The sequence below is a fragment of the Amblyomma mixtum genome, chromosome 9, assembly GCF_055824585.1.
Source record: "Amblyomma mixtum isolate Tamu chromosome 9, ASM5582458v1, whole genome shotgun sequence".
Classification (NCBI taxonomy): Eukaryota; Metazoa; Arthropoda; class Arachnida; order Ixodida; family Ixodidae; genus Amblyomma; species Amblyomma mixtum.
Window position 1 is genome coordinate 7,165,397 of NC_143020.1, and position 60,948 is coordinate 7,226,344.

Sequence of the window (60,948 nt, forward strand, 5' to 3'; positions counted from 1 at the left end):
TCATGCCTTTGTCCTCAGCCGTGTGCTGTACACTACCCCATACTTACAACTATCCAAACATGACATAAACGCTTTGGATGCTTTGATTCTCAAGGCATTCAAAGTAGCACTTCATCTTCCTCTCAACCCACCCACAGACATATTACTAGGCTTGGGCTTCCACAACACGATCGGGGAACTGGTGGAGGCCCACCGACAGGCCCAATACATCAGGCTTACAAAAACCTCCACAGGTCGATATATCCTGGACTCTCTCGGAATCAGAATACCTGCCAACGACTCAACCCTCCTCGCCATCCCACGACCGCTTCACCAGGAGCTCCTCATCAGACCGCTCCCGAGGAATATGCACCCGTCCCACCATGAGCAGCGCCGCAGAGCCCGTGCAAAAGCACTCCATCGAGCGTACGGCCCCGAGCCGGACGCCGTATGGGTGGACGCTGCCTGCACGGGTGATGAAGCGACAGCAGCTGTGGTGGACTCCTCTTTATCCGCCCTTCTCACACTACCTCTCCCTCCCGACACCTCCCCAGAGGCTGCAGAGGAAGCCGCCATTGCACTCGCAATCACCCGCACGGAAGCCCTGTACATTTTCAGTGATTCAAAAACTGCGATTCTAAATTTTGCTCGAGGTCGCATCCATGTCCCTGCTGTTGGCATACTGGACTCGCCTGATGCACCCCCGCCCCGCCAAGTGGAGCTGATATGGGTGCCTGGGCACTCCGGGAATCCCGGAAACGAGGCCGCCAACGTTTTAGCCCGAGGTTCTTTAAACCGGGCTCAGGTGGCCTCGGATGCGGGATTCACTAAGGAACGCATGCACTCATTCAGGGAGCTGACCCAGGTATACAGAGCCTCACGCCAGCTCTACCCTCCGCCCCACCCCTCCCTAGATAACAGACACGCAACACTCCGGCGCAGATTACAGACACACACTCTCCCCTCGCCCCTTACCCTAGCCCACTATCATCCCTCCTTCCCTACTCCGGCATGCGCCCTATGCCCAGAACGCTTCGCTTCTTCCCTCCACATCCTTTCGCTCTGCCCGGCGGACCCTCCCCCGCGGGATCTAGAGAACCTCAAGACCTGGGAGGACTGGGAGACCCTGCTGCGCTCCGAGGACCCGACCGTGCAGACCATCGCCACCGGCCGGGCTGCAATTATGGACCTCAGGAACATAAACACTTGAGTGGAGTGGGGTCGTGCGGGGACCCTGGGGCGTGACCCGAATTCCTGTTGTACTAAAGTTTTCTCTCTCTCTCTGTCAACGCTGACAACCTCCGGGCCATATCTCTCAGTTCTTGCGTGGGGAAGTTGATTGAGACCATGATCCGTGACAGACTATCCATCTACCTAGAAACGCACGCCTTTTCAGACACAATGTACGGGTTCCGCCCACACCGGTCCGCACAAGATGTGCTGCTGCAACTTCATAGAGAGATTCTTGATCCCGTCGAGCACCCTAGCGATGACAAGGTGGTCCTCGCATTGGTCTTGCGGGGGGCTTTCGACAATGTTAGGCATGATGATATTGTCACGTTGTAGTGACGGCAGTCCAGGGGTCAGGAAGACACCAGAAATACTTGCAAACGAAGCTCTTTATTTGGGCTGACTTGCGCCCGGAAAAGAACTGAGTCACTCGATAGCGGCGTAAGCAACAAGCGTGTTCGTCAATGGTCGATCTACGAATGTCGGCTGCTCGCAGCATGCTCAATTTAAAGCCGGCAAGGAAACTTCCAGATAGCAGGACAACATCATCTAGAGTAATCTGGAAAAACCTAGATGCAGCCTTTCATGGCTGCGATCAATCGAGATTAGACTGGTCGCTTCTCGCGTCACAAACAAAAATGATAACAGCCCTTTCCTGCAGCCTTGAGCGTGAACGAAGAAACACTACAATGATACGTGGCATTACCCCCCTTCCAAAGAAGCATCGCCTCGATGCTTTAAAATGAAATTAAACACGGAGAATGCTTCGAGAACTTAAGAGTCCTTTAGCGTTCCTAATAAGGTGTAAGGGCCGCGGAAAAAGCTTCAAGGCTGGCCGTGTCGTCGGTGTTGTCGTATTTGTCGTCGTCGTAGTAGTCGTCGTCATCGTAGGGATCGTCGTCGTCGTAATGATGGTCGTCGTCGTAGGGATCGTCGTCGTCGTAGGGATCGTTGTCGTCGTAGGGATCGTCGTCTTCGTAGGGATCGTCGTCTTCGTAGGGATCGTCGTCTTCGTAGGGGTCGTCGTCTTCGTAGGGGTCGTCGTCTTCGTAGGGGTCGTCGTCGTCGTAGGGGTCGTCGTCGTCGTACGGGTCGTCGTCGTCGTAGGGGTCGTCGTCGTCGTAGGGGTCGTCGTTGTCGTAGGGTTCGTCGTTGTCGTAGGGTTCGTCGTTGTCGTAGGGTTCGTCGTCGTCGTAGGGGGCATGGTCTTCTGTTTTCGTCGATGGAGGATCTTAGTTCTTGCGCTCAGAAGCAACCTCACCTCCAGAGGCTGCTTTATTCAGTTTAACCTTCGGGGCTGGGGAAGCGTCCACGCACTGCGTACCCTCGGCTAGGAGATACTTAGCGCGGTGACGATGTCGACGCAGAACGCGATAGGCAGCTCGGCGATGAGTATCCTTCCCGACGCAAAAAAATCCTCGATTTCGGCTGGTCGCTGGCCGGGTCGGGGTCGTGGGGCGTCGTAAGGGAACCCTCGGATGCCCATTCTCCTGTATGGGCAGTACCGGAGAATGTGACCGGCTTCTCCGCAGTGGAAGCATCGTGGGCAGCGCTGGTCGGGTGTTCTCCACTCGACGCATTTCCTCGGCCGTGTACGACGCTCGTAGGACGGGCGAGTTGAGGCGAGAGGGCGGCGCTCCAGCGCAGCTGGCTAAGGGCGATAGGGGCTTGGGTCCCGTCGTCGAGGTACAGGATGGCGCACTCCTGCGGCGTAACTCATGGCTGGAGGCTCCAGAGGCTGCGTTGTAGACTGGAGTCAGGTCTTCCGGCGAGTAACTTAAAGGGCTCTCGCCACGACTTGCAGGGGTTGTCCGGTACCTGGAAGGCTACCCAGCACCTCCACCAGATGTCACGTTGTAGTGACGGCAGTCCAGGGGTCAGGAAGACACCAGAAATACTTGCAAACGAAGCTCTTTATTTGGGCTGACTTGCGCCCGGAAAAGAACTGAATCACTCGATAGCGGCGTAAGCAACAAGCGTGTTCGTCAGTCGTCGATCTACGAATGTCGGCTGCTCGCAGCATCGCTCAGTTTAAAGCCGGCAAGGAAACTTCCAGATAGCAGGACAACATCATCTAGAGTAATCTGGAAAAACCTAGATGAAGCCTTTCATGGCTGCGATCAATCGAGATTAGACTGGTCGCTTCTCGCGTCACAAACAAAAATGATAACAGCCCTTTCCTGCAGCCTTGAGCGTGAACGAACAAACACTACAATGATACGTGGCAATATTCTCTCCCACCTGTCCCAAGTGAACTGTGGGTACAACACATTCCAATACATTAAGCAATTCCTCACAGATCGGCAATCATATATCCGACTCCAAGACAGTGGACATGGCCCGTACCAACTTGGTACGCGAGGGACTCCAAAGGGAGCAGTCCTCTCGCCCCTTCCTTTCAATCTGGCCATGATGAAGCTTCCTACCCTGCTGGGTGAGGCCCCTGTACGGCATGCCCTGTACGCGGACGACATCACCCTCTGGGCAACACACAGTTCGGTTGGAGAAAGCGAGGCCAATATGCAGCAAGCGGCGGCTATTGTGGACGATTATGCACACCGCTGCGGCCTTGAGTGCTTCACGAGCAAATCGGAATTCGTGCATATACGTCCCAATCCAAGGTACACAACCAAAATTGCGCTCTCCCTGCTTAGTGGCCCGATACCTGAAGACGATGAAATCAGAGTATTGGGACAAAAGAACCGCAAGATTGACACCATGCTGAAGAAACCCCGCAAGGTGGGGGATCAGGTAGGCCGCATGGTCCGCCGGGTATCAAACAAACGAGGGGTTTGCGATGCAAAGAGGCCCTGCGGCTGGCCAGTGCATTCGTAACCAGTCGAATCCTGTATTCGGCACCGTACCTCCACCTGCGCAAATGCGATGAGAACGCTTTCGAAGTGATTCTCCGAAAAATCTATAAGAGAGCTCTCGACCTCCCAATTGCGACATCCAGCCAACGTCTCCTCGGCCTGGGGATGACGAACACCTTTGGGGAGCTGCGCGACGCTCATCTCAGCAATCAATTTTTGCGGTTAAGCAAAACACGTGCGGGTAGCCGCTTACTGAACCGCCTCCACATCAATTACACACCCCAAGAGGAGAAGCGGGTATCCATGCGCGAGGCCTGGCGCTTCGCACTAAAGGTTCGCCCCCTTCCCAATAACATGACAAAAAATGCCCATGATGGCCGCCGCCTCGCGCGAGCGGAGGCCATTTCAAAGCAGTATGGTGCTCGACCAGGGGTATTTTACACGGACGCGGCCGGTCCACACCATGGAGGGTTGGTACACGGCTGCCGTTGTCCACCAATACAACCCAGTTCAAGGCCTCACCTTCCGTGCCCCCAACATTACATTCGCGGAGGAAGTTGTTATCGCACTTGCAGCTGCGGATCCAGCGTCCCGAGTCATTATCACCGACTCAAGGGAAGCGTGCCGCAATTTTGAACAGGGCCAAATTCCAGATCGTGCATTCCAAATTTTACACAGATGTGAGTACCGGGATTTCCCAACCCGGCGCGCCATCATCTGGGCCCCAGCATATGCGGGGATAGAGGGAAATAAGGTAGCGGACACTACCGCCCGGGCGCTTAACCACCGGGCATCGCCTCTCTCGCCGCCTGATCCGGCTACTGATTTTAATCCGGCTATTACTTTTGGGGAGATCTCTCTCCTCTATCAAAACGCTCACGGCCGATACCCACCCCCCGTAAAGGCCTCAAGAAGGCAGAGGAGCGTTGGCTACTTCGCCTCTACACCAACACAGTACTGTGCCCGGCAGTGCTCAAACATTTCAATTCGGCCTTTTCGGGCGAGTGTCCACACTGTGGGGAAGTGTTTGCGGACACGTATCACATGGTGTGGGCATGCCCTGCCAATCCTGCTTTCCCGCCCCACCCCCACCCCACCCGGGAGGACTCGGAGGGTTCCCCTGCTTGGCTGCTCAACTCTCCAAGACCAACGAGCCCTGGTGACAAGAGCCCGGGCCGCCGCGGAGGCCACAGGGGTCCCAGACTAGGGATCCCTCCTAGTGATTGTGAGGGCCGGGCCCTTCAGGCACGGTCCAAGCAATACCTCTGTATATAGTATAAATAAATGTTTTACACCACCACCACCTGCCGCACGCCGTGCTGTGCCGCCAGCAACGTGTTCGGTCAGGAGACGGCCGGATGCAAGGCGGCGCGCCGACGCTGCTTCGGTGATCACGCGACGGCCGACTGCCTGCCCCCGCGCCCCTACGCGGCGGCGGCCGCCTCGGGGGCAGCCAAGAAGAAGCCGGAGTCGCCTGCATTGCTGCAGCCGCAGAACCCAGTTCCCGCCCCAGTGACGGTGCCGCCTGCTGTGACCGCACCGTGCCAGGACGACGACGCTCCAGCTGCCCATGCAGAGCACGTGGAAACCCAAGCGGGCCCGGAAACCAACAACCCCATCGCCGGAACAGCCAGAGAACACGACGGACTCGGCGTCTACCGACACCCTGAGCGAATCGGTCTCGGGCGAGCACTCGTCGGAGGCCTCCTTGGCCGGCAACAGCGACCCGTACGGGACGCCTGTCGAGGGCGGCGACGGATCTTCTCGGGGATCGACGCTCCGCCTCTCCGGGGACCTCTCCTGTGAACAACCTTAGGCGGACGACCTGCTGAGCGCCGCAGGATGGTCTCGACGTCCACGGCGATGGGCGCCACCGGATGCCGACGACGCGAGCGGCTAGGACTTAATGGACCTGAGCCTGACCACGACACCAACCGCCGACCACGCCTTCCGAGGATCGAAAAGAGACGCCGTGGACTTGCTTCCCACCGTAGAACCCATGAACACGGGCAGGGTCCTGGAGAAGCACACGCTGTCTCTTTCCGCGGACTCGGACGGTTCACCCGATCCGTCCCACCCTTAGAAGATTGCCTGCCAGAGTGACTTCGCTAACGGTGGGGCCTTTTAAACTCCTCGGCAGAATGTGGGCGCCCTGTGTTGTCATCGTGGCGGTGGTGCATCTCCTCTCCCTGGCCATTCCGGGATTTCGGTCGCTGGACAAGCAGAGAGAGGTGATGCACTTCGTCCGCGCACATGACGTCGACATTCTCTCAATTTTCGTCCCAAGCCATTTCCTCAAGCAGGAAGAACGACAAGAAAGGGTGCTGCCTACAGAAAGCGCTCGCCCTGTTACTGCTTGCGTGACCGTCAGAAGCATAATTTAAGCGCGAGTAGTCCATCGCGGCGATCCCCCAGAATTTTAACGTCGCAAATCTGAATCTCCGTGGGCTTGGTACTCGGCAAAAACAGGTAGAACTGCGGTGTTTTTTTTTTCGGGCAGTCGCCTCGACTTATTCGCTGTAGGGAAGGCCAAGACAGAGACCCGCTGACGCGAAATAAAGAGCCCTCCGGATTTTCCTAGCAGATCCCAATGTTTGCGTGTCGCATTCTGCGGGACTTTTGGTGGGTTGTCGCCTATCGCTGAAAAAGGGCATGCGCTATTTTGACCTTGTGTACCGAAAGGATACGAAGGGGTGGTTGATATTTTGCGGCATTTGGAAGTATGAAGAGTTCCTACGGTTGTTTAACATTTACGCCTTCTGTGATCAGGCAAATAGAGTAGATTTTTTTGTAAACCTCAAATGCCTTGTTAAAATTCAATGTGAAAGAAGCCAACAGCCACAGAAACCAAGGGGCACAGGGGATTTTTAATTAATTTGTTTATTTTGTGGTGTTCATCAATTTAGAATATTACTGAATATGTTATCGCTTCAAGCCAATGGATTAGAAAAGCAGAAGAAAAAACAACCACATGCCGCCGGTGGGATCCGAACCCACGACCTCCGAATTACGCGTCCGGTGCTCTACCTCTGAGCTACGGCGACGGCTGTCAAATCTTCTGCTTTCGGGGGTATTTATGTTTACAAGTAACCTAACCTTGAGAGTGTTCATCAGCGCCACCCACGTTCATAAGCGACAGACGTAGAACGTCCTGAGTTACCGCAGGTGTGACGTGGAACGTCATCGAACGGAGAGGGTGGAAGCTGCGTGAGAACCCTCTTATGCTTCCTATGGCGTCAAGGCTGCCAGAACCGAGGCCCTCGCTAAGCAATTAAGCAAACAAGGGAAGGGGAATGAGGGGCTCGTTATAAATATGAAAGAAACCAACAGCCACAGAAACCAAGGGGCACAGGGGATTTTTAATTAATTTGTTTATTTTGTGGTGTTGATCAATTTAGAATATTACTGAATATGTTATCGCTTCAAGCTAATGGATTAGAAAAGCGGAAGAAAAAACAACCACATGCCGCCGGTGGGATCCGAACCCACGACCTCCGAACTACGCGTCCGGTGCTCTACCTCTGAGCTACGGCGACGGCTGTCAAATCTTCTGCATTCGGGGGTATTTATGTTTACAAGTAACCTAACCTTGAGAGTGTTCATTTTACATTGTTTTCATGGGGACTCTAACCGCGTGCGTAACCCGAATGATCTCTCTGGATGAAGCACAAGTAGCAAAAGAAATTCTTGCAGAGCTGTCTGTCATCACTGAAAACGTGGGTCTGCCTGGTAGACAATGGGCAGTCGGCTGAGGTCCTGCTCTTATAGACGTACACAAGGAGAACCGCATGCCCGTCTGGACTGGATCTATGCATCTTCAACTGATCTTACGTGACGAATCTCGTGTTGCGTAAAACCAGTGTCTTTATCTGGTCGTAATATAGTTATATTATCTATTGATGAATGCAGCTGTCGTAAGTTCCAACCTGATTAGGCTCTTTAGAAGCTCAATGCTAGGTTAATTAGCACTTAGTTTTAGAGCGCGCGTATATTTAGGTTTCCAGTCTTGTTTCCCAAGGGGAGTTCATTTACAAGCAGCTTGGCAAGTGTAAAAAACAGCAATTAAAACGGGCTTGGTGGAGTCCTACTTCATAAAGCGGATTAGAAGCATTACTGAAAACACTTTTCAACCTTTCCAATCTTGATTGCGAAGCTCCTGGTTTATACTTGGGGGAAAAATGGTATTGCTGCAACTGATAGCCCCTGTATTGCAGTCTCGTCGTCTTCTCTTACATTTACGCGCAATAGATTCAGAACACACTGTTTTCACAGCGCCCGCTTTAAGTGCTCAAACCGGTCATAAAATTTTGTATAGCGCAACCACTAAAGTCCCCGGGGACCGATGTCGGCGATCTTTGTCTGAACACTGATCTTGAAACCCCGGCGTCGAACCGACAGCGAACTGAAACGCGAGGTACTAGCACACATTTCGCATTTGGCCATTTAGTTCAATCGGCTCTAACTTTTTTGCATTTGGTATTTGCCAAGATGAGAATGTCGAGGGCGGTATTTCAACCACGATCATCCGGCCTACGCGAAAACCGCTTAACCTCTACGGCGTTAGAATATATACTAAAACATCACAGGAGCTAGCTATCATAGATGAAACGCGCATGCTCACGAAAAAACAGCCAAAAAAGCAGCAAAATACGTTTGAAGGCAAAAATATTTGCAGTTAAGTACAGCTTTACGAATGGTGAGAGATTTCTGAGAAACAATGACTGTGAATGATGCGTATTCACTGTGAGGAGCAATTATTGAAAAAGGAGCAACTTCGACGGTATGCGAAAAGCGCACGGGCTTCTTATGCATTCATAGCTGCTAGGCCCATGATGACCTTCACGGCGACTTGAAGAAACCACCGCCAGACTGTGGACAAACAATTTTTAAAAGGCGGTTGCTTTTTGTATAAAGGTAGAAATAGCGACGACGCCCTGTTCTGTTCCGCTTTTCACAATGGGGGGATGTAACGAAGCTCTTGGGTACATGGTACAGACGCCCACTCACACTTGTCGAGACGGTTCGTTCGTAGCGTTCTGCTCTACGTTTAACGTGCATCAATGCCTGCCGAGGTCGATGAAGCTTGTAAGAGATGACAAATGAGCCGTAATCAACGCGAATGGTTCTGCGAAATAATGTAATGTTTCCAAGCCAAGGATACTCGAATATAGTGCAAATGGGACGATCATGTGATCTAAGGAGCTGTGTGAATGTCTGCAGCGTTAGGCTTCATGTTTTTTTTTGCTCTGAATGCAGAGTTTAGCAAGCGCAAGCGACAATCCGAAGGCGGCGGAAGCGCACCGACGCTTGTGTAACCTCGTGTTTATGCTTTGATTATTGAAAGCTTCGCCTGCAGTTAAAAAGTTTCCAGCCGATGCTCGCAGTGCGAACGTCGAACGTAGAAGGATCAACACATGCTAATAGATCGAAGAAACCAATAATACTCAATTTATCCTGTGCGTTAGACTGGTGCCAGTCCGGCATCTCGGGGGACTTCAAGGAATATATATTTTGAAGAGGGGTTTATTGGCAAGTTCGAAGGACTGGCAGCGAAACGATGGCACAGGCTGTTCGAGTAGCGGCGGCACCAGAACAGAACCAAGAGCGAGCTCGAGCTCTCCACGAGCGCGGCCGCCGGAATCGGAGGACGCACAAATCGCTTCGTCGTCGTTGGTGCTGGCGCTCTGCCTTCTTCATTGCAACTGCCCCGGCGAAAACAGGGAGCCATCCTGGAGACTCAGGGCGAGCAGATGACGACAGGGTCGTAGTACGGTTTTAGCCGGCTCACGTGAACAATTTCGCGGCCGCGACGGCGGTGGTCCGAGGAAGGCGTGACCGGTTCGACTATGTAGTTCACAGGTGAAGTGCGCTGCACGACACGGTAGGGACCGAGGTACTTAGCCGCAAACTTGGATGCAGCCGGCACAGACAGCCAGACGAGCGAGTCAGTTGGAAAGTCATGGGTGGGCTTGCCTTGGTCAGTCTCATATTTGCGGAGGCTTTGAGTCGCGGATGTCAACGAGCGAGCCAGCTGGCGGCACTGCTCGGCATGACGGGCAGCGTCGGAGAAAAAGGTGCATTCAGAACTGTCGGGGTTGTAAGGCAGGATAGTATCCAGAAGACAGGAAGGTTCACGGCCGTATAAAAGAAAGTAAGGGGAAGATCCGGTTGTGGCCTGGGAAGCAGTATTGTATGCATAAGTTACGAATGGTAGGACTTGATCCCAATTATTGGCGTCAGAGGAAATATACATGGCGAGCATGTCACCAAGAGTCCGGTTGAATATCTCAGTGAGGCCGTTCGTTTGGGGATGATAGGCGGTAGTCGTGCGATGAACGGTGTGGCACGCATCCAGGACCTCGTGAACGACTTCGGATAAGAAAACGCGGCCGCGATCGCTGAGTAGTTCCCGAGGGGCCCCGTGGCGTAGGACGAAGTGATGAAGGAAAAAGGATGCGACGTCGCGAGCAGTAGCCGAGGGCAGGGCGGCCGTCTCCGCGTATCTTGTGAGGTGGTCCACGGCTACGATAATCCAGCGATTCCCGGCAGGCGTGCACGGGAGCGGACCATACAGGTCGATGCCCACGCGATCGAAGGGACGAGCTGGGCAAGGCAATGGCTGTAACGGGCCGGCGGAAAGACGAGGTGGTGACTTCCGCTGCTGACAGGCAGTGCACGAGCGTATATAGCGGCGGACAAAAGTGTACATTCCGCGCCAGTAGTATCGCTGACGCAGACGCTCGTAGGTTTTCAGCAATCCAGCATGTGCACATTGTGGGTCGGCATGGTGATGCGTACAAACATCAGAGCGAAGGTGGCGAGGGATGACCAAGAGCCATTTGCGGCCATCCGGGCGATAGTTGCGGCGATACACTAGAGAGTCTCGAATTGTGAAATGGCAAGCTTGACGACGAAGTGACCGAGGGAACGATGCCGTAGACGGTGCGCTGAGGAGGTCGAGGAGCGAAGAAATCCATGGGTCTCGTCGTTGTTCGAAAGGGAGATCCGTGGCGGTGAGAGCGGCCAGCGTCGAGTCGGATATGGACGAAACGGGCGCAGGAGATGGTAAAGGTGAGCGCGACAAGGCGTCAGCGTCGGAATGTTTGCGGCCCGACCGATACACAACGTTAATGTCATATTCCTGCAGACGAAGGGCCCGGCGGCCGAGGCGTCCAGAAGGGTCTTTCAGTGCAGCCAACCAGCAGAGGGCATGGTGATCAGTAACAACGTCCAGGGGGCGGCCGTATAAGTAGGGACGAATTTTTGTTAACGCCCACACTATGGCGAGGCACTCCTTTTCTGTAACAGTGTAATTGGCTTCCGCTTTGGTGAGTGCACGGCTGGCGTAAGCAACAACGTATTCGGAAAAGCCCGGTTGACGCTGCGCAAGGACTGCCCCGAGGCCGATGCCACTGGCGTCGGTGTGGAGCTCAGTAGGCGCGCTGGGGTCGTAATGGCGAAGGATCGGTGGTGAAGTCAGAAGACGACGGAGCGTATTGAAAGCATCGTCGCAGGTTGAGTTCCAAGCAGATAGCTTGGTGGGACCATTCAAAAGCTTTGTAAGCGGCGGAATGATAGAGGCGAAGTTGCGCACAAAACGGCGGAAATACGAGCACAGGCCCACGAAGCTTCGCAGCTCTTTAACAGAAGTCGGCTTGGGAAAGTGCGTGACAGCACGTAGCTTCTCTGGATCGGGCAGGACGCGATCCTTGGAGACAACGTGGCCTAGTATGGTCAGCTGGCGGGCGCCAAATCGGCATTTCTTTAGGTTCAGTTGGAGACCGGCGCCGGTGAGACAGGTCAGTACCTTGTGCAACCGCGTGAGATGAGTCGGAAAATCGGGCAAAAAAACGACAACATCGTCTAGGTAGCATAGGCAAATATTCCACTTTAGTCCACGCAAGATATTGTCCATCATTCTCTCAAACGTAGCGGGAGCGTTGCAGAGTCCGAATGGCATGACGGTAAACTCATAAAGGCCGTCAGGTGTGACGAAACCGGTTTTAGGGCGGTCAGACTCAGCCATGGGCACTTGCCAATAGCCGGATCGGAGATCCAAGGAAGAGAAGAACTCGGCTCCTTGCAAACAGTCGAGGGCGTCGTCAATACGTGGTAGCGGGTAGACGTCCTTGCGCGTAATTTTGTTCAGGCGGCGGTAGTCAACGCAAAATCGAATCGAACCATCCTTCTTTTTGACCAGCACGACGGGAGAGGACCACGGACTAGAAGAGGGCTGAATAACGCCGCGCTGCAGCATGTCGTCAACCTGCTCAGCGATGACGCGGCGCTCCGGAGGCGACACACGATAGGGCCGCTGGCGTAGAGGGGCATGAGTTCCGGTGTCGATGTGGTGGACGATAGTGGTCGCGCGGCCCAGGGAAGTTGTCTGGTGGTCGAATGATGAGCGGAACTTGTTAAGCAGGGCGAGGAGCTGCTCGCGGTGAGGTGGGTCGAGGCCGCTGGCAACTGAGCGGTGTAAAATCGCCGAGGACAGCGGGTCGCAGGTAGCGTTAGGCAGCGTGAGGGCGGCGATTGGTGTACTTTCGGAAAGAGCATCATCGTCGAAGGGTGCGATCAGGTCAACGGGTTCAACATGTCCAAGGCACTCTCCACGGAGCAACCTGAACCCAGAGGGAGAGGGATTCGAGACGACGATCTCGGCGGCACCTTGGCGCATGTCGACGACGGCAAACGGAAGAGGAAGGTGTCGGCGAGAAGCAAAGATAGGCGAAGGGGCGAAGAGTACAGTCTCGCAGGAACCAGAAATTGAGGAAAGGGGAACGAGCACGGCACTGCCGGGGGGAACATCGGTGTCGGCGGCGACAACGCATTTGGCACCAGAGCAAGGCGGCTGTTCGTCGACGGGCGCAGCGCAGAGCATGGAAAAGGAGACGTGAGCACGGGCACAGTCTATGACGGCATGGTGATGGGATAGAAAATCCCAGCCAAGGATGAGGTCATGGGAGCAAGAGCTGAGCACTAAAAATTCGACGACATATAAAACGTCCGCGATGACGACACGTGCCGTGCAAGCGGCAGAAGGATGAATGGGCTCGGCACTAGCGGTGCAAAGAGAGAGGCCAGAAGTAGAAGTGGTGACTTTACGAAGTGAACGGCAGAAGTTTTCGGCTATCACGGAAACGGCAGCACCAGTGTCCACAAGCGCAAGTGCTCGAATGCTCGAACGGCGACGTTGACCGCGTTTACTTGAGGAGTCGCACGAGTGCCTTTCATTGTTTTCTTGACTTCAAGCATTTGAAATGTGCGTTGCCTCGGCTCATTTTCTGTTTGGAGTGGGCGTTTAGATAACGTGAGTTTGGGGTTGCGGTCCCAGTGCAGCTACTAATGTCGCTTCTTTGCCCACAGTGGACGAATAGAAAGAAGAATTTTCTTTTTATCGCTCGGCAGATGTCAGATCCCTTTCATCCTACCAGTTGCAAAACTTCCATTACGAAGGAAAGAAAAAAAAGCATTTATTAAGAGGGAACAAGAAGGTGGTTGAAGGCAAGCACGCGGAGTCCTGCCAATCCCCCGCCGTGGGTGTGTGCCATTAAGACTGAGGACATCATCATCATCAGTCCACGACCCCAGTGGCTCTGGCCGACGTCGTGGAGATAGCGATATGAGCGCCTCCTGGTATGCCAGGGTGGCGCTGGTCAGCCGCACCTCCCACTGCTTCAAGAGAGAGAAACAGAGATTAAAATTTTATCATAAAAAAGGTGGCCGGAGAGGATTGTGAGTGAAGTTCTCAGTTCAGGACTCCTGTAGCTTGCGCCGACGCTTTGGCGACGGCGACTAGCGTCCCCTGGTCTCCCAGGGTGGCGCTGGCCAGCGTCACCTCCAACTGCTCCAGAGCCGCGTTGGGCCGCTTAAGTGGTTGGGTTTAGCTGTGCATGTAATATGTGTGAACGTATGAACACCGCCACACCAGGGACATGTATATGCGTATAATGTTGGGTGAATGCGGTGTAGGTGGTGGAGGTTGGGGAAAGTCAGTGTTTGGATGCGTATTAGGTGTTACGAGTCCGCCGGGAAAAGTTGCTCATGTGGCGGGGTGTAGAGTCGCCGATTTAGGCGAATGGTCTCTAGGCGGGTGGAAAAATGGGTTGAAATTTGGTAGAGGGTGTCATTGCTGTGCGCCGTTGGGTAGTTATATTGTTGAGCTAGGGCATCGGCCCTAATACTGCCTCAGACAATTGCATGTCCTGGGGCCCAGGTGATGACGTGATCATGTTGGAGAACGCTGAGAGTGGCGCGTGGGACACGACTACTAGAGTAGGCTCTGCAGGCGGCATGGGACTCTCAAAATGTTGCAGCTGGGGTGTTGGGTGTCGCTCATTTTGATCCTGATGGCTATAGCGATGGCTTCTACGGCCGCTGGGTCCGAGGCTGTGAAGGACGCTTCAGGATAAGGGGTTTGGTTGGGCGTACGAATCTGTAGCTCACCAGAAACGGTAGCTGACCCGCTGACACATCAACTCTAAAAAAATGTAGCGTAGAAAAGCAACGCCCTAATTGTGTTTGATGCGCTGGATAAACTCTGCAAACTGTGCACAGTTGCTAATGGCGACACAAATACGAAAATTTCTAAGGGTTTAATTCTTCTAACGCAGGTATGACGGAAATTTACAGCCACTGAAACTAAGGAGAAAAGGGATGTCTTTTTTAACTTGTAGTTTTTTTAACTTGTAGTTTTTAATGGAATGGGATATTAACAAAAGCAGAAGAAAAAACAACCACATGCCGCCGGTGGGATCCGAACCCACAACCTCCGAATTTAGCGCCCGGTGCTGCACCAACTGCTACAGCGATGGCTGTGCAATCTGCTGCTTTGGGTGGTATTTATTTGTAGTGTAAGCGAACCTCTAGAGTGTTCAGCAGCGCCGCCCACATCCACAGCGGCGGACGTGGTACGCCCTTTAATACCACGAGTGCCACGTAGAAACGCCGTCGAACGCAAAATTCGGAGGTCATGGGTTCGGATCCCACCGTTACCATGTAGTTGCTTTTTCTTGTTTTTACTCATCTCCCTTATGAAGAAAACCCACAAATTAAGAAAAAGCCATCCCCTGTTGGCTTCCGTCATATGTACCCTAACGAGCACCTCTACTCTCTTGTATGCTTCTAAACAGTTAGACAGAGCGAAAGTTCCTTTACACTTGGCTACGCTTGGTTAGACGCTTGAAACGCCTCGCAGGCGTTTCAGGCACACTGTCAACCACGCTCTCATCCATGTCAAAACTGCATGCGCGAGCGACGTCGCCTTCTTAAAGGGCAGCTGCAGCACTTTTTTGAGAATTTTGCGGTATTCAAGTACTCAAATCTATGTAGGCTGTAGGTAAAGCACGCCGGGTTTTTTTTGCAGTAGCCTTTAAAATAGTGACGTAATCGACAATTGAAATTTGCGCTTATCCTCAATGCACCAGAGGAGTGCAGAAAAACTCAACGTGACGTCACGGAAGGTATGATTTCAAATTACCGATGTCGTCAGCCACACCCTGCCCTGACGCGTTAGACGCGGCCAAACTTTCGGCAGGGTTCGCCTTTGGTGGCGTTGTTTTTGTTCCTTCAAAGCAGACATTTGTGCGTTGGAAATGTACCGATACCTTTGATGACGTCATCATGAGCCCCCCCCCCCCCCCCCCCCCCAGCCCACACACTTGGCGTTGTGCGCTGCGGAGAAGCTTGAAGGGCGTCCGGATTTTAATCGGCCATTACTTCATTATTTCAAGTGCTAGCCCAAAAAGACTTCACAAGCTTTACCTCCAAGTTTTCACACATTCTACCCTCTTAAGCTCGTTGATTTCTAAAACCTATGCAGTTTCCCTTAAAGTGAACGTCGAGTCAGGTGCATAATCACATGACCACATGTGGCGAAGCGGCGGTCGGCGCGCAGCGGTCAGAGCAGCGGCAAGTCACGTGGTCTGACGTCACAGTGACACCTCCGGCGCTCTTCCTCCTGAAGGTCAAACTGCAACACCCGATGACCTTGGCGAAAGATGGCGTAGCCCAATAAGACTTGAAACCCCTCGTACACCCGGTAAATTTGTTAACAGTATCGCACGAAGAACGACCCACTGGCTTGTCAGCGCCTTATCACGGCACAGAGCGGTGAGACAAGCAGGAACAAATGTATGAGTTTCAGATACGCCGATTCACGCTGACAAGGCGCTGACAAGCCAGAAGGCCGTTGGTCGCGCGATGCTGTTAACAAATTTGTCGGGTGTACCTTGCAGGACCAATATGTGGTCTGCAGAATCCCATTTCCGTGCGAAAAATGCTACATCGGCCAAACCGGCCGTTGTGTCAATGTTTAGATAATGGCGCACAAATTGGCTATTGAAGACCTGTCTGGATCAGGGCACTTGGCGACACATTGAAAATGACTCGTGCTCTTCCGAGAATACAGTCAGTTGATGTCTAGGATTAAAATGAAAAAAAAAATGCAGTTAGCGGTACTTTTTCTCTCCCAGTTCTTGCTGTTAAGCGCTGGTTACTACTTTCTATTTCTCATTAATTCTTTTTAATTTTATTTCACATATTTTGACGAACGGGTTCACAAAACGTACTATAAACCAGAATATGACCGAGAGGAAAGTCTGCACGATTATTCGTTTTCACCACGGCGCTAGGCTGCTGGCCCACAAGACGCGGACTCGATCTCAGCAGCGACGGTCGCGTTTCGATAGAGACGAAATGTTAAGACGCCTGCGTACTACATGACATGACATCCTAGTTGAAATCAAGAGGAATAAATCGGCTTGGGCGGGGCATGTAATGCGAAGGCAAGATAACCGCTGGTCCTTAAGGGTAAATGAGTGGATTCCGAGAGAAGGCAAGAGAAGGCAAGGACAGGGTTAATTGCAGAGACATAGGAGAGGTCTTTGCACTGCAGTGGGCGTAGTCAGGCTGATGATGATGATGGCGATGATGATGATGTACTGTATGATGTCAGTGCACTTACTGACACCACATGTGGGCGAAATCAACGGAGCACGGAGCCCTCCATTACCGCGTCCCCCATAGCCTGATTCAGCTTGAGGCGTCAATCCTCAGAAAACCATAAAATCAGTCTTTATCACCTTTTGCAGAATGCTAACCACAGCAGCAGCATGAGTAATAGACAAAATCACAGCGTATACTGCGGTGAAACTGCGTTGATCTCACAGACACTGCTGCACAATCCCCATAAAAAGAAGTGCCGCGCAGCTCAAATTGCTTCGCTTATAGAATTTCTTTTCATCGTACTTTCACTTGAATAGTAAAAATAGTTTCACCAGGGTCGTCCATGATTGTATCATAGACCTCGCTATCGTCTTTTTGTTACCAGTCAGGTGCGAGCGCAGTGCAAAGAAGCAAGAAAAAAAGGGGGGGGGGGGCATCTAGTTGACCTAAGCCGCCGCGGTGGCTCTGGTTATGGTGCTCGGCTGCTGACCCGAAAGACGCGGGTTCGATCCCGGCCGCGGCGGTTGAATTTCTTCGGAGGAGCAATTCTAGAGGCCCGTGTACTGTGCGATGTCAGTGCACGTTAAAGAACCCCAGGTGGCCGAAATTTCCGGAGCCCTTCACTACGGCGTCTCTCATAGCCTGAGTCGCTTTGGGACGTTAAACTCACAAACCAAACCAAACCTACCACTTTGTTGACCTAAAGTGCTGTGAGACGAAACCCTTTAGCGCGGTGTTGCGGCTTGTGTCACTGATGTGTGGTCAAGATGTTAATTAAGTGCACAATTGTTTTCGAATCGTAAATTCTGGAGACACAGGAGGGCGTTTGGGGATGCATCCGTCTGATTAGGCGCCTTTCTGCAAACCCTCCCCAGCGTCTTAGACAAGGAGAACTACATATTCCAGCCCGCCGCGGTGGCTCAGTGGCTACGGCGCTCGGCTACTGGCCCAAAAGACCCGGGTTCCATCCCGGCCGCGGCGGCTGATTTTCGATGGAGGCGAAATTCTGGAGGCCCGTGTGCTGTGCAATGTCAGCGCACGTTAAAGAACCCCAGGTGGTCGAAATTTCCGGAGCCCTTCACTACGGCGTCCATCAGCCTGAGTCGCTTTCGGACGCTAAACCCCAATGAACCGAACCGAACCAAACCTTCAAGTTTCTTTTGATCGTCCCTGTGCGCATGGCGTCCCTTCGCTTGGCTTTCCAACCGCAGGCTATTAGATAGCGACGACATTCGTAAATGCTGGCTACTGGGCTATTATATTTTGATGTCATGCTCAAAGTCAGCGTACTGTAAAATACTTAAAAAAGGGAATGAGAGATAAAGCTGTAAGTGCTGCGTCTTGTATTGAAGTTAGGCTCAAACCTCATGGTATCTGCTCGGTAGCATAGAAGAAGGCTATCTGTTTGATAAGCCAGATCCGCACACTTCGTACATCGCGTGCTTCCTACACCTAGATTAATGCTTCATGGCGAAGAATACTGTTGATATATGATTTTGCGTTCATATCTTTGTTTAGTGTTTCAAACGCAGAAGATTTCTAGAGATATATGCGGAGCTTCTTCGTGCTCTTTGTGGCTTCATGGTGAGCATGATATTTGGTATTCAATGCCCGCCATTGGCTCCGCTTTTGTGACGTGGCCGATGCCCTAAAAACGTGATGAAGCGTCAGAAACAAGCTCAAGCGCTGAAAAAACTTAGACGCCTTTCGCTGGTGCTTCCTGACGTTTACAGTGAGCTTGCGCGCTTTGCTTTCTACTACCAGTGTAGTCGGCTTTTAGGCCTACGTTTTGGCGGCTTCGAAAGCATCAGAGCTGAGCGAACAGAGCTGCAGAGCCTCTACCGTCGAACGTTATTAACCGTTCTATCGTCATGACATCCAAGGACCTCGAGACACTACGCGACCATCTCTGCCGTTTGGGCCCAAGCGTGCAGCAACTTTACCAAGCGCTCTATTTGCCACGACAGGCGAGTTCAGGCGGCACAGTGCCGTCAGGTGTGGCTTGGAGCGAGGTATACGATTCCCTCCTGGGAGGCGTTGCGATGGAAGAGCGTTTACTTCGTATGGCCAGACTTTACGTTTGGCTGATGCCACATAACCAACTAGGCCCGTGGCAGGTGTATCGCCTGAAGCGCGACGCGTCCCTGTTCTTCGACTGCCCAACACTGTTCCATCACGTCACAGCCGCGCTGCGCCTTCCTCACTATGACGTGGCAATGGCGGGCAACTCTCTGCACGGTGTGTTCTATGCGTGCCTGCTCACCGCCGACGAAGAGACTGGGCAATCCGAACACAAGGTTGTGTGCATCGCCCTTTGGTCTGGACTTCCGTTGCTAGCGGTCCGATTTGAAGGAGCCAGCATTGGACATCGCTTTACGGTCGCTCTGACAGCGGCGCTATACGGAGAAACCTTCTCTCTCATATGCAAGGACCAGGAAAACCTGAACAGCGCGTTCTCCGCGGGACGCAATATTTTAGACCAGCTTCCTAGCCTTCAAAGCGGACACCAGCAGTAAGGTGCAGCTTTGCGGAAAGCGCCGGCTGATCAAGGTCAGTTGTCCGCCGATGAAGTTGGCCTAAAGAGCGGTAAGCACTCTTTTCTTTTCCTTGTCATAAATATTGCTGCTCTGGGTGGTCACTATACCCTAAGTGCAAATACATCGCCTCGTTAAGACATTTCATTTCAAGGGTTTCTTTCGTGTAGTTTCAGTGCGAGGGAATGTTCCGTACTTTTCGTTCGAAGTCCATGAGGTAATGCAATTACGCTTAGGCTCTCGAGTTGCGTGGGGCCTAGAATTCAAAGCCGTATTTGTCCCATGTAACCATGGGCGTGCGACATGAAAATCGAATTGGAGCGCCAGTTAGGTGCTCACATATAAATTCGCCAGTAAGTGAAGTACAACAATGATAGTTCATGCAGCTTTAATTGTATTTAGCTGCGGATTAAGGACTCTTAGTTTTAGTAATGCGATAGTTAGTGCGTGGGTGCGTTGACAGGATGCAGGCCAATATCTTGAGTATGCGCTGCTTCACAGCGCATGAACTGTGATGAAGCGACGAGCTTTTATTATTGCGTTTATCTTGCTGAAACTGTGTTCAGGGTATAAATACAACTATTTTCAAACTCTGTCCACCTTAGCTTCTCCAAAAGTAAGAACCCTCTACCCTCCAGTGACTCTGGGAACTGTTCAAAGGGAGTTAGCCATTTCAGAATCGTCCTTGACATTGCTTTGGGTAACGAAGTGTTCAGAGTGACGATGTGCTTCTTAAAGGCACCTGGTATGAGTATTGTGCATAATAAGAGACAATTTATGACGCGAACACAAAACACCAACAATATACCAGCCTTGAAGGCTTCATTGCCCAGAAAATGTGGCGTCGGCGTTGTCGGTGTTGTGAGCGAGAAATCGCGAGCCCGACTTTGACAGGTGCTGTCCAGGGAGCAGCCTAGGAGGCAGGTGCCACACCTAGGTCACGTGACCCAGCGTAATCATTACAACCTGCCCACCGGATATTAAGGAAACTGCACACTCTGGCAGGTGTCAATTAGATTAATGATTGGTCGCTCTGGGAGAGGAAACTGGGCCCGCACAAGGCTCTCCGGTGGTAGCACCTGCCATCGTAGGGACGTGGCAAATCGCTTAACCGCTGCACCACTGCGCCGGAAGGGGTGTGAGGAGACCCCATGGATCTATCAATGTATAGTACAGAATGAACTTCGGCGTATATCGAAATTAGCTCGTTACGCCATAGCGTCATACCCTTTGGCATTTTTCGAAAGCGCTAAAACAACGTGGACAAACAAGGAACAGACAGGGACGAGCGCTTTGTCCGTGTTGTTTTAGCGCTTTCGAAAGTGTCAAACGTGCACCAACTAGCCCGAACCATCACTCTTCATACCCTTAAGGCGGAGCTTAAGTGTTGCCTCCAATTTTAAATTTATTTATTTTATTTATTTACAAATACTGCTAATCCCAATTGGGATTGTGGCAGGAGGGCTTAGTAAGGTTAACAGAACGCGGTCAAGCATAATTGGAACATTCAACTGGTCAGCATGTTAAGAAAAACAACAAACGGTAAAAAATACAACCGAGCTGTGACGAAAACAATCAAATAACGCATAAAATAAGGCTAATGTCCGTAGTATTATACAAAGAATAACAAAATATTGAAACATTGCTAGTTGTTATAATACGCAGACAATAAGTAAACAGTAAATATTATAATCGTACACTGCAAAGGCATTAACACAGTATAGGTGTTTAGTTTAAGTAACACTGCATAGTTTGACAAAAAGAAAACTTACACATAAAAATACAAATCACCATGGGTATAATAATAACAGAACGCAAGCAACCAGGAATGAATAACTAATAACAGGGCATACTCTGAACTGCAATATTAAATTTTGTCATTGATGAACAGTTAGTAATAGATGGATCAAGGCTGTTCCATTCTCGAATTGCTAGTGGGAAAAAGGAATTTTTAAAGCAGTTAGTATGGAAATGATACTCACTTAATGTATGCGAATGTTTATGACGCGTTGATCTTGCTTCGGAAAGGGAAATATATTTAGTAGTGTCGAGTTTTAGATGTCGATTTATTAGTTGAAACATGAGTTTTAGTCGTGCGACTTTTGCACGGGTCTGCAATGATTTTATTCCTTCAGTTTTCATTAATTCAGTAGGCGAATCGGTTATTTTGTATTTGTTAAATATAAATCTGACTGCTTTTCTTTGAACGGCTTCAAGTTTGGTTATATCTTGATTAGTATAAGGAAACCAAACGACGTTAGCATAATCGAGAGCAGATCTAACCAAAACATTGTAAGCTAAAAGCTTAGTTTGAAAAGGGGCTAATGTGAGGCGTCGTCTAAGAAAAAAGAGTCGTTTCAAAGCTGTTGAGGTGATTTTGTCCACGTGAGCGTTCCACCTGAGGTCATGGGTTATTAGTACGCCAAGATACTTATGTTTAGTCACTAGAGTAAGTGGTGTGCTATTTATAGTATACCGAAAGTCGGATTTATGTTTCTTTCTAGAAACTGTCATAACAGCAGTTTAATTTAATTAAGCCACCCCGGGACTTTGTATTTAATTTTAGGTACGCGCTCTGTCTACCTGCCCTTATTTTGTATTTTAGGCACTTGTTTGAAAGTTTTTGATGCATTGGGGAAAAAAACTACTGTTCTGTTCTGTATTGAAGGTTCAGCGGAAACGGGACAATGCTGTGCGCAATCGCATTTTGTGTCAATTCCACTCAATAGTGAATGAAATGCACCCCTTCCTGAATGCGCAATTAACAGACTCGCCTTTGTGCGCATGTGATGAGTCACTGATTGTGCGCTCATGCACGCGTTCAGGCTCAGGAGCGATCTGCGGAAGCGGAAAGGAATCGCTGCTCCCGCCTTCACAGATAGGCGCTCTAAAGGAGACCCGACAAAGGGATCCTTTTGATAAACCATGTTTAGATATTGGGCGATGCAATAGACACTTTCAGTTGCTGCGTACGTAGCGACATCGCATACGCAACGCTCACTGCGTTCCGTACGCTGTAAAGGACACCCCCGTCACACTTTAGTTGGCCGTACCGCCGCGGAGCAGTCGCGTAGCGCGTTGTGTTCTGTCGCCATCTAGTGACAAACACTGAAAGCGCTGTAGCGCTCGGCTGAACATTTTACAGTTTCTGACAATATGAATAGTATATTATTGTTTTTAATGGAGGAAAAAATGTATAATGTTTAATGAAGTGCAAAAGTAGGCACATGACTAAAAAAAATTATTCGACAGGTGCGGTTGCTATGACGATAAACGTACACAACGTTAGTTAGGCTTAAACGGTCAAAAATCGCCTCCTTATCTGAAAAACAAGGGGCATTTGTCCCTAATATTTCGGCGTGTGGGTGAGAGTAGACAAAACAAAAGCTAACAGCACAGTTTAGGGCGAGCCATCGCGTTGAAGAAAGCAGCGGCGAAGTGAAATCGGTCCGAAGCGGGCGAGATGGTCGCCGCCATGTTCTCTACGCAGCACGTAGCGTCCCGCGTTGCGTACGCTACGCTATGCTTTACAGCGGGCGGGCGTCCGCAACGCGCGGCTAGATACGTTGCGTTCTGCGCATGCGCATTCGTTACCCGCGGTGTCGTTGCGTACGCAAGCTCACTGCGTACGTCCAACTAAAAGTGTCTAATATCCGAAAAGATTCCGGGCCAAGCGGTTCGGCCAAACGGCAGTGGGTTGACCACAAGGATTTCGCCAAGCACACTTTAGAATTTCCATTGTGTCTTCGGCAATTTTTCTCGCCTAGTCATTGCTTGCTGGAGGACACAAAATTTTCGCAAGGGCCGAATGTTCTGCTTCAAAGCCAAGAGGCAATGTGCGGCATAAAAAAATATAGGAATGATAAACGTAACTGATGCATCAAAATGCTTAGTGGCTCGAGCGTTCCTTGTTGCTTGCGACCTTGCTGCGGTGTTTCAAATGTCCCGCTGTTCCGCTTCTTTCACGCCAGATGAAGGTTCACTGCGCGTTTTAAGGCGGAAGCCTTTAATGTCTCATCGTTGTAAGCAGCAGTTGTCGACAGAAAATGTCACGCTTTTCAATTGGTGGAAACGGTCGTGACGTCACAGCGCGAATTTCAAACGGGGCCAATTGCACTTTAGCTAGTAACCATACAACCAATTGAAGGGATCGTATAGTGATGCTCCAAGTAAGTGGGACTGAGCTTAGCTAATTGCTTAATTACCCAATTAGCCTAATTAGCTTTACTAGTCAGGCCATATAAATAAATAAAACCGATCAAGAGAGACGACCACGCTATCCACTCCGCCATGCCAGCTCGATGGTTCAGAATGAACAAAGGCGCGTCAAGTGAATACGGTGTCTTCACTCACTCTCATCCTCCTCCATTCCCTTCCGGCGAGGTTTAGGTGTCCACCAACAAATGAGAAACAGATACATTTCCTTTCCTCAAAAACCAATTTACCGACGAGCGAGGCGTAGAACCGAATGGGCGATGGCGCTCTATGGACTCCTTGGCAGCGTTGCAAGACGCTGTCGCGTTCCACTCTTAGGGGCGAAGCTTAACATCTTAACCACACATCAGTGACCACACTTTAGGTCAAAAAAGTGCCCCCCTGAATTTTGACGGGTGTCCACCGAGATATGTGAGACAGTTACTGCGTAATTTCCTTTCCTCAAATACAATTTTCATTTTCTTCATTACGGCTCCTCTTTATCTATCTTCTTTCACTCGCACCTCCCTTCCTCTACGGTGCGGTTCAGGTGTCCACCGAGATGACAGAGAATTACTGCGCCATTTCCTTTCCTCAAAAAGCGTTGCGTTCAAAGGGCAAGGCATCGCGCCGAACGGGTGGTGGCGTTCCGTGGACTCCCTGGCAGCGCTACAGCGCTGTCGCATTCCACTCCTAAAGGCGAAGCTTAAGCGTCATTAATTAGCAGTTAATTAGCATTCAGGCAGTAATGAGTAATTAACAATTAATTAGTCATTTGCCATCACTTAGTAATTAGTACTCAAATATATGTGACGCCACCAGTGCCACAGAAACAGCGAAGGTGGTGCGGAAAACGCTTCCGCCTCTACCCACTTTAGACAGTCGAAGTGCCCCCTGAATATTTGTTTTAGCACTCGGCGTTTGGTTTATGGGCTTTAACGTCCCGAAGCGACGGACGCCGTAGCGGAGGGCTCCGGATGATTTCGACCACCTCGGGTTCTCTAACGCGCAAGCACACGAGCCTCTAGCATTTCGTCTCCACCGAAATGCGACTGCAGCGGACAGCATCGAACGCGTGTCTTTCGGGCCAGTAGCCGATCGCCGTAAAAACTGAGGCACTGCGGCTGCTACCTATGCGTTTGGAAGGGGATGGAAGTTGACCAAGACGACGAGGTTCAAAGCATAGCGCTAGAGATTAACACTTAAACACACCTGATGGTAGTCGTATTGGTGCAGTACAGTGGCCAGCTAAGTGGAACTGTTCGCCCCTCAAGGGTTCGAATACTGTTAGAGGATAAATCTATTGGTTTATTTCACGCCCCGACAGGATGTGACATAGACGCTGGATGCCAAGGGTTTGTTCCAGTGCGGCTTCTATGCTATCACATAGTACAGTGGTGAGCAGCCTTGTCTAGAGCGCTCGGGCGGTGCCGTTCCTTGCAAACAAATCCAGATTTTGTGGCAGCCTCTTGGGTCCAGCTGCAACGCTTGCACGGAAGTAGCGCCAGATAGGCTCATAAACAAAGCAGGCACGAAAACTTTGCCCCGTAACGAGGGGCTGCTCTCTAATTTCGGTTTTTGTTACCAGGTGCGCACTGCTCAAGCACTCTAGACAAGGCTGCTCACCACTGTACTGCACTATCAGTACAGCTATACTGCGCAGCTCGCCAGCGGCAGTTACTGCCCATGCTCAAGCACACTTGCCGTCCTGAAAACAGGCTGTTGCCATTGTCTTGTCCCCAGGAACTATGAGGGTGTCTTGCATTTTCATCAGATTTCATACTTCGCGGAGCTGCAGCCTGCTGCAGCTGAAACTTGAGAATGAACTTAACGGAGCTGCAACATTGGTATGACGGCCTAATATCAATTCTTCGTGCCAACTGAATGACGCAACCACGAGTCTTTAATGACCGCAAAAATCGCCATTTTTCAGGCGTTTGTTTAGGCAATTCGTGTCGAAGTAGCTCAAGTGTTTCCAACTTTTCAGCCACTCACACCCTAACATTCACGTTCATACCTGCAGTTTCCCCTGACTGGACACGATTATACTAATTGATGGAACAATAGAAAGGCGGCGAAACAGAATTAGCAATTACAAAAACGGTCTTGAGCAAGTTTAAAGCAGCTGGATGGCAGCGTTGAAGTGCTACGGTCCTATATTGTAAAGAGGCTTAACTGTCTTCGACCAAATCTTGGTGCCACTTCAAAATACCAGATTTAGCGACTAGCTAGCAGCGGTGGTCTGTCACGCTGAACTACCAATAATTTAGCTCAATGGGGAGAGCACTGGACTTAATAATGGAGGGCACTTCACATAACATTGTTCAACGCAGCATTCGGTGATGACTCTGTTACTATATATGACATGCTTGACTCCAAAGAACCCAGCGAAACTTTTTCGGAAAAATATGCTATCTCTGATTTACCCCCTTTTGTTATGGACAGCGCTAGGGAATTCCTAACCGCTCGGAAAAGCTTTTCAATCCTCCATAAAATCAGGCCATTAGTGCGCCGTTGTATTAGCGGCAAATTACAAAATTACATACCGAGTGTGCGCACAGCGTGCAAATTATTGGCTGCCTACATTGGTTTTTCTGCATTTTGGCTGCTAGTTTATATCAACATACAACTGAGCATTAGCGCCAGCCCGAATTGTGATGTTTAACGCGGGCATCATATAATTTGTTTATGCCTGCAGTAGGTTATCGATCCACTTTCTTATAGTGACGACTATCTCCACAAATTCTTCAATTTCGTAGTTGATTTTCATACGTTGGCCACCCTTCATCGCACGTGTGCGCCTTTGCTACCGTGCCTGTAGCGCTGTAAAAGCATGCAATTCACCAGCGCCATCCAAGGATTTTTGCGGTTGGTGATTACTTTTCAATAACCTGCACTGACTGCGAAAACTTCGAATCTCAGCATACTTATGGGCACAGCATCAAAGAGCGAATACGTACGAGGGGCGTTCAATAAAGATTTCCCCTGACTCACTTCTACTTATTGCAGGATGCTGAAACTGCGCATGTGTAATGACTTAAGTTCCTATAGGTCACGTGCCAATGTGCAACTCGCAATTAATAACGGTCTTCCTTTCACAGGTGATGAAGTGGTGTGAGGTGTGATAATGAATGCAGTGGAATACAGAGCAGTCATGAAGTTCCTGTACTTGAAAGGCCGCACTCCAAGGGAGACGTTCGATGAGACAAAACAGGTTAATGGGGAAGATTCCCCATCATATGGTGTAGTAAAGGACTGGCATCGTCAATTCGAATGGGGTCGGACTTTGGTGGAAAGGCTCCGATTGCAGGGCAACCTCACTCCGCTATCGATGAACACACCATCCAACAAGTACAGGCCGCCATTTTAGAAAATCGCCGCATAACCGTTCGAGACCTAGCCCAAAATATCAGGATTAGTGTGGGGTCCGTGGAAAAAGTCATTCAGAACAATCTTCACATGCGTAAGGTATCCGCTCGCTGGGTTCCCCGGCGGCTCACACCTTTCCGAAAGCAGGAATTAGTCGAATGCTCCCAGGCTCTTTTGACCATGTGCCATGGAAACCACGAGGACTTTTTCAACAGACTGACTGCACAGTATGAAAGCTGAGTCCATTACTATGATTCAGAGACTAATGTCCAATCGGTGCAATCGAACCACTTGGACTCACCGCCTCCAAAGAAGGCACGCGCCCAACCCTAGGCGGGCAAGGTCATGCTCACAGTCTCTTGGGACCAGCACGGAGTAGTCTTGATGGATATCCTAGCAAAAGGTGCCACGAATACTGGGGCATACTATGCTTCGCTGCGGCGGAAATTGCGGGAGGCCATCAAAAGCAAGAGACGTGGCATGCTCACCAAAGGTGTCCGCCTTCTGCAAGACAATGCCTTAGTTCACAACTCTCATGTGGCCCAGATGGAAGCATACTGCTGCGGCTTTGAAATTCTACCGCATCCCCCTTATTCCCCCGACCTCGCACCATCGGTCTATCACCTCTTTCTAACAATGAAGTCATATTTGAAGGGCAAGCATTTTCCAGATGATGAGACTCTGATTTCCGAAGTCACAGCATGGTTTTTGGAGCTACCTGTTGACTTCTACAAGCGAGTTGTTTACAGTTGCATAAAAAAATGGGAGAAGTGTGTGTCCCTGGGTGGCACCTATGTAGAGAAGGCCTAATAAATCTGCAAAGTTTCGTTGCTCTCCGTCCAAAGGAAGTGGGTCAGGGGAAATCTTTATTGAACGACCCTCGTACTTTGCAGCTGCTATCAAGATGCGCACTTTGCATCTGCCACCCTGAACTAGTAACGTTTATTTCAGAGCGAATTACGCGACGTGAAAAAGCGTTTTAGACCATGTGGCCTTTTCCCCCCGAAGTGCTACAGATATGACCACTCTTATCGCGGGATTACCTGTGGCATGAGTAAAGTTGATCATTTTCGAGCGCCGGAGATATTGCTCATCTGGGTGATGGATTACCTTGAAAAACAGCGCTAGATGAAGCGGCGGTGAAGCCCAGATAACGGGATGCTCGACGCTGACAAGGAAGTCCGCACTTGGCGCAGAAGCGTGTCGCGTGCTTCGCATTCGAGTGTTTTGGGCATTTCGGGCAGCGAGCATTTTGCGGCACCTGGCTGAATTGCGGTAGCGTGAGCCCAAACCTGGCTGGCGCGGGGATTACGCTTACCTCTCGCTCATGTTACGCGGTGGTACGCCGTTTGGCACGAGTAGGCGTAATTCTGAACTGTCCGTTTAAAAGAAAAGGATTCAGCTTCCTTTGATACGCGTAGTTTCTCCCAGTTAAAGGGCACTCAGGGAGCAAGAGCCGTAAGACCCCTGTCCCTACGTCCTAAATTGGGGCCTTCATTTTGATTTAGTCCTAAGTAAGCAAAGTTTAGCACGTCCATTATATCTTACTGAAGTGTGGACCGAGGAAGCGGTCTCGATGACAAAAAGGCTAAAAGCGTGCAATAAACTTGTCACCTCCCGTGATCAACAAGAGCCAAGAGTTTTACCAGAGCAAGGCTGCGTGTCGTATACGCTTAAGGCGGAGTTTAAGCGTCCCCTCCATTTTATTCTGGCTCAGCTGCACATTATCTTCACGTAAATTTTTACGTCGGCTGTGCTGTCACCAGTCAGTCCACCGCAGCTACTTTCGCTCTCCCTTTCTCTTTTCTCCTTGCACTGCTTTTTGCAGCGAATACAAAGCGTAGCAGGACACGTGGCCTTAAACGGCTGTGGATGTAAAAAACTAAATGTGGCCACGCTTTTCGCTCTTTCTGCATTGTCAGAAGCGACAGCGCGAGGTGTGCCACGCCTCAACTCCAGCTTCTATGAGTTTAACAATTGGTTCGGTTTATGGGGTTTAACATGCCAAAGCTACTCAGGCTATGAGGGACGCCATAGTGAAATGCTCGGAAAGTTTCGACCACCTGGGGTCTTTAACGTGCACTGACATCGCACAGTACACGGGCCTCTAGTATTTCGCCTCCATCGAAATTCGACTGCCGTGGTAGGGATCGAACCGACGTCTTTCGAGACGGCAGCCCAGCTCCATAACCACTGAGCCACCACGGCAACGATACCGAACAGCTGCGCGGGCGACCAGCGCACACTCAAGAACGCCATCCGACTTGTTCACGTGGACGTTTTTCTCCGTGCCCTTTGATAAATAAGATGCGCTTTTAGAGATACATCAAAATGGGAGCCTTTATTTACTATGCACGGGTGCACTGGCGCCGTTTTCCTGGAAATAGCAGCAAAAACGCAGTGTTTACAAAATCTAACCCAACGCCCGAATGTTTAATTAAAAATCTGTCTTTAAAATTTTTTTTCGCGATTAAGTCCTGGTCACTAAAGCGCACCAGGCGTCACTGCTTATCTAGAACTTGCCACTAAAGTTCTGGGTGCTTTGTTCCTTGAAACATAAAAGTTACACCCGCTTACTCTCAGGGCAGAACGAATGACAAACGATGTCTGGTTGTCAAAATTATTAACTCAGTGTTCAAGCAAAGCTTGACTGCTACTGCACTGCACTGCCACTAAATATAAATTGCGGATTCAAATATCTGCAATATACAATGGATGGTTTATGGTTCATACTTTATGATTATTTAACGTCCCAAAGCGACTCAGGCTATGAGGGACGCTGTAGTGAAGGGCTCAGGAAATTTTGATCACCTGCGATTCTTCAACGTGTGCTGACATCGCGCCGTGCTCGGGTCTTCAGCATTTCGCCTTTATCGAAATTCGACAGCCGCGGCCGGGTTCGAACCAGCGTCTTTCGGGTTAGCAGCCGATCGCCATAACCACTTAGCCACTGCGGTGGCCTTATCCTATGAATGATTCGACGTATGTGCTGCTGAGGGGTAATTTAATACGCATGATGGTCTGAATAAGGGCCGCAGGTTTGAAATCGGTATCCAAAGTTGGCCTACCTCGGAGGGTGGAGACCCTGGTGCAATTGCCAAGCCCCAGAGCGGGTACCTTTAAATGGATGCATTTAGCTGTTTCTAGTTTTGCTCTTCATTTTGGTAGTGGACGTGTGTGCGTGTGCGGAGAGAATGGAGATATTGCTAGTCGTGTAAAGGGAAGAACCCTCGACACGAATGCAAATAATGTCGCTGCATACGACGCGATATCGCAAGGGAGTGAATGATCATGTAGCTAATGAGAATTATTGTCCAGTGGTGCAGCGGTTAAGCGATGCACCACTGCCCTCCGCCGGCAGCTGCTGCCACCTGTGGGGCTTGTCCGACCCATGTTGCTCTTCACGAGCAACCTCTCGCAGCGAATCATTTATTAACTGTCATCTGACACGATGGTCAGTAGTTTGATCGGAATCCGACGGGCAGGTTAGGATGATGCCAAAAGGTTATGGGACCTAGGCGGACTACCTGCCTCCTAGGTTCATTCGCTGGGGATTTTTCTAGTTTTGTTTTTCTCACCGTCAACGACGCCGGCGCTGACGCCGACATCGACACCGGAATTTCTGCGACGCGAGATCCTTAACGCTATCGCGTTAGAACGCGTGTGCTCCACTACCACACACCATGAGGGTTTTCTGAGCCTGGCTACTGAAGCGCCGTCAACGCCGCGGCCCCACACCGCTCCTCACACTGCGCCTCATTGCGCCTGTCACGTCGGACTACTTGTTTTATATGGATGCATACTGTGCTCGCCTACCGGTGCTACACACAATCCATGGGCATGCATTGCGCAAGCCTAAACTACCGCCCTATCCCTACACACCACACCCTGATTTGCTATACACTCCGACAGGCATGAGCATGTCACATCACCCCACGTGCGGATCTAATTAACACTTCCACGGCCGTAAATGCCTGGCGATTTTAATTTAAGTTTGTTGAAACGTTCTCGAAGTTGAACAACATTCGTTCAGAATAATAATTTGTTTATTAAGTGGGCCACTGGCAACACGATCATGAAAAAGATTAAGTAAACAGACTGCATTGTGTTCATAGCGTTCTTTGAGGCTGTATTTCTAGTGCTGCTAGTTTTTAATTCTGGTTGAGTGGCTTTTTTTTTCAGTTGTCTTTTTCTCTCTGAGTGAGCGTTGCCTTGAGTTTCTTTTCTTTTGGTTTTCAGCTGCAGTGTCGTCACATGACCCGAATAAGTGGGGACCGTTTTAAAACCGTCGACATACGAAGCTGGCAGGAGGGACAGTAGCGACGCATCGTCCCCGAGCGCTGGCTCCAGAACTCTCCGCACGACGGCATCCCAACAGAATGCCCCTTGGCTGCCTTGGCAAGCACTCCTTTCGCAACCCGTGCACTTCAGGAGTTGCTCAGCGCTGCTGGCTGGTAATCAAGGCCCGGAACCTATTATGCCGCATTACATTCGTCTAAAGGAAATTCTAGTCGCTATGTCCTGGCAAAGGACATGGCTCAGCTGGACTCGTTTTTGTCCATTTGCTTTTGTCCACCTGTCGATTAGTATTTTAATTAAAACGTTTGACAAGGTGCACCTCCATTACTGCGCTCACCGAACACCTTTTTCTTTTTACAAACACTTATAGCAGGTTACGCCAGGGCTCTTTTTGTTGACTTGTTACGTTACACTTGTTCTTTTTCAAATTGCAAGCGTCTTTTTGTTGTTTTCATGGCGCGAGACTTACGCCAAAGCATGCATATTCAGTTTTGTTTTTATGCGTTTAGACAATCGTATGTTATTTGTACAAGCATTTTTTACTTGATGTACTAGGAGATCTAGTGTGAATTCCATAAATAAAAATGTTGTATACGTTCCGGAAGCGTACCATGGAGGCACAACGAAACAGTAATGACTATACAAACAGTCCAACGAAAAAACTCAGTGGGCGGTTACCAGCTCTAACGCATTTTTCTGCGACAGGTGCTGCAACTCCCAGTGCTGAGTATTCGCACGTACGTTCTTTTTGCCTCGACGTCGGCGAACGCACATTTCTCTCTAAAAGCGGAGCACTTGTGGACAGAGCTCAAAACGCATTGACTTCCTATTCCACACACAACTCGTTTTCGGGTTCTGGCCATCCTCTTGCATGCAGCGTCCCGAACACGGAGCCTTCTCTCGATGGTCGAGGTGGAACACTTTGAAGGGAAGGGCAACAGGGCATTGGTCATCGTCGACAGGTTCTCAGTGCAGTACTGCAGCTGCGTCTGGTATCCCGCAGGCCCGCATGATACGCCATTGCTGATGTTGCAGGCTAGAGATAGGTAGAGTAGGTTGCTGTGAGAAGGGAGTGGGGTGGGGTAATAGTGGATGCGGTTGGAATTTGGGCACTACTACGTGCGGTGGTGGAGAGTTGGTCGCACGTTGCTGGATGGCGGGCAGCGCGACGGGAAATATGCTCGTGGTAGATGCCCCGGAAGCAGTTTGTATGGTGCTCTCGGAAGTGATGAGTGCGGTGGGGGTAGTTTACTTTGTTTGAATCCGTAATATTCGAAGATATGCTAGAGTGTGAGTGTTTCCAACGGGGATGCGTCGCCGTTGAGGTGTCTTCACGGGCGGCATATATCAAACTATTTGTTCGTTTCTCAGCAAGTCTCTGGCCTACAAGAATGATTGGGTAAAATCTAGATACACACCAATGCAGTTAAGTGTGGGGAGTGCCCGGTTTTATGGATTCCGCGATGGCTTGTACGTGACGTCACGGGAGGCACTGTGGTCTTCAATGCACGAATTCAGCCGATATTGCGGTAGGCGGCATCAAGAGATTTAAAAAAGCTCGCAAGATTTAACCTCGATTTCGTTTAATCAATCTGGCTGCTGCTGAAATATCGGTGCAGGAGCTCTAAAAACTTATTTCGGCAATAATATAAGGAACCAGATGCAAAGAGCGCAAGGTAGGCCACAATGTACGCGATTAGAAAGCAAATTGGTAATTCAACTGGATGTCGTTTTCAATAGGCTTCACTTTGGGAAAGCGAGATGCGAACAATGTAGTGAGCTGTTTATACAAGTGATGCGACTCCCTAGAATAAATTTCGCCATTGCAGGAGCATGAGTCAAGAAAGATTAGCGGTGCGATTCTGGCCCAGAAGGCCTGTCTACTTGATTTCTGCTCGGGACATGCAATCCCACATGCCAGAAAAAGGCCTCTTGTTATGAGTGTGCTCTTGGCTTTGAGCAGGTACTCAATATGACGACGAAGCTTGCGGTGCTAGTTGTCACTAAGTTCTGGTTTGGTTTGGTTTATAGGATTTAACGTCCCAAAGCGACTAAGGCTATGAGAGACGCCGTAGTGGAGGGCTCCGGAAATTTCGACCACCTGGGGTTCTTTAACGTGCACTGACATCGCACAGTGCACGGGCCTCTAGAATTTCTCCTCCAAAGAAATTCCAGCCGCCGCGGCCGGGATCGAACCCGCGTCTTTTGGGACAGCAGCCGAGCACCATAGCCACTGAGCCACCGCGGCGGCAGAAATCAAGTAGACAGGCTGTCAAGGAATATTTTGTTGATATCATGACTATCAGGCCTGTTACGTCGCTCTGGTCATTCAAGAGTGATCAATCCACTGATGTGTTTCGAAGCAGGCGCAGTATGCAGGTACCGTCGGCCGTGCATTAGATGCTACTGGTAGCCATTATTCGTAGCCATGACTTGAAGCGATCGTAGCGATGACTCCTTCCTCATTGTATTGTATTCCTCATTGTATTGATGCGCACGCAAGCTACCGCCCTTGTCAACGTTACTATTTTACCTGGTCAGTTTGCAAACCTGGTCAGTTTGAAAGTTCGGCGGCCAAACGTGGCCCCATTCGGCTCCCTCTCGTGAGGTGGCGCTTTCGACGCTGTTGGCCCGCTCCGGTCGGTCTCTCGTCACAGGAACTATCGCTATGAGACGAGCGCGCCGTGTTTCACGCCACTTTACGCCGGTAATTCCTGTTTAACGAAGATATTTCCAAGATAGGGCACACATATTATTCTGAATGTGGAACTACAGTAGCATTAAGGCTGCGCGAACGGTCCGGGGCGGCAGAGGTACGATCGGGATGTCTGAATCATTAGCTATTTCGATGAGACATCTGGTCCTTGGTCGGGTATAGTTTTTTGTTTCATTTACTTCCCTACAAACTAAATGACTCTTTGCTTACGGCGAACCACGACACGGTAAATCAGTGGCATGTTGCCGAAAATATCGAAACCTAAGGCCATGTGCGATCGGTTTGTAGCTAGACAGTCAGCGATGCATACGCGCTTTTTAAAGGGAGAAGCAGGACTACCACCGCGAAACTTCGACGTCATTAAAGTCATAAAACGCGAAAAATGACGGTAATAGTACAGGTCAGAATGAAAGCAGTTTATTCAATTCATATAGGAAAAAAACATATACTTCTTAATGGGAGCCACTTTTAATGGGCCAAACAGGTACAAGAGAGGTGCTTTTACAAGAGATAAGAGACGTGCTAGAGAAAAAGTGCATTCTTGTAGCAAGAATAAAATTCAGTATCTAACAAGTGAATGCCGACATGTGCTCAGCACAACCAAAGCGAGCAAGGCTGCACTTCTCTAGCTCTTCCAGCACTTTCCAGAAAATGTTTGCAGCCTTGGAGATGATCCGTGTGAATTGCGGTCGCACATTACGTAGAACGCTTATCTTGCCTTGGTTTGTGAGCAGACAGGGCGACAGCTCGGCCGCACCGACTCACGGACGCATAGCTCGGGTGCACCGACGCTGTTGGGCTTCTGTGTTGAGTTGGAGCCGGAGCCAACGCCGCGCGAGCTGCGTCGCTCGAAACGCACTTATATAAATCTGGCAAGGACACAGAGGAGCAGCGATCAACTTGCAGCGCAGTTTAACCCAACAAAGGAACGCCTGTCACAAAAACGCTTCGCTGTAGTCTTCGCTGAAGTGGTCAGCGAGGCTACCGTATCGAGAAGCCCGTCAAACAGCGACGAGAGCGCCCCCGCTCGTCGGTACAGGCGAGGGCGACCTCCGCGGAGTCGGAGTTTGCAAACTGAAAAAGTAATCTAGTAACGTTGGCCCTTGTATCGTTTGAATAGACGTTGCGTTCCCAAGCAGCGTAGGTGATTGGCGCCATATTGGAAACTTACCGGCAAAAGCCGGTCCTACAAAGGACCAGAGTGAAATCATTCATTTGCAATATTGGGCAGATTACCTGTGCTCCTTGGGTGCGTGCCACCGACATCTGAAGAGCGGCTCATCTGCCCCCGGGGGTCTACGTATCCCTCGCTCGAACGCCGAGATATCCATAAAAGGTGCTCCCTTGTGCCAGTGGTCAACATGCTCTGCTGTAAAAAGAGTGGAGTGCACAATAGCCCGGGTACAGCAGCGTGACAGCCTGGCTCCTCGGGTGGATGCAAGACTTCGGCTTTTCAGGTGTCGAGTCTCTTCCCTGGTCGCCGTGAGGTACCGTGTTGGGTTTTAAGGGGGTTTACATTTGCCCGGACGGTCTGCTATTGTTATTGTTGTTGTGCTTACAGTAGATGGCACATGTCCACACTGGAGCATCGGCAAGGATCGGGAGGCGTAGATTGTTATTCACCTGCATTTTTACGTGGCCTCGCTTATTACGAATGAGGGCGATGTGGCCATTAAAATATGTATTAGGGCTACGACATTGCTTCTCAGATACAACGAACAAGTGTGCTGCATAACTCGGTAAAGCGACCGAAAAGGTGCCCCAAAATCAGCCCCGCCGCCGAAAACCTCACACTTCTGTAGAGCCAGTGTGCGAAGAGCGCCTCCCAATCCCCGTGACGGAATCTCTCCTCTCGTTTGGAAAGAACGTGGCGTCTCGAGAAAGTCGTGATTAAGGCATGATGTGTACAACGCAAACGAAACTGCTTATCCGACGTGGCCGTCGAAATGCATGCCTGGCAAGGCATCTTTCTGCACACGTTTACGGATGGCAGCAATCGGCGGCTGCCGTTTGTCACCAGGAAGTCTATCAGGCCAAGCTGCTTTGTCAGCAACGCAGGCGTACACTACAGGCCCAACACAAAGACCTGGATCACAAACGACTTTTGTTTATTCGACGAGTATGCCCCTACACTGTTAGCAAAAAAAACACCCAAAAGGGAGTAAATGGCTTGTCCTGTAACGCACACCCAAAAGGAGGTTTTTTTTACTCCATATGTATGGTGTTGTTGTTTACTCCCTTATATTAGGGAGTTATTTTGGAGTATAAAGGGAGTTATTTTGGAGTGAAAAGTGAGTAAATTTTTTGCTACCCACAGAGATGGAGCCCAAAAATGTCGTCTTGTTTATTTATCCTCCTTCAGGCTCATTCTTACAGTAGTGACAGGGGCGGAAACGGGCAGTAGCTCTGCGGGCCGCCAGCAACCCAACTTGGGAAACTGCGCTGCCCTAATGTGACCCCGCACCACGCATTCTTTTCGCCGTATGCAAGCCCAGCGGCGGCGTAGGCGGCAGGAGTCGTCTGCTTGTCGTCTCCTTTTGCTGTACGAGCTCGTTTGTTGGCCATGTTCGTAGATAAAGGGATGTAACATTATAATCAATATTTCAAAACTGAAAAGGAGACGCTGGGTAGTTTTCACGGTCATGCACACGCTATATTTGACTCAAAACCAGAGCATAGAAGATGAAAATACACCTGATGGTAGTTTGGAATGACAGTGTTAGCTTTCATATTCCCTTCATTAAGGCTTGGATTTTAAACATGGCAGAGGAAAAATGTGGCCTCATGAGCTGAATCAAGAGCTCAGCGCTGACACTATGTTCTATCACAGTTCCATGTTCATGCAACACATAAGCTGTTGCAATACATTGCGAGGACCACACTGAAAAATGTCTGCGAGAATTAGGCCTAAGCGGGGGCTGCAACAGGGTGGCGACACAAACAAAGGAAAGTCAGGTATGGTTAGAGCACTGGAGGCTTCACAGGAGCAATTCAATTATGTAACGTACTGTAGGAGAAAACGGCGACAAGTCGATATCTTGTACCGCGGCAGGCGCCCGTGAAGGAGCAGAAGTCAGCAGAGATGCAGCGACGATGGTAACCAAGCGGTCTTCACTCACCGCCATTATTCGACGACTGACCAGAAGCAGACGAGACGCTAGGCGGCGCGGCGGATTGCACAAAATGGTGTTTTTTTACTTCATTTCGGCACTGGTGGAGTATTTGGCACAATTAACTCCATTTCTAGACTGCAGGTAAATCCTCATTTTTACTCCATTATTCCCTCATGGGAGTAAAATGGGGGACAGTCCACCTTTTTACTCCCCACTCGTGGAGTAAATGTTTTCAGAAATGGAGTAAAAAGGGTGGACACCAGCCTTTTTACTCCCTTTTGGGTATATTTTTGTTTACAGTGTAGGCATTAGTTTAGTGGAGGGGGTGTATACGAATGACGCATCATTTCATTTCGTTTTACTTCCTTAAAGGCCCCATGACTGAAGTATTATATAAGGGGTGGGAAGTAATAAAGAAAGCATTCTTACAACTGTACATAATTTTTATACATTTTCATTGAACTTTGATAGCAGGTGATGGTAGCAGTGTCGCTTGGAAGGCCGTTCCAGTCTGCAGCTGTGAGGGGAAAAAGAAATTGGCAAAGGTGACAGCGCGCGAGAGTGGACGGGCTACAAGAAAATGATTTTCTAGGACAACATGGCGAACAAAGTAAAGTTCATGCTCCTGCTTGACAACTGTGCGGAGCACCGTGTGCTGTCTTTTTGGAATGCGGTGACCAAGTTCTCCTGCCACCGAATGCGACGCGAAAGACCAGTCACTCGACATTGGCGTATCGATCACGCGTTCAAGGTGCCCTACTGGCGGCGCGTCACTGCGTATATGTGCCGGTAGCTGCTTCGAGACTAGCTGCCGATGTCGCGGTTATGATCTGTTTTTTTCGCAGCCAAGAAAATCATTTAAACCGCTTAGATGGAAATGAGTGCATATGAACGAATCACGAATTGCTTCAGTGGGGTAGGATTTACGCACCCGAGAACGACGGAGGACGCGGTCGAACACCCACGAGTTCTGAACAACTTGCACTGGTGGCAATGTGTCATTCAAAGTTGGCCGGATATGAATTTGTATAGAATGACTTGGTTTGAGCGGTTGATGACGGTGACATAGCAGAGCCATACACCGATTCGAATAAAATACTCGTGCTTAAGCATTCCCAAGCTACCAAGAAAAAGAACATTACGAAGACGATGCCGAGGAGGCCGACGTAGCCCCAGCTGCCGCGAACGCGTCAACCGAGATTAATTAATCTCATCCCTAAGCAGCATGTTAGCATAGAATGTCCCGGCGAAGAGCACATGACGTCTCTGGCGAAGTCGGAAAGCGCCCTTTAAGAAGCGGACACGCATATTGAGCTTCTTTAAAAAATAAACGGCACTTGCGTCTGGCTTTGTACTTTTGGCTGTAACATGGGATGCCCACTTACTGCGAAACTAAAGCGAACGCCATCGGCGTGACCACCAGGATCGTTATAAGTGGGCTCGACTGCATTAAACAAGTGAAAGAGAAAATAGAGGTAGAGGAAATGCAGGGAGGTTAATCAGAAGGATGTTCCGGTTGGCTACCCTGCAAGGGGGAAAGAGAAGATGGGCGTATAAGGAAAAGAGAGAAAAGATTATGAGGCCTGGAGCAAGCCCAGCAAGCTGAGATATGAGCGCTGAAAGTCAGTCCAACGCCGCGGAGGCCTGCACGCTTTGAGGGCTGCCGAGCGCTGCGGCATCGGCACAACACAGCGTCCGTCCTTCGCCGCCACACACAAGACACTCACGCCGAGCAGACTGTCTGCCATGAAGCAAGGTTGCTTTCCGGTGTAGTGTGATGTGATGATGTCTATGATAAAGTGAGACATCGCGGCTTCTCCTTGGAATGATGCGACTAAATAAAGGCAGATAAAACGCAAGCGGAGGTGCAAAACCGATGGGTTCAAAGTACAGCCTGGGCTGAAAAAAATGTTTCAACAAAAATGATAAATTAAATAATTCAAAAATGAAATCGTGTAAAGAAAAGAAAATATTGTAATATTTGGCAAGCTTGCTCTGTGTCGCAGAAGGCGCGTAAATTTTTTTTGCCTTTGCATCAAAAGTCTCATCTTCAGTGCTGGAAATTAGACGTGCAGAAATGCACCCAACTACTCGTCATTCATCGCGAAGCGGGTAGAAGCCTAGAAGAAGAAAGGAAAAAAAGCAGTTCTTCGAATTTCCAGTTAGAACCCATGGACCAAGCCTTACAACGGAGCACCCTTGCTTGATAACTGGAACCAGTTGGCCTTCGCCGCGACGTTCATTATACATTATCTTGCGGAGAGTGTTCAAAATGAAATGCTTGTAGCTCCTTTTCTCAGGAAGCTTGAGCGCATTTCTTGAGGACATGGAGACGCACATGAGCCTGAAACACTGAGAAGTCCTTACAGAAGCAATATACAACAGAAACGAGTTTACCGTACCAGCCCTGAAAAGAATTAAAACCAGGCCGCTGCAAAGATCATTCTGATTTCCCGATGTAAACAACTAGGGCAATGCCAAAGGTACTCGCGCTACGCGTTCTCGTTGGTCGCATCACGCGTTACGTATTTTAAGTACTCTTCTTCATACTTAACCCGTAAGTAGTAGGTCTCCCGGCGGTCCTATGAGTCTTCGGCGACCTGTGTATGTCTTCTTCCTCACCTCAGTATGTCGATAATGCAGCGTCTTCTTAGTCTTCATAATATGCTGTATGAATCTGGACGTGCGACTTTCTGCGATCTTGGAGCTTTCTGATGTGGTGTCCAGAGGGGGTGGTTATGAGGAAAATTTCTTTCAATAAAGAGCTTTGCGCCTCATAACTGGGATGAACCTTCAATCTAGTGCTCCTATAGCCTTAGCTTTTTGCTGTACCCGGTTAACTAGCTGTCTTTGGTCCTCTAGACTTTAGCTGAACAGCGCAGCCTACCACTGCCCAGGTTGTGGGTTTGGAATTTTCAGAGCGGCATCACAACAATTGAAGATTGGGTTAGAAACATAAAAGATGCTAACGCAAAAACAATCCAAATCATCCAAACTAAAACAGAAACACTCGAGATAGACAGAGCTCCTCCATTTATGGGAAGCCCGAAAAGGTCCAGTAAAACGTTGGAAAAAGCAAAGACTAAATAGAAAGCTACAAATAAAAATAGCGAAGATTACGGCAGAAGCCCATGAGTATGCTGTAAGGCTTAGAAAGCAAAACTGGGTAGAGGTTCATGACTCGCTGAAAGGTGCCCAAAGTACGACCAAATCATGGTCGATCTTACGATGCCTAATAGGCCCATCCAAAATCAAATCGGGCTCAAGCAGAATACTAAGTTCCATAGCCCATAGATTCCGGGGTACGGACTCATATTTAATAACAGCCATGCACAAAAGTAGATTCGGGACCCCTCCCTGGCTTGCAAAACTCGAGGGCTAGCCAAACCCCTCCCTTGACTTCCCCATAACACTGACAGAGATCTACGTAGCAGCCCGTATATCCACAAGAAACACAGCCCCTGGAAGTGACAGGGTTACAAACGGCCTAATCAAGAAACTCAGCAACAACCACCTCATGAATCTAACCAAGTACATCAGCAAAGAACTGTGGGAGAAGGGCCAGCTCCCGTCGATTTGCAAACACACAGACGTCATCAGTATACCTAAAGCAGTGCAGCCTCCAGCTATAAGGTATCTCGGTCCAATCTCCACCACTTCTTGCCTAGGAAAACTCTATGAACGAGCAATACACTTGATGCTTCAAAATTACACAGAAGAAACCAACCTATTTCCTTCATGCATGCTGGGCTTCCGCAAGGGACTCTGCAAGAAAGACGCCTTGCTCCGTATTAAAAAAGAAGTAATGAATATCTCTAAATGCGGCTAAAACCTCCTCCTCGCACTAGACTTGAAGGGAGCCTCCGACAATGTCGGCCACCACGCACCATAATGCAAGAATTAAACAATCTCAACTGCGGGGAGAAGACCTTACAAGTCCCAAGGAGAAATTGAACACTACCTAAAAAAGCAAAAATCCAGGAAAAAGAGAAGACGAGAGTTTTGGGGCTGTGGTTACAAAGCAATCTGAGGGCGGATTATACAATCAAAACTCTCAAGGCTAAGGTAACCTAATATGAAGAATGATGAGAAGGGTAACCTGATATCGGAAAGGAACTAGGGAGGAAGACACCATACGTCTAGTCTAAGCCCTAGTCGTAAGCAGGATTACCTACGGGCTCCCGTATCAAGAGATGAGAATCACTGATAGAAGGGCCATTGACACCATCTTAAGGGGAGCCCATAAAGCTGCCCTAAACATCGCATCAACGACATCAACGGAACGTCTTTGTGCATTCGGAGTAGACAACACCTTTGAAGAGCTCAAGGAGGCGGTTTTAGTGGGTGAAAAAAACGCTTAACCACAACACGAGCGGGTAGGGATATCCTGGCGAGACTGTGGCTATGACAGGCACTACGAACTAGTGAGAGGAAGTCCCAAATTCCGACACTTTCAAGAGAGATGTATGTAAACCAGATATTGAGGCACATGCACCACGAACGGCAGAAGAATGAGAGCCACGGTCAATGCACTGGCAAAAAAGCTATCAAAAGACCCGGAAGCGGTATACATGACATCGCGGCCTACGCCGTGCCAGGCAGGTTCGCGATTGCTGCAGTCGACAGCCAGAAGAGGCCAATCATTAGGGCTTCAATCTATGCCAAAGATCCTGCGGAAGCGGAATCACTGGCCATAGCCATCACCATTAAAACCCAAGATCAAGAGGGGAAATCATCGCACATAGTGACTGACTCCCAACAATCCTGTAGAGACTACCTTGCTGGAAGACCTCACGGAAGAGCCAGCACACTATTAACTGCACTCTCACATTCACACAGAATAACATGGAAACCTGGCCACGAATGCCTAGCTGGAAACAATGATCTAGCCCAATGATCAAGCGAATGATCTAGCCCGAGCTCTAACAAACCGGGAGGACCCGCTTCCCTACCCCACTCCGCTCCTAGGACCGTATGTTGACAGGCTCGAACACCTTAGGCTATAAAGAAGACAATTCTCACCGACCACCACACAAACAACTGTTCTCCTCTGATGCCACTGGGTGGAGGAGAATACAAACAAACACATATCCAAGTCTTTACATTTTACACAAGATCAGACCAACACAATACCCGTTACTATCCTTTTTGTGGAGCAAGCCCCACGCTGTGCCATACATCTTGGCAATACCACGAAAAACCGGACAAAAAGTTAATAGTGCCACACCCGACACACACACGAGAAGTGGTAGGAAGGCCTCACCAGTGACAATCTGGACTCGCAAGCCTGGATCATCTAACCAGTCCGCAAGTCAGCTGCCGCCAGCGGAGCCCTGGACTAGCGGCCCCAACCATCCGGCTCCTGCGAATTAATCTATGCTAACTAAAAGTTTTCAGTAGGGTACAGAGCTGGGCCAATTGGTACGTAGTTTTAAAGGCGCACACACAGAGAGGAATACATGACGACACTGGACCTGTGTCCCACTCTGTGTCTGCGCCCTTCCGCAGTTTTTTCGTTCGAATTAAAAGTTTTCTCTATCTCTTCAACAGGGGGCACGAGCACTTTACCGGGCATTTCTAGCACAAGGAGGCGCTAACCACTCGCAGTTGCACGCACTCCTCGAGGGAATTTTCCAGAAGAAGAGAAAGACAGACACGAAGGAGCCTCAGCCTACGGAAGAAGACCTACTTTCGCCCCTTGGCGGCGGTCCGCCAGCGTCTCGGACTTCACTTTGGCGGGGCAAAAAGCTACTCTCAGCCGGCACCGGCCTTGGCTGCTTCTGCGGAGCCTCTTTGGCAGCGGCCACCGCTGCGCTGCTCTTGTTCACCATCCATGGAGCTGCCACGCGGGACGAGAGGAAGGGCACTGGACCTCGGTTCTGCTGCTCCAGCGAGGCAGGCAGCCTGTTCGCCGTCATCGACAAGCACGAGCCGCCCTGCAGTGACTTCTTCGCGTACATCTGCAAAAACGCCATCAGACACGGCATCGTGCAGCAAGACGTGGCCAACGACATGCTGGTGAGCTTTCGCGCGGACATCCTGCTAATTTTAATAACGAAAGTCTGCTAACCTGCATTTGCATTTTGCTGGTTTCGCCTGCCGGCGAGTCTGAAACTGTTTTAAATGGCGAATTTCGCTAATAACTTTTGAATGTAACCTAAATGGTCACTCAAGTCGAGAGAATTGTAAACGATTTAACCATCATCATCATCATCAGCCTGACTACGTCGACTTCCGGACAAAGGCCTTTCCCAAGTCTCTTCAATTAACTCTGTCCTTTGTCAGTTGCGGCCAGCCCATCTCCGCGGACTTGATTGTGTGGTGACCCTTTCCGGCACAAACTAAGGCTGTTAAATATAAAGAATCGATATCCTGAGGCCACTATGTGGCGGTGAAGGATAATTCATCAGAAAATAATATTCTGTCGGTTCTCTATCAGTTTTTTTGTATCATTATAAATGGAACCAGAGGAGGAACTTAATGCTTTCAAATGGCTTAGTCGAGTGATTCCTATGAATATTTAATATCTGCTTTGAAACAGCTCTTGTCATTGCTGAACTACAGCTTGTGTGTCAGTTTTTATCAATCATATGCGATAATGATATGACGCATAGCTTCTGCCTGCGATGTTATTTTTCAGTTGCGTGAAGGTCAGTGTACGGTCCTACGCAAGAGGAATTCTTGAGTTCATTGAACAAAAGCATTGCTTCTTTTGGGAGACGGTGTGCAAGAAGCAGGGCGACTGCGATCTCATTTTGAAGATTTAAAGCCTCGAGCGCACAGCATCCTTTTGCATTTTCTGAAAATGTAGAATTCGAAATACTCAAAAGTGAGAAATATTCATTATTTGAAAGTGCTTCTTGCAGGCGGTCCACGAAATAGATTTTTATATGATTACTCTTTTGGTCGCTCAGCACGAACTATTTTACGAGTTGGTCCACTTCTCAAAAATTGAAAGGAGGATTGCTAGTGGTAGTGAGAAATTTAAATAAATCATTGCACAGGTTTTGACTCTCTGTTGGGGCCTTTGAAATCGTTTCAGGTATAACCGCACAGTAGAAGTCCATGTTTAAGAGACTGTTGAAAATGAAGGGAAGTAAACTGTTGAACAATTAATGTATGCCAAACCAACTAAAATTATCTTGGCATACTCACTAGGAGGTAACATGTCTTTCTTTTATTCACATTGCAATACATGAGCGGAGATATCCAGGTCTCACTCTCTTCTGGCGGGTTTTAGCCAAATTTGGAACGAGTACTGTCCACCTCCAGAGGGTTCTTCGGGGTCCTTACTTATGACATGGGGAAAATTTTTTAAAAATTTATCAACGCACACTTAAATTCATACACAAAAAGACTTACTCTCTTGCACGCTTGAAGGAACCATAAAGGAGTCGTGCCAATGAAAGAAAAACAAAGCTATTATTTTTTGACCAACATTCGCAAAGTAGTGTCTCCATCCTGCCGTAGTGCGCCTGTTCATTAGGATCAAAACACTAAAGCAAAAGCTTTCATTCTGGGCGGTGCTAGAACGAAAAAAATTGCTTGGTTTTCAGTTGAAGATTGAATAATGCTGCTATTTTTAAAGACAAGCGAAGCAGCCCTAATGAATTACATTGTGTTCAAGCGAAGCCTGTTGATCAAAGAACAAAAAAAGGTGTGGTTTAGCTTTTGTTAAACCTGGTTGGCTGCGCAAGCATTGCAATATTATGCTTGGTCGCACGCAGTCGTGCTGATTGTTTGCTTGTTTAGCGTGGGCATCCTTGGTTTTCATCCGATTTTCAAGATATTCGGCCCGTTGTTCTTCTGTTTCCTCCGCACGTCTTCGTCTCCTAGCTTCATTCCGTATAGCATGGCTGGACTCACAGTCTGAACTTGAACTGGCTTGTTTAGCTGCTTCTGAGTCTCGTCGTTTTCGCAAACGTTCTTCTCATTGCTCCTCTGTTTCATGGGCACGTTGTTTCCGCTTGGCATCATTCCGTTTAGCTTGCCTAATCCCAGCTTCTGAACTCGATAGAGCTCGTCTAGCTGCTTCGGCTTCTCGTAGTTTCCGCACTCGTTCTTCTCGTTGCTATTCCGCTTCTTGGGCACGTTGTAACCTCTTTCTTGCATTCTTCCTAGCTTGCTTGGCTGTCGCCTTAGAGTTACTGTGCAGAAGCAGTAGATCAACTAGATTCAGATACAGACTCTTCGTCGGTGACTTCCATGGCGAGACTCCTCGAGGAGCGCGCGCACGACCGGCTCCTCTTGGCTGCGGTGGAGTGAGCAAGCTGACGTCACACATCGCCATAGCAACGGAGAGGCTGACGTCACACCATCTGTTAGGTGCGGCGTCGGCTCCTCGAGGAGCAGGGGGTCCACGCACCACGGGACGAACGGTTAGACCTGGCGTATTATTGCTTTCGCAATAAAATTTTTTGCCATGATAAAAGGTCTGCTAAAGCCCACTTTACATTATATTAGCTGCAGAAGTTGTAGTAGGAGCTTGTTCGGGTGTAATAAACAAGACACCTAAGGTTCTTGTTTGTGCAGTATTCTCACGACATTCTTGGCTCCGAAGTATGGACGGGATCTCTAGGAGATTTGTTACGCAGTGAATAGGAAGCGAAGTTGTCTGTTCGTTTCAGCAACTATCTCAGCGGTAGACTTCTCTATGCTTACTCGATCCAAGCAACAAGTTTAAGCTGACGACGGCCTCCGTCGGCCGCCAACGTTGGCCCAGGGTGTGCCAAGAAGGTTGGAGATTCAGTGGCCCCACGTTTGCCGACGTCCATCCCTACTCTATGTACGCTTATGCGTTTGAACCTGTGTATTGCGCATCACTTCAGTCTGTGCGCCCTCTGCACGGCACATAGCAGAGTTGAGTGCCACACTCCAACATATAGCGGTCATTTCGTACGCTGTCTGGATACCAACTGCTTTTGATAGCAGGTGAACGCGTCCGGTTTCAGTTGCACCAAAGGACAACTGCTTCGTTTCTTTATCCAGTTCAGGCATGGTGAAAGTGTGATTGGCGCTAACGTTATAATTATAGAAGGAGTAAGCGCAACCCTCGTCAAAACTGAAAGACCACTGGGTTTCCTGTTGGGCCATGTGGTGTGAATTGGGCATCGGCAGTTTTGAGAAGCCTTGAGGCGAAGAGGCACTAGTCCTCTCTCCTCTGTCCTGCAACGTGGGACTTCGCGGATTCTGCGAGAACATCAGCCATGGCGCTTCCTAACAAAGACATGAACGATCAATATAGACTATGTAATGCATTGCCAGTCCGCGAATAGAACATCGCTCGGTACGTTTAGTACCCCGAAAGATTGTCGACGTTGCATGTTGTGCTTCATGGGATATATGTTAATATGTAAAACACTCTCCGCGTCGGCTTTGCCTTACTTTATCGCCGCTTGGACATCGAACCCACACAAAACAATCCCTAAAGATGGGGATCGGCACTCCGTGGTACTATTCGCACCTTGGTTCAACGACACGAGTGTCAATGCTCCGTAGTACGACGAAAATGACCGTTGTGAACAAATTTCATTATGCGTCTTTAATTATATGCTTGGTCTTTGTCCTGTTGTGCAATTTCGCAGGAGGATATCGCCTCCAACATCATCAAAGGAACACAAAACTACGGCAGTACGGCTGCGGCAGCACTTCACGCTCTCTACACATCGTGCCTCAATGAGGTTTGGCGCCAAGATCAGCGAGCCAGAGATGTCACGACGATCGTGCTGGAAATCGCAAACACCTCCAGCCGAATGAGTGGCGCAGATTTGCTACGTTTCGCCCTCGCGGTGGATAGGCGATACCACCTCAAGTTTATTTTCACTTTAATCAGCCAAACCACTAAAACACAAGGGTTCGTGTTAAAAAGGAGGCTACTCCGGACCACCGAATACAAAGCATTTTGCGACGATTCCTGCTACACCACTGCTCTCTCCATCCTGAGTGGGCATTTCGGCACTAACTACACCCGGAAGGACGTGTCCGCGTGGGAAAAAAAATTTCCACTTGACAAAAAAAGAACTGGTTCGTTGTCTTTAGAAGAGATGAGCGGCATCTTCGGCGGTCTGAAAGCGTCGCAGCTGCAGGACATATTTCTCGAGTTTCTTATCGATATTGACCAAGTTAGGGAATTTCAGACGATCTCCAAGGCTGCTTTCTCTACGGACGTACGCCTCTTGAGGAGCGACCAGCCGTTGTCCTTATGCTACATGCTACTTGTTGTCGCCCTGGATGCCATGAGCTACATTCAAAGGGGCAACACATTGAAATCGCCAACAGTGCGTAGCAAGGAAGTCTGTAACGACCACGTGTTCCAGAGTGGCCAGCTATGGCGGGTGACGTATGTAGCGGCCCTCGCGAGTCCCGCGAAAGACCAGCAGCTGCATAAGATCTTCGAGGAGACTCGAAGAAGATTCGTGGAATACGCCCCTATCCTGCGGCTCATTGCGGCGCCAAATGACACGGAGCACTTCCGGGCGATGGTCGGCAACTTTACTCTGAAGCTACCCGGCGACCTGGTGTTCCAGGAGCCGGCCGTTCCTCAAATGTCAAAGCAAGGATTCGCACGAAACCTGTTCTTCGCGCACAACTTCGAGTTCGACGCTAAAAAGGCAAATGCGAAACGAGGGTTCCCCTGGATTCGAGACGACAATGAGCACAGAGCCAACAACCGTCTGTACTTTTTGAACAAGTCCACCCTGTACGTGTCGTCTTCGGGCTACGGCTGGCTGAGTTCGGGCACCCTCGATCCACTTCTTGCGGACGCCGCGGTCATATCGAGTCGTATGGCAGCTTTGATGTGGAGCAACGTGCGGAGACCGGCGCGCTGGTCTCGAGAAACAATGGCGGCGTTCAAAGAGTTCAGGTAATGTATATCACTATGTTGTGAACGAGCCAAAAAAAAAAAACCAAGCCCTCACGAAAGAACGTGGCCTAATCTGTTGCAAGCATTTTCGGTTAAGATCATAGTTTGCTGTGAGTTGAAGGTTCCGCTATGCCCAGCACAGCAGCTACCGACCGCGGGTTTATTTCACAGGTGCAAATGCAAAGTATTCCGGCGAGGTCATCTTAAGGCGCTTGCTGTACCCTTTAGCAATGTGGGAGCCTAAAGTGACTGAATTTAATTTCTTTTTTTTTGGGTCTAAGGTACGGAAATTATTATTATGCACAACAGCCTCCGCTGCTCTCATGCCATGAAATCCATAATTATGGGTCTGCGTAATATGAAGTCTCTGGTTAAATGCTTCCCGTTCACATCACGCTTTAAAAATAACCTGGTGCTTTACGCAACCAGTCATTCTTAAAGTAATTGTTGGTAGCGTGTAGTTGTTTCGCCCGCAAATTAACGCTGTGATTAATAGTTTCACGCTAGGCTTAGAGAATGCTCTGAGTTGTCTCAGTACTGCCGTCACCATATTCCGCAATCAAGCTTAAAAAAAAAAGTTCACTCCTAATTCACCTAACTTTAGTTGGCCGTTTTCTTTAAAATGTTGCAGTAGACATTGGATACACGGCCGATCATGGCAGTGGCTTAACCAGAAATATTTTTCGGGGGCTCTGATGTGCCACCGTTAAAAAATTAAAAGAAAGACAGCATGCATCCCAAAAAAATCTTAGTCATTTTTCTGCTGCAATAAAGCCGAAAGGTTAGTTGTTTCATTCACTGTTACATCCGCCTTAGATGCTTCTGCGCCATTAGACTAAACATAACCAGTAAGTTGTCCCGTGTACATGTCACATCACATTCATCAGCGTCACAAAGTTGGAATGAAAAAAAAAATCACACCATATCTACATTTTAGTCTTTACTAACACGTGGATCACGTGAATGGAACCTTCCCGGAGAAATTCTCGACATAAGAGATAACGAGCATTTTCTGACCGCACTAGCATAATTAACAGGAGGATGAAACTGCTTTGCAACAGTTACTTCATTACTTTATCTATCTTGTTATTTGTAACCACTCCTCTCGAATGCGTTCGGCCCTAAGGGTTCAATAAATAAAGTATTCAGGTTCTAATGAGTATTTAAAACAAATATTTAGACATGTTGTTTCAGCTTTAATAAAGTCTGTTTGGAAACATTCTTTATTGCTGAGAACCTAAATGTTAAGTACGTAGCACTATAGGCAGGAAGCTCGGCTATTATAAACTGAACGAGCGACAAGATACCATAAAGAATGTACAAAAATGCACTAGTAAAATGAATTCAGTACTGTATCATGCCGATATAACAATTATACTCCGCGCAAATAGAGAAGGAGCGCACTCGTAGTACCTTTTCTGAAACTTTGAAAACCACCAACAAGTTCTAGGAGTTACAGGCCGATAGCCTTCACCAGCTGTACAGCAAAATCATAGGAAAGTGCTGTCGACATATGACTGACATTCGTAATTTAATATCGGCGACTTTTAGAATGCATCTATGTGGATTTGAAAAAAAACATGAACGACCTACCACCTTGTTGTCCCAGAAAACACCATCGGGGAGGTGTTCATCCACAAGCAGTATGGTGTCGGGTCTTCTTCGACCTCGAGAAGGTCTGTGATGCCACGTGGAAGTTTGGTATCCTTCGTGACTAGCAGACCTAGGTATACACTGAAGGATGCCATACTGCTTGAACGACTTTAAAAGCACATTTTGCGTCCGCCTAAGAGCATTTCTTTCCATTAATTTCACACAAGAGAACGGCGTACCCCAGAGGTGTATTCTAAGCACGGCACTTTTCATTTTAAAAATCAATTCCTTAGCTAAAATAGTTCCCAAGAACGTAATGTTTTCGGTTTATGTAGATGACCTACATATAGCATGCACTTCGTTCAGCATTTGTATGTGCAGAGAGACAAATACAAATGTAACTAATTAAACTAGCTCTTTGGGCAGACAGAAATGTATTAAAGTTTTCTCCTGAACAGACAGTAAGTGCTCTGTTCTCATTGAAACGGGGCCTACTGGTTGATCCTAATCTATACTTGAACCAAACCATGGTGCCAATTAGGCAAGAACATAAATTTTTAGGCGCCATTTTTGACAAGAAAATCGCATTTCTACCGAACATCAACAACTTAAAAAGATTCTAGAGCCCTCATTGTCCTAAATGTGGTCTCAGGAAAACGGTGGGGTTCCGATAAGAGTATGCCTTTTTCAAATCATTCGCTCTCTGGTGCGCTCAAAGCTAGACTAAGGGTGCGTAAAATGTGGTTCAGCAAGAGCATCCTACTTGAAACCATTAGACCCTGTTCGTTACCTTTATTATCTGGCGCATTTAGAACATTGCCGGTAGCCAGCCTTTACGTTGACGCTAATGAGCCCGCTTTATAGGATCGAAGAGTGGCACTTGCATGTATTTACGTCCTAATAATGTGTTCTTTCACGAAAAATCTCTGCCATCCCGTTGCCACCAGGTGCCCATGCAAAACACTATTCAACAGCAAACCACATTTTATCAGTCGATTAGTCCTGTGTTTCGAAGATCAATGCGAAGAGTTGGAAGTACTAGATGCTGTACTTAACATTATGGTACACACACTTACCCATTTACACAAAACGCAAACGCCAGAGGAGCATGTACTGCACGAATTCTTTGCACTGCAAGGAAAATGTGGCACCTACACTGCATTTTATACTTATGGCTCAAAAACAGAAATACATGTTAGATGCGAAGTAGCTCAAGGCAAAAATTAAAAAAATGATACGGCGGCCACAGTGTGCATCGCTTTTTACTGCGGAGGGTTAGGCTATCTTCACAGCTGTAGAATAAATAGTAAAAGAACATCGAGACCAGGATTGTCTACACTGATTCTCTGAGTATGCTCAAAGCTCTTCACTCTAGAAATGCTGCTAAACCTATGATAGGAAACATTTTACATGCTACAGTTTGTCACAACATTAAAACATAACATTGAATTCTAATAGGCCCCAGCCGTGTCGGGATGGTAGGAAATGAAAAACCAGATGCGTGCTAAGCACATGCATGATGCATGCTCAGCACATAAATGTGAAACACGTTAAACACGTAACTAACTGTTAGTCATGAGAGAAGGCAACAGCCACAGAAACCAAGTTGCTCAGGGGATTTCAATTAATTAATTTATTTTCTGCTGTTGTTCAATTTAGAATAATACTGAATATGTTATGGCTTAAAGCTAATTGATTAGAAAAGCAGAAGAAAAAACAACGACATGCCGCCGGTGGGATCCGAGCCCACGACCTCCGAATTACGCGTCCGGTGCTCTACCGCTGAGCTACGGCGACGGCTGTCAAATCTTCTGCTTTCGGGGGTATTTATGTTTACAAATAACCTAACCTTTGAGAGCGTTCAGCAGCGCCACCCACGACTTTAAGCGGCGGACGTAGCACGTCCCGAGTTACCGCTGATGTGACGTAGAACGTCATCGAACGGCGAGGGTGGAAGCTGTGTGAGAACCCTCTTATGCTTTCTATGGCGTCAAGGCTGCCAGAGGAAGCAGAGGAAGCCATAGGAAGCATAAGAGGGTTCTCACACAGCTTCCACCCTCGCCGTTCGATGACGTTCTACGTCAAATCAGCGGTAACTCAGGACGTGCTACGTCCGCCGCTTAAGAACGTGGGTGGCGCTGCTGAACGCTCTCAAAGGTTAGGTTATTTGTAAACATAAATACCCCCGAAAGCAGATTTGACAGCCGTCGCCGTAGCTCAGCGGTAGAGCACCGGACGCGTAATTCGAAGGTCGTGGGCTCGGATCCCACCGGTGGCATGTGGTTGTTTTTTCTTCTGCTTTTCTAATCAATTAGCTTTAAGCCATAACATATTCAGTATTATTCTAAATTGAACAACAGCAGAAAATAAATAAATTAATTGAAATCCGCTGTGCAACTTGGTTTCTGTGGCTGTTGCCTTCTCTCATAACTAACAGTTAGTTACATGTTTCACATTTATGTTTTCAGCAATAAATAAGGATTCCAAACAGACTTTATTGAAGCTGAAATAATGTGTTTTAAGTATTTCTTTGCGGTGCGCAAGTAACCGGGATAATATCTTTTGTTAGTCAGTTAGTTATTTAGTTAGTTAAACTAACAAACTAACTAAATGACTGATGATTCCAAACAGACTTTATAAAATCCGAAACAATGTGTTTTAAGTATTTCTTTGCGGTGCGCATGTAACCTGGATATAGGTAGTCAGTTAGTCAGTCAGTAGTTATTTAGTTAGCTAGTTGAACTAACTAGCTAACTAAATAACTAACTGACTGACTAAGTGACTACCTATATCCAGGTTACATGCGCACCGCAAAGAAATACTTAAAACACATTGTTTCGGCTTTAATAAAGTCTGTTTGGAATCATTATTTATTGCTTAAGACATAAATGTGAAGCACGTAGCTTTATAAGCAGGAAGCTCGACTATTATATACTAAATGCGGGACCAGTTAACCGAAAGAATGTACAAAAATTACAAAAATGCCCCGAAAAAACGAATTCACTACTTTATCACGTGGATATACCCATTCTTCTCCGCGCAAATAGATAAGACAGGCCCTTATATCAAAACCTTTGGCTGCGGCTACTTAAATGCAGGCAGTGCGAGGCGCGCTCATCACCCGCAATGGACCCCAAAGGCGCGGTCGAAATGGAGGCGTTGAAGATGGGTCTGCGCATAGCCGCCGCGGTCGGGTCAGCGCCAGCTGAGCCTGCAAGAGGCGTCGCACCTGCGTCGCCAAGACCCAGCTGGTACACAATGCGACCTGCCTTCAGTGTCCGCTGGATGTCCGAGGCGCAGTTCTTCTACGCCCGCTACGCCTATTACAGCTGCAGTGGCACATTTGACGCCACGCTTTTGGTGAACGTGCCACTGTGGCGAAACGCTGACTTTGCCAGGGCGTACCACTGCCCGCCTAGCACGGAGGCCGGTGAACCGAATCAATGCGAGAACGTTACGCTACCTCACGGCTGATGCAGCGATGTGTATTTGTGTGCGGAGACGGCTGCCTGGTGATATGTTTTTGTATGATTTTTGCTTTTTGATTTGTGTGTTCCCTCTTGCGATACCTGTCGACCAGTTGGCTTCGTAGCTATGAAACGTTGCTCTCAATACTCCACACCAGCCGATCATCTAAGCATTTTTAAAAAATTATGTGTGACTCTTGCTGACCCTTATCTGGTATGAACATTTGTGTTTTAACTCATGTCTATTATCTTCACAAAGAACTGTGAGAACAGCGCGGTACTTTTTCGGCGTGCCTTCTGAGATATTCGCGAGAACTGACGTGTCTGGGCGATAAAGCCCTGCCACTATTGGCCCAGCATATGAAAGCTCAGGAAATGATGTAAAAAAAAAAACACAACGCAACAAAGCTAAACATTGATGCGTCATAAATTTTCCTGCTTCGAATTCTATGAAGTATCGTTTACAAATCTTATTTAAGGGTGCGCAAATAGTATTTTTTAGAAATCTAAGTGTCGTTTTTCCGCCGCATCGAGTAAAAAAGTTAAGCAAAAAATGGAAAACGAATCGCGTTGTATTAAATAGAAATAGTATAAGAATCAAATTTTTTCTAGGGTATTCGCTACTTGTGCGATATTCGTAAAAAACTAATATCTTGCGAAAGAGAAAGGCAGTGGCGGCGTTGTTCACCGATTCTGTATCCTAAGGACTTTTCGTTATCACTGTCAAAATACTCAACACTGATCACTAATAAGGGTATATGCGCCGTGTGTTGTCCGTGTGTTAGCGCCGTGTGTTGTCCGTCTTTCTGTGTCCTCGTCTCTTTGCGCTACGTTTTTCACCTTGCACTGATCACTACTTTACTCTACTCGATGATAGCTTTATCTTTGCAACGAAGAGGAGGCTGCGCAGGCGTAGTGGTCGCAAGTCTGCCATTTCTCCAAATAGAACGCACGGTAATGCTTCTTGACGAATACCGCGTTACTCAGCGTTCTAGCCGTTTCTCTTGTCTCTGGTTCATCTGGTGTTTCGAAGGTTCTGGTAACAAGACGAACAAAGGAAATTTATTGTAAACAAAAAATATTTTCCTTTGCTTCTTAACCGTTAAAAATTGGCAGTTGAATAAGAAAGATGCCCTCAGTTACAAATATTTACTCTACACTTTCATGCTTTAGCTTTTTTACTCAATTTTCATAGGAATTCATGTGAGCGTTGGAGACGGTGCCCCAACTCCTCTATTTACCGCGCGATATCAGTGCGCTTTAAAGGACCGCAAGTGGTTAAAATTATCCGGAGTCCTCCGCTACGGCGTTCCTCATAGCCTGAGTTGCTTTTGGACGTTAAACCCCATAAACCTAACGCAACAAAACCAGACTCCTCTATCTTGACTGTAGGGGTGATAAAGTTGTACTCATCAGTGCAGGAAATGCGTTCATCAGCATAGACAAGCACTGTTGACATGAATGCCCAAGACAGTAACACCCTGGATATTACTTTTAGAGAACACTCAAACGAAGCGGGTATAGATAATTGCAAATAGTAAGGATGAAAAAGGAAAGTCTTGCTTCACGGACGACCGCTTAGGAATGAGCTCGGAGGGATGGCCGTTAATAAGCTGAGTGAATGAAACATTTGCAGTTGAGTTGCATTTTTTTAGTAACCTGATTTTCAAAATTACACCACTTCAAATCAGCAACAATGAATGAATGGCGGACACGGTAAATGGCTTCGAAAGGATGATTTGGAGGAAAGCAAGTTGTTCATGAGGTGAGAAGCAAGGTTAAAAAATGTTCCAGTAACGTGTGCATTACTTTTAATGAAACGGCCCATGGGACCGCAGTTTTAGCGGGGCGAATGAGAACTGACATTCTGCTTTGTGGAAGGTTTAATGAAACTTAAGTGGAAAGTTTGCAGTCCACATTTGCCAACGTGATGGGCCTGTTGCATTTCACAGCGCGCACTTTTTCTTCGAGACAGTTCTTCGGGATTAAGAATTCGGTTTTTAGCAATAGTGTAACGAAGCGCACCATCGTTCATTCATCTTGCAAAAGAAACAGCCTATTTTATTGTTTTATTGGCTGTGCGAAAAGGCCAGCAATGATTTTCTTCTCTTGTCGTCTACGTTGTTTTATCTTGTGTTTTCATTCTCTTTCCTTCTTCTGTATGTCTTCGCAGCTGGAGAAATAAGACAATGAGTTGTTGGCTTGGTGTCTTGTGTACTGTTTTCTGGTCCTCTTTATAACATTCTGTTTGCATGCTTGAAAACACAGTGAGCAGAGAGGACACAATCAACGATAAGAAGTCTTGTGCTAAAAGAAGGACTTTTCGAAGGTAGTCTTCTCCGCTTAGAAGAGGACGTACGGCGCGATAGAGCTGCGACAAGTTTGAAGACTTCTTTGATCTGCAGCACAAGAACATCCAAGAGGAAAGAACATTTTTGGAAAGTTGATTCACACGCTGCTAACCGACCTCTAGAACCAGCATCAGCTCGTCGCGCTGAACGAAGCCGGCGACCTCAACGTATCTCAGCGTAAAAGATGCATAGGAGACATAACTGCACTCGTCGCTACAAGTTCTGACGTCGACGGAAGCATCGTTTTGCCCTCATGTCCACCTCTTGCCCCAATCATGCAATCTTCATCTTTTTTTGGGCGGATTATGCGAAGCCTGATTCCTTGTTGGAATGGCCACGAGGGACGGTTAGAAGTCCAGCTACCTTGCAACTGAATGAACGAGTGTAGAGTGAAGGAATGGCCAGCGATACTTATACATGTACACTTGCTGTGGACATGCCCGACTGCGTGTTCGCCAAATGCAGCCGGTACAGCCAGCAATGACAGCGCCGCCCACCGGCAGGTAGCAGCCACATTAAGGCTGGTTATAAATATTCATTCAGAACGACGGCTTGACGTCGCCGCTATGGCGCAGTGGATTAGAGGAACGTGTTGCGTATGGAAGGTCCGCCGTTCGACTCCGCTCTCTGTACTGTAATTTTATTGTTTTTTTTAATTTCATTTTTTTCCATTTTTTCTTTTAGGTCGCAAATCGTGATGCTTAGTGGCATATAACGCCATTTAAGAGGATTTATTATCCCTTTTAGGTAAGCCGTTGTGACAATCTTCAGTCACCGTGATCAATTCACCGTGGTTTCAAGCCTTGTGGCTGTACAGGCTGCAGTTGGCGAATACGCCGGTTACAGCTTCCGTGAGACGACGTTTACTAAGAAAGGTTGGCCTGCGATGGGACGTTGCAGACGACTATACGAAGTGGACTCTAGATAATCGCTATATCACGAACTTGTGCCGCTTTTTAAGCGAGGCTTGTTTGCACTCCTTTTTATAACTTTCTTTCCTTTTTCATTATGCCTGATGGCAAACAGCTCGAATAAAAAAAAATACTCTGCCTTGTACAGAGCCCATCCACGACCCATTGCGGCGGTCTTCAGTGCCGAATACTTTTTCACATACCACGTGTACGCGCTATAACCTATTGGCACACATTTTGGAAGGCTTGGGTGTTGAGTTTGTTCTTTTTCAATGTGTTCTTGCGTTCCGCTACTCACACTCTTAACCTCGGCCACACACTGCGCTGAGATCTCCTTGCCGTTATTCGAAGGGTTAACATTCTCGTGCTTCATTTCAGAAGTTTTCGCATATTTGGGGTCGTCTCGTGGACAAGGAAATACCTTTGTCACCTGTGTCTCCTCAACGTCTTCTTGCTTATTTTGTTTACTAGACCTTGTCTTGGTAGCCTGCATCTCTATTCTAATGTCATGCAATGCAATACGTAAGTTCGCGAACCTTTTGTCGACGGTAGCCATGAAAAGTGCTCTGCGCTCATCATCCGCTCTTATCTCGATCAAATGTGCTCGGATAAGCAAGTGCAGTATTTCGCAAACTATCTTCCCAGTTCGTTTTCGGGGATTGCAAATCAACATTTTGCGTTTCATGTATATTCTGGATGAATGCTGTCAAGGTATGTATTCTTTCACTCATATTCTCTACCGTCTTGGACTGTACGCATACTGAGGACACAGACAGTTGTCTGTCCCCGTGCAGTGCAGAGAAGTGTGTCGCTGTTTCTCTAAAAGCTGCTGTTTGAGCGGTAATATTGGCCAAGGCTTCCTTGACGTTAAAAAGTTCGCTTTTAACAGCTTCGATATCCAACTTTATGCATTCCTTAGGTGAAACACCTGATGGTGTCGGTAGAGCAAATGCACCACAGTTTGACTCTCTATGTGCTATGATCTCCCTGTGAAGAACTCTCGCTCCGCAGCTTCGAAAGCGTGATACTTGGTAAGCTCAGTTTGTGTGGAAGTGCTTCTTCATGCTCGAAGCATCCGTGACAACTTCACCGCCATTTGGATGCTTCCAGCAGCGCACCTGCAACGAACAGATATACGCGTATGCGTTGCCAGCGTATGCGTTGTTATTTGAGTAGCGGGCAACCGACGGTACTGCGACTATTGTAGTGACCAAAGAGCACCGTTCGCTTTCTCAACTAGCCCGAATCCTACCAATATGTGCACATAGCAAATCGTGCGCGTTGAAAGCCTGGAGGCTATTGTATTTATGTTTGAAGCGTGAAGTATAATATCGAGTGGGAGCAATCCTTCAGGACTAGCTCGAGACAGCTAGGCCTCATGTTCCGCTGCTTTGGAAACTTTCCTTTGTGGCTGTTTTCTCCTCACAGAAAAATCGCTTCCTCGGGAAGCGTAGTGAAAGTCAAGCCTCTACCGCAAGACGTTATCACTTCTCAGAAGACACGGTGCATACTCACATCCGATTAGTACAGCCCAGCCGATAAGCACTTACTTCATCGGAGTGACGTAACCCACCGCGACTGCGACGGTAACTGCACAACACAGCTGCATGAAGAAGCTGTTCCGCCACCGAAACAGTCACTTCGTGGTTTCATTTGCTGTGCACTGTGCTGATACCCTATTGCTCGTAAGGTATAAGGTGTGCGGCCAATAGTAAAAGGAGCTCCCGAGGCCGAATTGGGAACGAAAAAGAAAATGCTACTTAGGCTCCTACATACTGCTATTGTTTATTATGCACTGCACAGCCATGAGAGCGGACAACGTTTACCGTCAGTCCGTGTGTTACACGCCGTCTTGAGGCTACTGTTGAACTTCGCTTAAAGTAGCGTGGTTTTCGTGCACCATATTCGTAATAAGGCATTTGCTTTACGGCTACTGTGTTGGGCGGTTGTCACTTGCTCGCGGTCCATGCGAGACAGTCACAAAAAGTTACTCCGCACGTTCAGAGTGAAGCTGATTAATTACAACCAATGAGACCTCGACCATTTTCATGTCCGCATATCGAGCGTGGAGCGTACCACAGTTTTATGTGTGAGGCTGACATAATTGTGAACTTCGTGTAATATGGACACGTTGCCATGCGCGCGTTATAACAATTATATCGCGGAATCCTTCGAAACGATTGTATTCTAGCTTGTGAAGGCTGCTTGGTGCATGGTACTGCTACCATAATGGTCAATATTTGTGTCAATTTATTTTTGTCGCCTTTCTGTGTTTAGCAAACCAGTAGAAAATATTTTAGGTTTCCTAAGCAGCGTAGTGAGCGTATAACAAATTCGTACGATGTGCATGTGAGCGTTTTAAAGCAGTGTCTACATGCGGATATACAATAGGACAACGACCTGCGCGGCCTCGGGAGCATTAAAACTAGCCATTTTTGATGACAACAACAACAACAAAAAAAACATTCAGCAAAGCCTTCAGCGCATGCAAAGACAAGCATTCAGTCGAGCCTTCCGCAGGCTCGAAGAGCCGGCGAGATCAGCGGCTCTCCGCGACATGCAGCACGATCATGTTTTCGAGCCAGAAGTGATCAAATCAGGGTCCTCACTTGTCCTTCGAAGCTTTGGCCGAACCGCAGTGTCGTCTTCCCACTCCTTTACAACCGTATTAGCAGAAACACTGCCTGTCGTAACCGAACCTTCAGATGCAGCAGCCTGCGCGACGGGGCGCGCGCCGAGCAATCAGGAGGTGTGTAATGGCGGCGTGATCACGTGATCAAATACGGCAGCCCCCATGATACGGCGCTAGCGTCTATAGAGGCTTTCATTGCCCGTTTGTAAGCTATCGTTGTTGTTGGTGGGCCTTGATGTAATTATGTTTCTATTTAGTACTTGCATGCATGCGCGCGATTTTGTGAGTTGGGAATATTGTTTCACAATATATTTATAAGAATGGACAATGTCACAAATATCGGAGTACATTTGGAAAGCTGGCGCTGCGCGGAACGAATGTCTCTCGCCCGCGCCGTGGACGATTTGGAAAGCTTGGAGCAACGACCCCTGTCGCCGCCTCAGAGTGGGTAACTTGAAGCCTGCTGTGAGAGACCCTTTGCTCGACACTCGGGCTAGGCGGCTCCGGGCTGCAGAGAAGTATTTAGAACTTTTAAGGCAAAGGCCTTTAACGCATCATCGTTGTCGACAGAAGGTTGTAAGCAGAGGTGTCACGCTTTTCGGTTGGTCGAAGTGATTATGACGTCAGAGGGCGCGGATTCGCCCCCTTTGGAGCAGACGACAACTAATAAAATAGTTGTCCGCTCCGACAGGGGGCGTAAGGCGTCCGTAGGTGACTACATTACATACCTCATTACTGCGAACAGAGCCACCGAACTCATCGAAGGAGAGAGAGAGTCGCGCTAAAGAAGCAGTCGAAGTCGGCAGTCAAAGGGTGTAGTTTAATGTGTAATCAAAGTGTGTAGCCAAGTAAAGCACTAGTACACCACAAACAGTCAGTCTCGCAGTCAATGCCAAACAGTGCGCCAGGAATTTCGCCTGGCAGCACTTTAGAGAGCCAAAGTGCTCCCTGAATATTTTGGGCTCTCTCTTCGCCTCACCAATGACGATGCAGGCATCGGTGGGAGGATGAAAGGGCGGTTATACTCTCGATGCGGAGTGTACGTGTGCGCCTGGCTTGGCGCGAAGCGACAAACAGCCGTAGCGCGCTCTATACGTACATAAGGGACGTTCAGCGCCCATATAGCAGTTCCAGCTTACGAGAACCGCTCCCGCAAAACACTTGCGACCACGCTGGTGAGGCCCAGCAAGGTACTAGACAGGTAGCGCGCCAGTCTTCGGGACGGCAACAACGTAATCCTCCGTCGGACTGACTCAGAGCTCAGTGAAGAAATTGCGTTTTTGTGTTTGCCTCTCTCGTGTCCAAGTGCACTTTAGTTGCAGGTTCTCCCTTGTATTGTTGCCTCTGTTACGTGTTGCGTTGCGTCCGTTAATACTGTGCATGTTTTCTTATGAATGCTATGTTAATCCTCTGCATCGTCTCTTCGCTACACAAAGGACGTTTTGTTTGCGAACCTTAGACTCCGACCGCTTCTCTGACTTGCCATTGGCGAAACTGTGCAACAAACGACATCCCCCTTTGCCACTCTGTAGCTCGTTTCTGGCTGAGCTTGTAACGCTAAGTTGAGAGCATCTCGTGAAACACCTGAACAGCTACCCCCACGCTGTTTAATGGCGTCTGGGAGCACAACAACCTGTGCGCATTGGTGGCGCACTTTACTCCGCAAGACTGAAGTGTAAGAACCAGGCGGCCCCCTACGAACGACTGCCCAACGAACGAATGACAGGTAACCATTCTCGGCCTTTGCCAAGAATGTGAGTGTACTCAGATAAATCAGTGTGGCGTCTTATGACTGAGTTTCCTGTTCTTCTTCTTGTTCTAAAAAGGGGCTGCGATGAATTTAGTCGTTGTTGTTGGCCTAACAAACGATTATACATAACCGCACGGTGGAATCGCCAAAGAAGGAATTTATAATTGAGGCGGCAAGCGCCTCATTTC

At 48.6% G+C, this 60,948-nt stretch overlaps 1 protein-coding gene and 1 pseudogene across 1 annotated transcript; one reads left to right on the forward strand and one right to left on the reverse strand.

The window, feature by feature from the left end:
- Window positions 1-5,306: 5,306 nt before the first annotated feature.
- LOC149328197 (uncharacterized) lies at window positions 5,307-53,123 on the forward strand. Its single transcript, XM_089558926.1, has 4 exons — window positions 5,307-5,750; window positions 42,743-43,210; window positions 46,777-48,056; window positions 52,748-53,123. Exons 1-4 carry the CDS (start codon window positions 5,307-5,309, stop codon window positions 53,121-53,123), a joined length of 2,568 nt encoding a protein of 855 aa, XP_089415052.1.
- A 2,628-nt stretch (window positions 53,124-55,751) lies between these two features.
- On the reverse strand, window positions 55,752-60,007 carry LOC149328198 (uncharacterized; annotated as a pseudogene).
- Between the last annotated feature and the right edge of the window lie 941 nt (window positions 60,008-60,948).

Bases quoted from the DNA above. Each gene is read 5' to 3' on its own strand.
- LOC149328197 (XM_089558926.1), top strand. From the start codon at position 5,307: ATGTTTTACACCACCACCACCTGCCGCACGCCGTGCTGTGCCGCCAGC. The intron at 5,751-42,742 runs GTACGGGACGCC...TCTCTTCAACAG, and splicing joins TTGGCCGGCAACAGCGACCC to GGGGCACGAGCACTTTACCG. The intron at 48,057-52,747 runs GTAATGTATATC...ACTTAAATGCAG, and splicing joins GCGGCGTTCAAAGAGTTCAG to GCAGTGCGAGGCGCGCTCAT.